This window comes from Apium graveolens, chromosome 2, assembly GCF_009905375.1.
Source record: "Apium graveolens cultivar Ventura chromosome 2, ASM990537v1, whole genome shotgun sequence".
NCBI classification, from domain to species: domain Eukaryota; kingdom Viridiplantae; phylum Streptophyta; class Magnoliopsida; order Apiales; family Apiaceae; genus Apium; species Apium graveolens.
This window is the reverse complement of record NC_133648.1, coordinates 218,189,774-218,261,862: the sequence shown is the minus strand read 5'-3', so window position 1 is coordinate 218,261,862 and position 72,089 is coordinate 218,189,774. Positions and strand designations below refer to the sequence as shown.

Sequence of the window (72,089 nt, the reverse complement as noted above, 5' to 3'; positions counted from 1 at the left end):
ATTGAAAAAGAACAAGTGCTTAGGAGAAGGGTTATCAAACTAGTCAGAGTTTGATGGTAGAACCACAATGTGGGAAAATTGACTTGAGAGTTAGAAAGTGCAATGCTAAGAAAGTATCCCTATTCATTTTTATCTGATTCTGGGACGGAATCCTTTTCAGGAGGGGAGACTGTAATAACCCCAAAAATTTTGGACTTTTTGTAACCCTTATGAATAGTGATTTTGCTGATTATGCTGAATAAGAAAACTTTTCATGCCACACTATGTAGGGGTTCTTTTATTGATATTCTGAGATCTTATTAGTACTCTATATGGTATATAAGTGTATGTAAAGATCGTCAGAATCCAAATTCGAACACTTCGATTTTTCCCGAAAACCCACCAGATACAGAAAGAATTGAGTATAAGGTAACATGATGAAAAGGATTTAAATTCAAGGATTATAAGAGAGGATCATAAAAGGAATGTAAAATATTGAGAAAGGTTTAGGGGAACCCAAGTAATAAGATCCCGGGTATGATCCCTCAAACGATAAACGAGAACGAAAGTTAAGCGAACCGTATAACAGATAAGCGATCATTAGCCAAGTAATTAAGAGTTAATCAAAGAGGTTAGTGGATGATGATGTCATCACACCAACAAGAAGAAGACAAGTGTAAGAAGATGACATGAGAAAGATGACATAAGCATGGTGACTTAAGCATGACAAATGGAGGGATTGGTTGGTTGATTGTGAGCCATTCATTTCTTACCATGGTAAAAAGTTAATTAACAACAAAAGGATATCAACCAAGACAAAACAAATCATAACACAAAAACACAAGTTGACTTTCATTTTGAAGAAAGAAGCTCTCAGCTTCTTCATTTCTTTAAGGAGAAAAAAATCAAAATCCAAGATCCAAGTATTGTTAAATTGTGAGGTAATTATTCAAGGGTCATTATACATAGATATAGCTATCCTATGAATCTAAGCTTCCATTTCCTTCACAATCTCTTCCAATAATTCATGGAAGATGAGGGTGAATAGTGTTTTCAAGATCTTGAAAATTTTGATCTTATATTTTTGTTTAGATATAGCTTTTGTAAGGATTTTCAAGGGTGGTTTTAAGCTCCTTAGTTACTTCTATTCACCAAGGAAGGTATAATCTCATACCCTATCCCTACTTTTGAATATTTAGAGTTTTTATGTTTGGTATGGTTCATGAGAAGCATGATTCTTGTATACTTAGAGTGTGGTTGGATTTGTAATGAGTTTGAAGTTGTAAATCTTGGATTATTGGTTAATGAACTTAAGTACAGCTTTTAGTTCATGTTTGAGGGTAGTATAAATTGGAAATCTTGAGATTTTGGGGCTGTTGTAGTAAAGTATGGATGGATTTTGGTTGTAATGATGATTGTGGGTTGATTTGTGGATTGATTGGAGTAGTTTAAAATTTGGTAATCGCGTAAACATAGCCGTCGTAATACCCGATTTACCTTAGACTATTTTTGTTCTTAACTTCAGGACCCGTGAACTCACTGTTAGATTTTGACCATTGCCATGTTTAGATAGTTCATGTTACGAGCTTCGTTGTGATATGTGGTTCGCTTGATTCCGATGAACGGTTTAGGAGAAACGACCGTTTTAAGTAACGGCGTTTCGCGAACGAACCATTTCCCCTCGCCTTACTTTGAAACCTTGGTTAAGGTCCTTAAATAACTAATTGGAGTATGAAACAATTGTGTAAGGTTAATAAGTCAGTAGGAAGGGTACTCACGAAAGAATCGCCTTAAAATTCTTATTTGTTAATTTATTAAAAATGGTGGAGCCGAGGATACTCGAACGACTTATGTGATTCGTTAAGCGTAGAAGTAACCATAAGCGAACATTAGGGTTCAATTGGTTAAAGTCTAGTTTCTTAAGCGACCGGGGTTTAATTCCAACTTATGTTGTTTTTTATAGGTTATCGGATCCACTCTAAGCTTAAGTCTATCCGGGAACACTCAGGCAAGTTTTCTACCCGTTATACTGTTGTTGTGATGTATATATGTATATGCATTATCTTGTGATAAGTGCATGATTGTTATTAGAAAATCTTGCGATATATTGGAGCATGCTGATATGGTATTTATGCATGTCTGTTTCGTAATCTTGATATCTAATTGTTGATTCAATTGCTTATAAGTTGCATAATACCTATGCTAGAGATAAGCAGTAGTTGCGTATACCCTTAGTATAGGGGACCCTAAGGTGAACATATTGCTAAACCGGGAGTCGATGTTCCCGAGTATAATATATATATAGATATAATTTTCAAAACTATTAATCGAATAAGGTTTATTTGATAACTTTATTTTATTTAATGAATATTATTTTGAATATTCATTCGAGGACTTATGACTCCGTTTATTTTATTTAATGAATATTATTTTGAATATTCATTCGAGGACTTATGACTCCGTTTATTTTATTTAATGAATATTATTTTGAATATTCATTCGAGGACTTATGACTCTGCTTATTTATTAAGTAATATTCTTTATTTTATTAAAAATAATGTTTCGATAATCAAACTTATTTTTGATTATTCAAATAAAGATCGTACTTTCGTATAAGTATATCTTTGGTTATTTATTATTCATTTCAAGTATGAGTTTTAAAACTTCTACTTCAATTATTTTTATAGAGATTATCCCTTATGGGAATATTATTTAAATTAATAATATTCAGATATTTTCTAATATATCGGGACTGATTTATTTTATTAAATCATCATTACTCTAAACATTCTTGAAAATGTTTTTGAGTCTTCAAAATGATATTAAAATTTAGAGCGGATCCCAAAACTCGTTTTAAAATTTAAGATCTTCCTTTCCAAGGGGATTTAAATACTCGCTTCAAAATCTGAGGGATCTGGCTCTGTGGTGTATTTTATATTCATAACGAGGTTGCGGTTTTGATATAAGAATTTGATTACTTGCCCAACGTTCGGGAAGTAAGTCCATCTAATCGAGTCGACATAAGCGACAGGCCGGGGTACGGTCTATTAAAGTGTAAGTGGCTGGGTGGCAGTCCATCAACGCGTAAGAGGCCGGGTGGCGGTCCAGCACAAGGTCCTAATGCGGCCAGGGTGATGACCAGTGGGGGATTCATCCATCTACTAGTAGAAAAGGTTACTTAATGGGTATCTTTGCCTGATCAGCAAGATATCGGGTTTATGCAAAAATTCTTTTCTTTCCAAATTCATTGGATATTATAACTCTGTTCATACTTTACATGACAGAGGTTTTCAGGAAATGTATGAGAGATATATATGGATATATATATCGGGACTTAATGAAGTATCTCGTAACTTCATTTCTTTCAAATGATATTTCAAAGATTGGATCTATTCAAGTCTTATCTTGTAGTCTCATCTATGTGATGAACTTTTGAAACTAATTATAACTTGAATGGTGGTAGTTCAAGTAGTATTCGGAAAAGATATAAGTATATTGGAGTATCTTGTAACTTCATCTTTTCAACTTATATCTAGTAAATTATTATTCTATGCATGACAAAGATTTTCAGAAAAACGTTGAGACAAGGTTAGATATATGAGATCACCTAGCAATGATATTTTATACAGTTATAAACTGGAACTCTGTGTATATTATATATGTCAGAGGATTTCAAAGATTTGAGAAGTATATATGTATATATATACTGAATATTTTGCGACTTCGTCGCATTAAGATATCAAACTTGGTTCATTTCTTCTTGACCAAGACTTTCATGAGTACTATGAGAATGCCCATATATTGTTAATTATTATAAATATTATTTCGGTGGGCTTGTTGCTCACCCTTGCTTTCTTCTTTCATCACACAACAACAGATAGACAAGATGAACATGATCAAGCTCCCGATTCGTGAGCGGTTAGGAAATGTTCCGCAGTTTCCTGTAGGCGTTGATGCCATTGTAGCTGAGGTAGGAACTACCAATAGGCTAGGCTTTCAACTTTTGTTGTGCCAGACTTATGTATATTTATGAATTGTAATAATGGCAAGGAATATGTAAATTTATTCAGAAACCTTTTGAGGTGTAATGGCTTATAATTGTGGAATAAAATGACTTGTGTTATTTTTCGATATTCATCTCTGAGACTATAACTTGTGGTGTGTGTGTATTGTGGGGTCACAGTACGCATTAGTTGGTTGATTATTAAGATTAAGTATTATTAAGGGAAATGGAACTCGTGACAACCCGGATCCTCGACCCCGGATTTGGGGGTGTTACAGAAATGGTATCAGAGCTAAGCGTTATAAACCTCAGAGATGATGTGACGTTAAGATAATAAGTTCACTAAGATAATAAGAACTCTTGCCAAGTTCATAGTCGGACTACCTAACGTAGTACTAACAGTTAAAACCCTTATGGGAACCCTTATAAATATCGTGATAGAAGCGTAGTTCGTTATCGTATATGGTAGTGGGACTCCGAACCCTAAGGTTGAGGATCAATAGCGCGATGATGTTTTATTACTTATTGGAGACCAGATTGTGTATCCGATAGAGCGTTCTAATGAGGGACCAGATGATATTCATATTAAGGATGTAGCGGTTAAGGATGTTATCCAAGAAGGGATTGTTGTTGAAGAAGATCCCGTGGGAGATCCTGACAAGAATGAAGAAAGGACCGATGAGGAATTGATGACCGTAATCAAGGTGACTGCTAAAGGTAGGATTGGCCGGTTACTACCGGAGGTTCGTTCAAGTTTGCAAAGATCGCATCCCGTGTAATGCGGCTTACTCGTAAGCCTGAGAAGTTTGAATGGACGGAGAAATGCGAGAACAGCTTCCAAGAACTGAAGCAAAGATTGGTGACGACCCCTATGTTGGCGTTGTCAGATGGAAAAAGGAGATTTTGTGATTTGAAGTGACGCGTCGCACAAAGGATTATGGTGCTTCTTATACAACACAACAAGGTAATCGCGTACGCGTTAAGATAATTAAGGGGATATGAAAATCCGATATCCTACCCATGAGCTTGGGCTCGTGGCAATAGTTTTGCCTTAAAGATTGGAGGCACTACTTGTATGGAGAGAAGTGCGAGATTTGCACAAGCCATAAGTGCTCTAGTACATTTTAACGCAGAAATAGCTCAACATGCGCCAGAGGAGGTGGTTAGAGCTAATCAAGGATTACGATTATGAGATTCTTTATCATCCAGGGAAAGCCAAAATGGTGGTTAATGCCCTTAGTAGAAAGGAGAGACTCAAGATGATAATGTCCTCGGAAGAGTAGATAAAAGATTTCGAGAAAATGGATATAGAAGTGAAGGTAACCGGAGCCGGTACCGAAAAGCTGTTTGAGATTGTAATACAGCCCGAATTATTGAAAAGATCATATTGTGCCAAGAAAAATTGATGAATGAAGGCAGAGAGACAATGACTGGAGAAGAGATTAACACCAAGAAAGATGATAAGGGAATAATGAGGTGTTCCTACAGAATTTGGGTTCCAAATGTTCAAGAGCTTAAAGATGAGATCTAAGATGAAAGCTAGTTTGAGGAATAAGATTTAGAGCAAACCCTGAACGTGATAGTCAGGGAGGTCGCCATCAAGATAGAAGGAACCCATTACATAATGAAGTGGAAAATGAGGATTTAAAACATGTAGGATGACCCCGATTATGGGGAGGAGGAGGGAACGTTCAGACTAAGGAAACAGAAGTCGAGTAAGGAAAGGAGACCCGAGACAATACTCCTATACGATCATTCATGGACCTTTCTAGGTAGAACTTAGACTATTATCCCCAACCACCACCTTGAGGAAACAATGCGGTGAGAAATTCTTTCAGGATCTTTAAGTCGCTAAGCTCTCAGAGTTCCAAGGAACAAGCTGACCCAGTCGAGGAAAGAGCCTGACTAAAGGAAATATAGGAACCATTTGAGATTCTAAATGATTGACGAAGCGCAAAAGACTGTTTTTGTCACTTACCCTCCTAAGAGAGAGGCCACCCGCTGGTGAAAGGCCAAGAAAGGCACGGAGCCAGAGGTTATAATAAACTGATTAAAGTTCAGTCAATTGTTTTCGGGAAAGTACTTCCCAAGGTTATGGAGGTAGTGTAAAAGCTTTAGAGCCAGAACAAAGGCGGACGAGTATGATGAATTATGAATCTAAGTTGTAAAAGTTGTCAAGATTCGTTTTGAGGACACGAATCCAGAATGATGGGATGTTTGAAATCAATGTTTATGTCGTGTTGGTTCATGTAATGATGGTAATAGAAACGAAAATAAAAGATTGAAAGGAGAAGGAGTATAAAGGGATATAAAGGAAATAGAGTTGAGAAGTGATAAGGGAGTTAAGTATGGGAAATCCTAAGAAACCCTATCAATAAAGATAAGAGAAGTGGGTAATCATCAGGGTGTTGGTGATTGACCATGAGGTAATGTCAAAGTTTGAAGGCATAAGTGATACATATATGTTATCCCCTTTAAGTTGGGAGGATTCCAGGAAACCTTGAGATAGTTCGAAGGATAAATAATAAGACGCGGATAGACTAAGGAGACAAAAAAAGGGTAAGAAATTATGAAATTGGATGAAGGAAGTGACCTTCAAGAATGTAAAGTGTATGTAACACCTATGAAACACCAGGTATAAGAGATATCCCAATATTGAGAAAACTGTTGAGTTAAATAATAGTTTTGAATGAGGATTTATTAATAAAAAGTTCATGTTGAACACGCCCAATATCTTCCAGAACATCCCTGTTATCATTACTAAATCAGGAAAGAAAAGCGGATAACCGTTGTTATCTTTTGGAGGCCTTATGGACTGACCTCAGTTTGAATAAGAATGTTATTGTGAAATTAGGTATAGTCTATCGAGGTGGGGATGATTGAATAAGATATCCTTATCAGGGATATATGACTTGATTTATCCATAGAAGGATGCAAGTACCTTTTTAAAGGTGGAATTAATGATAGAACCTCGATAACTTGAGATGAACATTGGGGGGAATGCAAAAAGGTTGGCATTTCACCCTTAATGGGGACATTATGAGTTTGGGTGGTACGGAATGAAGGACTAAGGCAACAACAATCTTTGAAGATCAGTGGAGAAAGTTTTCAGAACTATATAGACAATGGTTCTAGTATTAGTAAATGGTACCTTGATATGCCATGTACCTAGGGAATACAGGATGAAGGATTTAAGGATAACCTTAGAGGTTTTACAAGGAGAAAGGTAATATTCAAAGTTCTCAAGAATAGAAATTTTGATCAAGCAAATATGACGTAATAATAATAATGCCAAGTGGGGCACATGTTAAACCATGAGAAAGTATAGATTGAACCAATGAAGGTCAAGATTGGTAAAAACAAGAAGGACCTAAGATAAAAGATGTCCTAAGTATGACCGAGAGTCAGTCGTGACATTGTTAACCTCTAAAGACCGAGGCAATAACTTTTGGAAAAAAAATGGTGATATTTTTTTTTCTTTCTCACAAAAGCGTCAGGAAGAGCGTTTTCGCACAAGCAGTGATTGGAAATGAGGTAGAAAATTTAGTTGGGGATCGTTCAAAAGACATTGATTATAAGGAACTATTACTATCAGGAAAGGCCAAGGAGGTGGCCGACACTCTAGGTGTAAGAGAGCAATTATAGGCGCTCGTGTCAGAGGAATACAGTGATGATGGTTAAAGCCGTGAAGGTTGTATTATGGTGTGAAAGATTGATATTCCTTCTGATGATTGTGCGATACTCAACCGTAATAGTAGTTTGGTAAAGATTTAATTCATGTAGCGTTGTGAGCGGGCTTCCTATCTTAGAAGGTCCTATCTTGAGATAAGCTAGGACCATGTTACGAAAGGACTAAATGAACCTTTGAGCTTCATGTCTCCTAATAAAGACATATGGTTAATAATGGTATTAGCCTGCTATCGTTGCTTTCATTGAAACTCTTCTGTAATTTTATCTGCTTCATGTCATGTATGTACGTTAGGATCAAGAGTGTTCTTCATGAATCATGAATGGTGATTATGTTACCTCCTTAGAAGAATTTGATACGACAGGTATGAACTCTGTATGGTTAGCAATTAAGATGTTGAGGAAAACAAATGACTACAGTAGGTCAGCAGTGGACCATAGTAATGCAATAATGATTCTGCGAGTAATGAGCCGATTACAAGCGTGAGAGTTGTATTGGAATGGATGTTGAGATTGAGTACCGCTAATCGGGTTGTGGTGATATTGTAACACCCCCAGATCCGGGGTTAGGGATCCGGGTCGTCACGGTCTTTCTTTCCACAATATCACTTCACTTAATTAATAATAAATAACCTTATGCTGTGACCCCACACTAACACACACCACAACCCGTTATAGTCTCAGAGATGAAATTTAAATAAGTACAAGTCTTTGAATCCACAATTTAAAAGTTATTACAACCCAAAATGATTACTTGATAAATTTACAGTTAATTGCCATTATCTGCCACAAGTTATAATTATACATAATTGATTCTCAAAAGTAGATGGTCTGATCTACAATAGATCTACCTCTGCAGCTATAGCAGCTACAACATCAACGGGAAGATGCGGGACGCTTCCCACGCGCTTGCGCTGGGTCTGCTGGAGTCTGGCCATCTTTCCTAACTGTTGTTGTGTGATGAAGAAATAAAGCAAGGGTGAGCAGCAAGCCCACCAAAATAATATGTATAATGATTTACAATATATGAGCCTACTCATAATACTCATGAAAGTCTTGGTCAAAAGAAATGAACCAAGTTTGATATCTTAATGCGATGATGTCGCAAAATATTCAGTATATATACATATATACTTTTCAAAATATTGGAAGTCCTCTTCCATGCATAATATACACAAAGTCCCAGTGTATAACTGTATAAAAAAATATCGTTGCAAGGTGATCTCATATATCTAACCTTGTCTCAACGTTTTTCTGAAAATCTTTGTCATTCATAAGACAATTATTAATTAGATATAAGTTTAAAAGATGAGGTTACCAAATACCCCAATATACTTATATCTTTCCCAATACTACTTGAACTACCACCGTTCAAGTTATAATCAGTTTCAAAAGTTCATCACATAGATGAGACTACAAGACAAGATTTGAATAGATTCAATCTTTGAAATATTATTGAATGAAATAAAGTTACGAGATACTTTATTTAGTTCCGATATATATATATCCACATATATATATCTCTTAAACATTTCCTGGAACCTCTGTTATGTAAAGTATGAACAGAGTTTGAAACATCCAATGAATTTTGGAAAGGAAAAGAATTTTGGCATAAACCAGATATCTTGCTGATCAGGCAAAGATACCAATAAGTAACCTTTTCTACTAGTAGATGGATGAATCCCCCACCGGTCATCACCCTGGCCACATAAGGACCTTGTGCTGGACCGCCACCCGGCCTCTTACGCGTTGTTGGACTGCCACCCAGCCACTTACACTTTGATAGACCGTACCCCGGCCTGTCGCTTATGCCGACTCAATTAGATGGGCTTACTTCCCGAACATTGGGCAAGTAATCAATTCATTTATCAAAACAGCAACCTTGTTGCGAATATAAAATACACCATAGAGCCGGATCCCTCAGGTTTTGAGCGAGTATTTAAATCCCCTTAAAAGGAAGATCTTAAATATAAAAATGAGTTATGGATCCGCTCTAACTTTTAAAAATCATTTTGAAGACTCGAAAACACTTTAAAGAGTGTTTGGAGTAAAGCTGATTTAATGAAGTAAATCAGTCCCCATATATTAGAAAATATCTGAATATTATTATTTAAATAATATTCCCATAAAGAATAATCTTTATAAAAATAATTGAAGTAGAAGTATTAAAACTTATACTTGAAATAAACATTAAATAACCAAAGATATACTTATATGAAAGTATTATCTTTATTTGAATAATCGAAAATAAGTTTGATTATTAACACTTTATTCTCTAATGAAATAAAGAATATATTTCAGTAATAAGCGGAGTCATAATACCTCGAATGAATATTATAAATAATATTCATTAAATAAAATAAAGGAGTCATACATCCTCAAATGAATATTCAAATAATATTCAATTAATAAAATAAAAGGAGTCATAAGCCCTCGAATGAATATTCAAGATAATATTCATTAATAAATAAAGTTATCGAATAAACCTTATTCGATTAATAGTTTGGAAAACTATAACCATATATATATAAAAATATATATATTATACTCGGGAACATCGACTCCCGGTTTAGAAATATGTTCACCTTTGGGTCCCCTATACTAAGGGTATACGCAACTACTGCTTATCTCTAGCATAGGTATTATGCAACTATAAGCATCGAAATCAACAGATAGATAACCAGATTACGAAACAGACATGCATATATACCATATCAGCATGCTCCAATATATCGCAAAATTTGCTAATAACAATCATGCACTTATCACAAGATAATGCATATACATATATTTACATCACAACAACAGTATAACGGGTAGAAAACTTGCCTGAGCGACTTGGGGTGATAAAAGGCTCGGGACGAGTCTGGTAACCTATAAACAACAAGTAAGTTGGAATTAAACCAAAATCACTTGTAAATCTATACTTTAACTAACTTAGACTCTAACGCTTGTTTTGCGCTCACTGATTCGCTTAAGTCACTCGGGTACCCTCGGCTCCACCATTTTTAATAATTTAACCTTTACGAGTTTTAAAGCGATTCCTTCGCGAGTGTCTTACCAACTGCCTAACACACTTACCATAAATGTTTCATACATTAATTAACCCATTTTGGTCTTTAACCTATGTTTCAAAGTAAGGCGAGGGGAAAAGTTTCGTTCGCGAAACGCCGTTACTTGAAACGGTCGTTTCTCCTAAACCGTGCATCGGAATCGAACGAACTACATATCAAAACGAAGCTCGTAACATGAGCTATCTAAACATGGCAGTGGTCATAATCTAGCAGGGGGTTCTCGGGTCCTAATGCTATGCACAAAAACAGTCCAAAGAAAATCGGACGTTACGACGGCTATGTTTACGCGATTTCCAATATTTTAAACCATTCAAACCCATTCCAAATCAACCTCAAATCCAACATACAACCAACATCCATCCTCATCACATCATAACAACCCCAACCAATTCAATTTAATCATTCATACTTATGCCTAAGCTTAACTTTAATCATACTTAAGTTCTTTTAATCAAAACCACAACATTTACCATTCCATTTCACTACCATTTCAAATCCCAAACTCTAATCACAACAACAAGCTACAATATCATCCTACTAATCAAAATCATCTTATAATATATAGGAATCTAGGGTTTGGAGATGGTATACCTTCCTTGAAGTGGTGGGAGGAGCTAGGAAGCCTTAAGAAGCTTTGAGAAGTCTTAAGAATGCTTGGATCTTCAAGAAAACAAGAAAAACTTCAAGTTAAAAACTTGAAAACACTATTCATAGTCTTCTTCTTTGATTAAATGAAGAAGATTGAGAAGGAATTAATGGCTTAAACTCATGATATAGCCCTAACTAAGCATGAAGATGATTAGGGAATTAACTCACCAATTTAGGAGGCTTGGATCTTGAGTTTTTGAATTCTTGCCCATTTGCAATAGTAAAAAGCCGAGAGCATGATGAACCATGCCTTGGTTTCTTTTTGATTTTGATGAAAATGATTTTGCTTGGCTTGGTTGGCTTGTTTTTGTGTTTAATTTAGTTAATTACCTTGTTGCCCTTGAATTTGTGTGGTTAAAAAGCCACCACACCTCCTTCCTTCCCATGTCATGCTTGTGTCACCTTGCACATGTCATAATGCTCCCACTTGTCCACACCTTGTGGTTTGATGATGTCACAATCCCTGGCTTCTTGTACAAGCTTGTCTCTTGGTCACTTATTTGTTTTACGGTTCGCTTATCTTTCGTTCTCGTTTATCGTTTGAGGGATCATACCCGGGATCTTATTACATAGGTTCCCTTAACCTTTCTCAATATATTGTATTCCTTCTATGATCCTCTCTTATAATCCTTTAATTTAAATCCTTTTTATCCTGTTACCTTATACTCAATTCTCTCCGTATCTTGTGGATTTCCGGGAAAAATCAAAGTGTTCGGAATTGGATTCTGACGATCTTTACATACACTTATATACCACATAGAGTACTAATAATATCCCATAAGATCAATAACAGAACCCCTACATAGCGTGGCATGAAAAGTTTTCTCGTTCAGCAAAAACACTATTCATAAGGGTTTCAAAATTTCTCCAAAATTGGGGTTATTACAGTCTCCCTTCCTTAAAAGGATTCCGTCCCGGAATCAGATAGAAAACAAATGGGGATACTTGCTTAGCATTACACTTTCTAACTCTCGAGTCAATTTTCCCACATTGTGGTTCTACCACCAAACTCTGCCTAGTTTGATAATCCTTCTCCTAAGCACTTGTTCCTTTTCACTCTATAACCCTTCCTGGTTGCTCCATATAGGTTACGTCGGGTTGCATATCTATGCGCTCATATGCCTCTATTTATCTGGCATCTGAATTACACTTCCTTAACATTGATACGTGAAACACGTTACGACCTGCTACATGTTCGGGGTTAGGGCTAGCTCATATGCTAACTTCCCAAACGTCTTAATATATCCAAGGGTCCAACAAATTGTAGACTTAGCTTTCCTTTCTTTCCGAACCTCATCAATCCTTTCCAAGGGATACCTATATCATTACTAGGTCCCCTATTTCATACTCTTTATCCTTTCGTGTCAAATCAACATACTTATCATGTCCATCTTGGGCTACTACCAGCCGTCCTCTGATTAGATCTATCATATCCTTGGTCCTTTGGACTACTGCGGGTCCGAGCATCTTGCGCTCTACAACTTCATCCTAACATAAGGGAGATCGACATTGTCTTCCCTCAAGGATCTCATAAGGCGACATCTCGATAATGACATATGATCTATTGTCGTAAGATAACTCAATCCGAATTAAGTGATCATTCCAAATTCTTTCAAGTCTATTGCACAGACTCTCATTATTGCTTTTAGCATTAGAGCTTCTGCTTCTCAATACCCATTCTTTTCCGGTTCGTAATCGCTACTACCTTCTGTTCCTAATATTATACTGGTTATACTTTTGCTCGTTAGCGTTCTATAACCTTTTAATAACCACGTCAACCTTAGTATCACGAATGTGTTCCCATTCCGCATACTACCACCACTTTATTACTCCTTTTTCAGTTGTTTCTATTTTCCAAAATTTGATCAATCAAATAGAAGTAAAGGAATTTGTTGAGAGATCACTATGATCATGAACACTTGTTATATCGCATAGTTAGTACAGAAGGTGGCCAGCCTTTAGTACTTGACAAGCAATTAAACAATAGCTGGTATCCGACTCGGCTTCTATCACACAGATAGATATTCATTCGGCAATACCTCCCCTTTTGGAAGGGTTGTTCTTCTCAGCTTACATGAAATGAAAAGAAGAGAAAAGAACGAACTGAAGAGAATTGTATATATGAAAAAAATATACTGCCACAAAATATCTGGCTTGGAACCTACCTCTGAACTATAGAGGTTTGTCATAGGAGAACAAAACATATACGTATTTATATCAGCATCAAGCATTATAGCCTCGTATTTCCCATGCCTAAATATTTTCGCTATCCCGTCCATCATTCTATGGACCCACACTCTTCCTCGAGCTTATACATAATCACCTTTGAAACTCCCTCGACATCGAAAATCGAATCTGGGATCTCATTCTATACATCATCGTTACTAGAATTCTATGCTTGCACCGCAACCTTCCTCATATAATAATACGACTCTCTATTGATAAGAAAGAATAATTATTCACTAGGTAGATACTCTACTTAATTAGTCTATCAATGATAACTTATACACTACCACGACCCGATTAGTGGTACTCAATCTCAACACCCATTCCAATACAACTCTCACGGTTGTAATCAGCTCAATACTCGCAGAATCATTGCTGCCTTACTATGGTCCACCACTGACCTACTGTCGTCATTCATTTTTCCATAAAATCTTAATATCTAACCATACGGAGTCTATACATGTCGTATCAAATTCTCCTAAGGAGTTAACATAACCACCAATCATAATTCATGAAGAACACTCCAAACTATGACGTACTTTCATGACATGAAGCAGATAAAATTGCAGAAGAGTTTCAATCAAAGCAACGATAGCAGGTTAATACCATTTTTAATCATATGCCTTAAATAGAAAACTTAACTCAAAGGTTCGTCTAGTCCTTTTGGAAACATGGTCCTGGCTTATCCCAAGATAGGACCTCCTAAGATAGATAGCCCGTTCATGGCGATTACACGAATTAAACTTTTACCAACTACTATTACGGTTGGATATTGCACAGTCATCAGAAGGAATGTCAATCTTCCAAACCATAATTCAACCTTCAAATTTTTAACCATCATCACTGTATTCTTTTGGCACACGCGCCTATAATTATCCTCTTACCTTTAAAGTGTCGGCCACCTCTTTGGCCTTTCCTGATAGTAAAATTTCCTTACAGTCAATGTCATTTTAACCACCTCCAAATAAATTTTCTACCTTATTTCCGATCACTGCTTGAGTGAAGATGTTTTCCTTAAAATCAGATGGGAAAAAGAAAAAAAAATATCACCATTTTTCCATAAGTTATTGCCTCAGTCTTTAGAGGCTAATCACTGTCAAGACTGACTCTCAATCATACTTAGAACATTTTTTTTTTAAGTCCTAATTGCCCTGAACAATTTCGACCATTACTGGTTTGATCCATACTTTCTCGTGGTTTAACACGTGCCCCACTTGGCATCATTATAATTACGTCATATTTCCTTAATCCACATTTCTATTCTTGAGAATTTTAAATATTACCTTTTTCCTTATAAAACCTCTAAGGTTATCCTTCAATCGTTCCTCCTGTATTCCCTAGATACAGGGCATATCACAATACCATTTACTAATAGTAGAACCATTGTCTATATACTTCTGCAAAATTTCTCCACTGATTCTTAAAGGTTGTTGTTACCTTAACCCTTTCCCAATCATACTGTCAAAACTCATACTGTCCCTATTAAGGGTGACATGCCAACCTTTATGCAGTCCCCTAGGATTCATTTTAAGTTACCAATGTTCCATCCTTAATTCCACCTTTAAAAGGTACCTGCATCCTTCCACGAATAAATCAAGTCATATTTCCTTGATAGATTATCATATTCATCATTCCCACCTCGATAGTCTATACCTAACTTCATAATAGCATCCTTATTCAAATTGAGGTCAATTCATATGGCCTCCAAAAGATAACAACGGTTATCCGCTTGTCTTGCCTAATTTGGTAACGATAACAAGGATGTTCTGGAAGATATTGGTCGTGTTCAACGTGAACTTCTTCTTAATAATTCCTTATTTACTTTTGTTGTTTATCTCAACAGTCACCTCAATGTTGGGATATCTTTCATACCTGGCGTCTCCCTTTCTGGGTATCAAGCCACCGGTCTTACATTTCCCATTCTTGAAGGTCACTTCCTTCATCCAATTTTCTTAATTTCTTACTTTCTTGTCTCCTCAGTCTATCTGCGTCTCATTATTTATCCTTCGAATTACCTCAAGGTTTCCTCGAATCCTCCCAACTTAAAGGGGATAAAATATACATAACTCTTATGCCTTCAACCATCAATGTTAACTCATGGTGAATCACCCTCATCCTGACGATTACATACTCTTCTATTTCTATTTCTACGAGTCTTTAGGGTTTCCTCATACCCAACTCCCTTATCATTCCTCAAACTCTCTTGCCTTTATATTCCTTTCTCTTATCGTTATTTCATGAACCAACACAACATAAGCATTGATTTCAAACATCCCGTCATTCTGGATTCGTGTCTTCAGAACGAATCTTGATAACTTTTATAACTTAGATTCATAATTCATCATACTCGTCTGCCTTTGTTCTGGCTCTAAAGCTTTTACACTATTCCATAACCTTGGGAATTACTTTCCCGAAAACAATTGGCTGAACTTTAATCAGTTTATTATAATCTCTTGCTCCGTGCCTTCCTTGGCCTTTCACCAGCGGGTGGTCTCTCTCTTGGGAGGGTAAGTGATAAAAATAGTCCTTTTGAGATTCGTCAATCATTTAGAATCTCAAATGATTCCTATATTTCCTTTAGCCAGGCTCTTGCCTCGGCTGGGCCAGCTTGTTCCATGGAACTCTGAGAGCTTAGCGACTTAAAGGTCCTGAAAGAATTTCTCACCGCACTGTCTCCTCAGGGTGGTGGTTGGGGATAATAGTCTAAGTTCTTTTTAGACAGGTCCATGAATTGCCGTATAGGAGTACCGTCTCGGGTCTCCTTTCCTTACTCGACTTTCTGTTTCCTTAGTATGAAATGTTTCATCCTACTCCCCATAATTGGGGTCATCTTTTAATTTAAAATCCTCATTTTCCACTCCATTATGTCATGGGTTCCTTCTATCTTGATGGCGACCTCCCTGACTATCACGTTCAGGGTTTGCTCTAAATCTTATTCCTCAAACTATGGCTCTCATCTAAGTTCTCATCTTTACGCTCTTGAACTTTCGGAACCCAAATTCTATAGGAATACCTCATTATTCCCTTATCATCTCTCTCGGTATTAATCTCATATCTATTTGTTGGCTCTCTGCCTTCATTCATCACTTTTTCTGGCACAATATGTTCCTTTCCAATAATTCGGGCTGTATTGCAATCTCAAACAACTTTTCGGTACCGGCTCCAGTTACCTTCATATCTATTTCCATTTTTTTTTTCAAAATCTCTTATCAACCCTCCCAAAGTCATTATCATCTTGAGTCTCTCCTTTTTACTAAGGGCATCAGCCACCACATTGGCTTTCCCCGAATGATAAAGAATCTCCCAATCATAATTCTTGATTAGCTCTAACCGCCTCCTCTGGCGTATGTTGAGCTCTTTCTACGTAAAAAGGTACTAGAGCTCCTATGGTTTGTGTAAATCTTGCACTTCTCTCCATACAAGTAGTGCCTCCAATCTTTAGGGTAAAACTATTGCCACGAGCCTAAGCTCATGGGCGGGGATATCGAATTTCATATTACCTTAATTGTCTTGACATGTACGCGACTACCTTACCGTGCTGCATAAGCACGCACCCTAAGCCCTTGTGCGAAGCGTCACTACACTTCACAAAATCTCCTTTTCCATCCGGCAATGCCAGCATAAGGACCATCACCTACCTCTGCTTCAGTTCTTGAAAGCTGTTCTCGCATTTCTCTGTCCATTCGAACTTCTCAGTCTTACGAGTAAGCCGCGTTAAAGGGGCTACTATCTTTACAACTTGAACGAACCTCCGGTAGTGACCGGCCAATCCTACCTCTGGTAGTCGACCAAACCATGGTCATCAATTCATCAGTGGTCCTTTATCCAATCCTGTCAGGATCCTCCATGGGATCCTCCTCAACAACTATCCCTTCTAGGACAACATCCTCAACCGCTAAATCCTCAATATCAACATCATCCGGTCCTGTATTAGGACACTCTATCGGATCCACAATCCGATCTCCAATTAGTAATAAAATATCATCGCGATGTTGCTCCTCAACCTCAGGGTTCGGAGTCCCGCTACCATATACGATAACGAACTACGCTCCTATCACGATATTTATAAGGGTTCCCATAAGGGTTTTAACTGTCAGTGCTACGTTAGGTAGCCCGACTATGAACTTGGCAAGAGTTCTTATTATCTTAGTTAACTTATTATCTTAACGTCCCATCATCTCTGAGGTTTATAACGCTTAGCTCTGATACCATTTCTGTAACACCCCCAGATCCGGGGTCGGGGATCCGGGTCGTCACGGTCTTTCTTTCCATAATATCACTTCACTTAATTAATAATAAATAACCTTATATTGTGACCCCACACTAACACACACCACAACCCGTTATAGTCTCAGAGATGAAATTTAAATAAGTACAAGTCTTTGAATCCACAATTTAAAAGTTATTACAACCCAAAATGATTACTTGATAAATTTACAGTTAATTGCCATTATCTGCCACAAGTTATAATTATACATAATTGATTCTCAAAAGTAGATGGTCTGATCTACAATAGATCTACCTCTGCAGCTATAGCAGCTACAACATCAACGGGAAGACGCGGGACGCTTCCCACGCGCTTGCGCTGGGTCTGCTGGAGTCTGGCCATCTTTCCTAACTGTTGTTGTGTGATGAAGAAATAAAGCAAGGGTGAGCAGCAAGCCCACCAAAATAATATGTATAATGATTTACAATATATGAGCCTACTCATAATACTCATGAAAGTCTTGGTCAAAAGAAATGAACCAAGTTTAATATCTTAATGCGATGAAGTCGCAAAATATTCAGTATATATACATATATACTTTTCAAAATATTGGAAGTCCTCTTCCATGCATAATATACACAAAGTCCCAGTGTATAACTGTATAAAAAAATATCGTTGCAAGGTGATCTCATATATCTAACCTTGTCTCAACGTTTTTCTGAAAATCTTTGTCATTCATAAGACAATTATTAATTAGATATAAGTTTAAAAGATGAGGTTACCAAATACCCCAATATACTTATATCTTTCCCAATACTACTTGAACTACCACCGTTCAAGTTATAATCAGTTTCAAAAGTTCATCACATAGATGAGACTACAAGACAAGATTTGAATAGATTCAATCTTTGAAATATTATTGAATGAAATAAAGTTACGAGATACTTTATTTAGTCCCGATATATATATATATATCCACATATATATATCTCTTAAACATTTCCTGGAACCTCTGTTATGTAAAGTATGAACAGAGTTTGAAACATCCAATGAATTTTGGAAAGGAAAAGAATTTTGGCATAAACCAGATATCTTGCTGATCAGGCAAAGATACCAATAAGTAACCTTTTCTACTAGTAGATGGATGAATCCCCCACCGGTCATCACCCTGGCCACATAAGGACCTTGTGCTGGACTGCCACCCGGCCTCTTACGCGTTGATGGACTGCCACCCAGCCACTTACACTTTGATAGACCGTACCCCGGCCTGTCGCTTATGCCGACTCAATTAGATGGGCTTACTTCCCGAACATTGGGCAAGTAATCAATTCATTTATCAAAACAGCAACCTTGTTGCGAATATAAAATACACCATAGAGCCGGATCCCTCAGGTTTTGAGCGAGTATTTAAATCCCCTTAAAAGGAAGATCTTAAATATAAAAATGAGTTTTGGGATCCGCTGTAACTTTTAAAAATCATTTTGAAGACTCGAAAACACTTTAAAGAGTGTTTGGAGTAAAGCTGATTTAATGAAGTAAATCAGTCCCCATATATTAGAAAATATCTGAATATTATTATTTAAATAATATTCCCATAAAGAATAATCTTTATAAAAATAATTGAAGTAGAAGTATTAAAACTTATACTTGAAATAAACATTAAATAACCAAAGATATACTTATATGAAAGTATTATCTTTATTTGAATAATCGAAAATAAGTTTGATTATTAACACTTTATTCTCTAATGAAATAAAGAATATATTTCAGTAATAAGCGGAGTCATAATACCTCGAATGAATATTATAAATAATATTCATTAAATAAAATAAAGGAGTCATACATCCTCAAATGAATATTCAAATAATATTCAATTAATAAAATAAAAGTAGTCATAAGCCCTCGAATGAATATTCAAGATAATATTCATTAATAAATAAAGTTATCGAATAAACCTTATTCGATTAATAGTTTGGAAAACTATAACCATATATATATAAAAATATATATATTATACTCGGGAACATCGACTCCCGGTTTAGAAATATGTTCACCTTTGGGTCCCCTATACTAAGGGTATACGCAACTACTGCTTATCTCTAGCATAGGTATTATGCAACTATAAGCATCGAAATCAACAGATAGATAACCAGATTACGAAACAGACATGCATATATACCATATCAGCATGCTCCAATATATCGCAAAATTTGCTAATAACAATCATGCACTTATCACAAGATAATGCATATACATATATTTACATCACAACAACAGTATAACGGGTAGAAAACTTGCCTGAGCGACTTGGGGTGATAAAAGGCTCGGGACGAGTCTGGTAACCTATAAACAACAAGTAAGTTGAAATTAAACCAAAATCACTTGTAAATCTATACTTTAACTAACTTAGACTCTAACGCTTGTTTTGCGCTCACTGATTCGCTTAAGTCACTCGGGTACCCTCGGCTCCACCATTTTTAATAATTTAACCTTTACGAGTTTTAAAGCGATTCCTTCGCGAGTGTCTTACCAACTGCCTAACACACTTACCATAAATGTTTCATACATTAATTAACCCTTATTGGTCTTTAACCTATGTTTCAAAGTAAGGCGAGGGGAAAAGTTTCGTTCGCGAAACGCCGTTACTTGAAACGGTCGTTTCTCCTAAACCGTGCATCGGAATCGAACGAACTACATATCAAAACGAAGCTCGTAACATGAGCTATCTAAACATGGCAGTGGTCATAATCTAGCAGGGGGTTCTCGGGTCCTAATGCTATGCACAAAAACAGTCCAAAGAAAATCGGATGTTACGACGGCTATGTTTACGCGATTTCCAATATTTTAAACCATTCAAACCCATTCCAAATCAACCTCAAATCCAACATACAACCAACATCCATCCTCATCACATCATAACAACCCCAACCAATTCAATTTAATCATTCATACTTATGCCTAAGCTTAACTTTAATCATACTTAAGTTCTTTTAATCAAAACCACAACATTTACCATTCCATTTCACTACCATTTCAAATCCCAAACTCTAATCACAACAACAAGCTACAATATCATCCTACTAATCAAAATCATCTTATAATATATAGGAATCTAGGGTTTGGAGATGGTATACCTTCCTTGAAGTGGTGGGAGGAGCTAGGAAGCCTTAAGAAGCTTTGAGAAGTCTTAAGAATGCTTGGATCTTCAAGAAAACAAGAAAAACTTCAAGTTAAAAACTTGAAAACACTATTCATAGTCTTCTTCTTTGATTAAATGAAGAAGATTGAGAAGGAATTAATGGCTTAAACTCATGATATAGCCCTAACTAAGCATGAAGATGATTAGGGAATTAACTCACCAATTTAGGAGGCTTGGATCTTGAGTTTTTGAATTCTTGCCCATTTGCAATAGTAAAAAGCCGAGAGCATGATGAACCATGCCTTGGTTTCTTTTTGATTTTGATGAAAATGATTTTGCTTGGCTTGGTTGGCTTGTTTTTGTGTTTGATTTAGTTAATTACCTTGTTGCCCTTGAATTTGTGTGGTTAAAAAGCCACCACACCTCCTTCCTTCCCATGTCATGCTTGTGTCACCTTGCACATGTCATAATGCTCCCACTTGTCCACACCTTGTCCCTGGCTTCTTGTACAAGCTTGTCTCTTGGTCACTTATTTGTTTTACGGTTCGCTTATCTTTCGTTCTCGTTTATCGTTTGAGGGATCATACCCGGGATCTTATTACTTAGGTTCCCTTAACCTTTCTCAATATATTGTATTCCTTCTATGATCCTCTCTTATAATCCTTTAATTTAAATCCTTTTTATCCTGTTACCTTATACTCAATTCTCTCCGTATCTTGTGGATTTCCGGGAAAAATCAAAGTGTTCGGAATTGGATTCTGACGATCTTTACATACACTTATATACCACATAGAGTACTAATAATATCCCATAAGATCAATAACAGAACCCCTACATAGCGTGGCATGAAAAGTTTTCTCGTTCAGCAAAAACACTATTCATAAGGGTTTCAAAATTTCTCCAAAATTGGGGTTATTACAGATATATAAGTCATCATTGATAGACTAATTAAGTCGATTGTCTACCTATTAAATATTTATTCCTTCTTATCAATAGAGAGTCGTATTACTATACGAGGAAGGTTGCGGTGCAAGCATAGAATTCTAGTAACGATGATGTCTAGAATGAAATCCCAGATTCGATTTTCGATGTCAAGGGAGTTTCAAAGGTGATTGTTTATGAGCTCAAGCAAGAGCATGGGTCCGTAGATTGATGGACGGAATAGCAAAAAATTTAGGCATGCAAAATACGATGCTATAATACTTGATGTTGATATATATACACATATGTTTTGTTCTCCTATGACAAACTTCTATAGTTCAGAGGTAGATTCCAAGCCAGATATTTGTGGCAGTACTTTTTCATATATAATTCTCTTCAATTCGTTCTTTTCTCTCCTTTTCATTTTGTATAAGCTAAGAAGAACAACCCTTCCAGAAGGGGAGGTATTGTCGAATGACTATCTATCTGTGTGATAGAAGCCTAGTAGGATACCATCTATTGTTTAATTGCTTGTCAAGTACTAAAGGTTGGCCACCTTCTGTACTAACTATGCAATGTAACAAGTGTTCATGATCATAGTGATCTCTCAATAAAATCTTTTACTTCTATACGATGGGTCAAGCTTTCGAATATAGAAGTAGTTAGAAAAGGAGTAGTATGAGTATGGTGGTATTCGGAATGGAAACACATTCGTGATACTAAGGTTGACACGTTTATTAAAAGGTTATAGAATGCTAACGAGCAAAAGTATAACCAGTATAAATATTAGGAACGGAAGATAGTAGCGATTACGAACTGGAAAAGAGTGGGTATTGAGAAGCAAAAGCTATAATGCTAGAAGCTATGATGAGAGTCTGTGCAATAGACTTGAAAGAATTTGGAATGATCACTTAACGCGAATTGAGTTTTCTTACGATAATAGATCGTATGTCAGTATCGAGATATCGCCTTATGAGATCCTTGAGGGAACGCAATGTCGATCTCCCTTATGTTAGGATGATGTTGCAAAGCGCAAGATGCTCGGACCAGCAGTGGTCCAAAGGATCAAGAATATAATAGATCTAATCAGAGGACGGCTGGTAGTAGCCCAAGATGGACATAAGAAGTATGTTGATTTGACACGAAAGGATAAAGAATGGGAAGTAGGGGACCTAGTGCTGTTATAGGTATTCCCTTGGAAAGGATGGATGAGGTTCAGAAAGAAAGGAAAGCTAAGCCCACGAATTGTTGGACCCTTGGAGATATTAAGACGTATTGGGAAGTTAGCATATGAGCTAGCCCTACCCCCGAACCTGTAGCAAGTTCATAACGTGTTCCACGTATCAATGTTAAGGAAGTGTAATCCGGATGCCAGATAAATAGGGGAATATAAGCGCATAGACATGCAACCAGACGTAACCTATATGGAGCAACCGGGAAAGGTTATAGATTGAAATGGAACAAGTGCTTAAGAGAAGGGTTATCAAACTAGTCAGAGTTTGATGGTAGAACCACAATGTGGGAAAATTGACTTGAGAGTTAGAAAGTGCAATGCTAAGAAAGTATCCCTATTCATTTTTATCTGATTCCGGGACGGAATCCTTTTAAGGAGGGGAGACTGTAATAACCCCAAAAATTTTGGACTTTTTGTAACCCTTATGAATAGTGATTTTGCTGATTATGCTGAATAAGAAAACTTTTCATGCCACAATATGTAGGGGTGCTTTTATTGATATTCTGAGATCTTATTAGTACTCTATATGGTATATAAGTGTATGTAAAGATCGTCAGAATCCAAATTCGAACACTTCGATTTTTCCTTAAAACCCACCAGATACAGAAAGAATTGAGTATAAGGTAACATGATGAAAAGGATTTAAATTCAAGGATTATAAGAGAGGATCATAAAAGGAATATAAAATATTAAGAAAGATTTAGGAGAACCCAAGTAATAAGATCCCGGGTATGATCCCTCAAACGATAAACGAGAACGAAAGTGAAGCGAACCGTATAACAGATAAGCGATCATTAGCCAAGTAATTAGGAGTTAATCAAAGAGGTTAGTGGATGATGATGTCATCAGACCAACAAGAAGAAGACAAGTGTAATAAGATGACATGAGAAAGATGACATAAGCATGGTGACTTAAGCATGACAAATGGAGGGATTGGTTGGTTGATTGTGAGCCATTCATTTCTTACCATGGTAAAAAGTTAATTAACAACAAAAGGATATCAACCAAGCCAAAACAAATCATAACACAAAAACACAAGTTGACTTTTATTTTGAAGAAAGAAGCTTTCGGCTTCTTCATTTCTTCAAGGAGAAGAAAATCAAAATCCAAGATCCAAGTATTGTTAAATTGTGAGGTAATTATCCAAGGTTCATTATACATAGATATAGCTATCCTATGAATCTAAGCTTCCATTTCCTTCACAATCTCTTCCAATAATTCATGGAAGAAGAGGGTGAATAGTGTTTTCAAGATCTTGAAAATTTTGATCTTATGTTTTTGTTTAGATATAGCTTTTGTAAGGATTTTCAAGGGTGGTTTCAAGCTCCTTAGTGAAAGAGATATGTCCTAAGTCCAATCACGTATGAGGATTTAGGAATAACTTTTATGTAATCTGTTTTGATTTCATTGATATTAATAAAAGACTTGTTTTGTTTTTATTACGGGCTCTATCTATTTAAGTGTTTAAATAAGATATACCATAGTTTAGAGTAAAGCTTTTTATGGATTATGATGAGATCATAATAGTGAGACCTAAAAGATGATAACTCAAAACTAAATAGTTCCTGGTCATAGGATTACTAACTGGTAATTAATAATCCGCAAAGATTGGTACATACTATGCTTGCTCCCTTCAGGAGGATGTCTGTTCTCATAGGCATTTGTGTGGTGACACTATAGCTAGTATGTAGGTGCTTATTAGGGAATAAGTTCACTGAACATGACTCGATAAGTTGAACAACTAATGGAGATTACTCATGTGTCAATAGTTATTCACTGATTGATAGTTGTACAAGTGTCCTTAGACTTGAGATCGTTAAAGTATCTTATATATAATGAACTGTGCTTTGGTTTAGTCCTTAGTCTCAAGGACATCCATTAGGTCTATTCTGGGCATAGGGATTTGTGTATAGAGATAGTTAACGTCAATAGAGGATATACCCCTTCCAGTATAGGAAGAGAATATCCTATGTTATTCTTAGTATGCGAGTTCTGTAATCTCTGGCCAGAGTGTATGAAATTAGAAAGGAGTTTCGAATTTGCATTAATATGAACTTTGCATTATGAATAAGAAATCATATGATTAAATTTGATAGGCTTGACACGAGATCCATGCCTTGTATTTATTCGGGATATTATAAGGGTAGAAGGAATTCATTGTACGGTAACTAGTCACTGACAGGTTCTTGATATTCTAAGCAGTGAATTCATATTATCCGGATAGTCGCGATATGTTGAGAAGCATCACTCACAATGTAGAATAAATATAATTAATCAGTTAATTATATTTAGTGAATTTTAGTATTCATGTAAATAATTAATAAAAGTTTATTATTATTTATTTCTACTACCGGCATAATATTGAACCTACAGGGTCACACCATAAAAGAATATTTTCTTTGATGAAATAATGAGAGAGAGAATTATTTTCTAAATAGTTAAGAAAAAAATAATGATTAAAATAGTTTTAATTATTATTAAAGCATTTTATGAAGATAAAATGTGGGGGTTAATATATATAAAGATATATTATAAAACCCTAGGAGAGCCCTATAAATAGAATGAGATGGATGGCTCATTTTCATTAACACACAATTTTGGTTTTGTGAAAACCCTAGCCTCCTTCTTCTTCCTCTCTCTCTCTCTCAAAACTCCATTTTATAAAAGCTCGGTTTTATAAAAGGTTCATCGAAGAGGATCGTTCTTGGTGGATACCGGTAGAGTGCTTCACACACTGAGGAGCAACTGCTAGCACTCCAATTTTATAAAACTTCGATTCACGAGGTATGATTTCGAGTCCTCAGTTTTTCCTTTTTATACGTTTTTCCATATGTGCGGTATATGGTTTTTACGGAATAAATGTTATTTCACGCTTCCGCTCATCCGTAAATTCCTTCATTGGCATCAGAGCTAGGTTCTGCATATAGAGATTCATATAAAAAATTTCAAATTTTTTTATGCATGTATGGATTTATTATGATTTTTGCAAGTTTATTTGGATTTAATTATGAATTAATTCAAAATAATTTTTGCATGAGATTTTGACTACTGATCTGGGTTCTACAAGTGTTGTAGATCATCTAGGTATTTTTTCATAATTTTGTGATGTGTAGATTATTTGTTATGAATTTTTTAAAATTGTTTTAATTAAAATTCATGGAATAATTATGCATGTGAATAATTATGATTAAAATTTGTACAAGGACCCATGGCTGATCTGGTAATTTTCTGCTACTGCCTGATTTAAGAAATCATATTATTTTGATTTTTATTAATTTATTAATTAAATGTTAATTAATTTATTAATAATAAAATTAAAATAATAATAATATCAATAAAGAGTTATTAATAAGGGAGTAAAGGGAAAGGGGGTCACATCTCCTTTTTGTAACAGTAGTTAGTAAATGGAAGGGGGCAACGGCAGGAAGAAGGAACAACACAAAAAAAAACCTGTTGCTGCTGCAACGGTCAGGTGCGGGCGCGTGAGGCGCACGCGCGGGGGGTGTTGCGCATTCCCGGTTGCGCATTTTCGGGATGCGTTACACCCTTTAATGGTTTAAAAGGGCTGTAACGCATTACCAGAATGCGTTACAGGGATTGTAACGCAATCCTGTAATGCGTTACAGCCCATCTGTCTTTTCAAAATTTGATTTTTGGGAATTTCGTAACTCTGTTTTGGGCGTGCAATATATCGTTGGATTCGTTTTTCCGAGACGGATCTAATGGAGTGGTCAAATATTTTTTATTTAAAATTTTTGAACTGTTTATATTCCCGAAAGTGTTTTAAAGCATGTTTTAATTTTTTTAATTGCTTTTAAATGCTATAATAAATCCATACATCATTATATCAATGTGTGACATGATATTACTTGCATGCTTACTTGTTTATTTATTTTATATATGAGATATATGCCTGTGTTTATCATGCGATGATAGATTTAGGTGAACTTAAATCAATATAAGGCGTGCTCTAGAAAATCTAGAATAGGAATCGTTTCTTGCCTTGACAATAATATTATGAATACAATCATGAGATTCTTGTGTTTATGAAACACGTAATTAAATATGAATTTTCAATTTTGAGAGAAAGGATGATTCTGTCAACAACATATTTCTATCTGTAAGAAAGGGTTATTAAGTGACGCCTCTTGACAATGCTCCACCCGATCTGGGAATCATCTGATTATCGATTATTGATTTGAAATATTTAATTTAAAAGGAAGAATCTCTTTATAATATGATTATGACTGTAACGTAATATAATCCCTCTAAAATTAAATAATATCAAGTAGTAATTGGCCAATGACACAACGGGCTTGTGTCGGTCATAGCCTTCCAACATGATAGAAAGTGGTTCTTATTTTTAAATCATTGTCGTTTCGTGCTACAGCCGAGGGCTTTGATTTCGAAATAAGAAATACTTGTCTATTACATAGAGATGTGTACATTGAATTAGAATCTAAAGGTCGTTACGTGCTACAGCCGTGGGCCGTTGGAGACTGATTCAATTGTATGAAATGTTGGGTTAGACTTGACTTAGAATATTGAGTTTGTCGTGCTACAGCCGTGACTCAATTATTCAAGAGGCTAAAATTATATTAGGGAATAACATAAGATGTAATTGACAAGAGTTGTCTGCCTATTGAACATCATATGACGTTTCGTGCTACAGCCGAGGTTGTGTAATGGAATGTAGGATCCCTATTCCCACTAGCATTATGAATGCCTAATTTTCACTTAGGGGGTGTATAAATTAGATAAACTAGTGGGAGCCACTTATTAATAAAAACCCAATTCATATAGTGTTTTGAAATAAAATTGAATATTTGCTAAGTGTTGTTATGTGTTTATCATTTACAGATTTACTATATTCATTATGTCTTCTGCACTATCACTCTGGAGTATACTAGATGCTCACAAGTTGGCTGGTCCTAATTTTGCTGACTGGCTTCGAAACTTGAGAATTGTTCTCAGGGTGGAGAAGCTGGAATATGTGCTTGACTCACCTAAGCCTACTGAACCTGCTAACGATGCACATAATGATGAATATATTGTGTATCGTAAGTCGATAGATGATGCAAATGTTGCTCAATGCATCATGCTAGCTTCCATGAACATTGAGCTACAGAAGCAACATGAGCATATGGATGCTCAGACTATCCTAATGCATCTACAAGAGTTGTATGATGTGGCAGGGAGGACAGCTCGATATGAGATATCGAAGGAGCTGTTCGGTTGTAGGATGTCTGAGGGATCATCCGTGAATGACCATGTACTTAAGATGATCAATTTGATTGAACATCTTGGACAACTTGGTTTTGCCATGGATGGGGAGCTGAGCTAAGACTTGGTCTTGCAATCACTTTCGGGTTCGTTTTCGCAGTTTGTTGTGAACTTTCACATGAATAAGCTGGATGTCAGCCTGGCTGAACTCCACAACATGTTGAAGACTGCGGAATCGAATTTTCCCCCTAAGAAGAGCTCTGTTCTTCTAATTGGTGAAGGTTCCAATCCTAAGAAAAGGAAGAGGAACCCTTCCAAGAAGAAGAAAGTAGGTGAAGAAAAGCCGGTTCCACCAAAAGCTGAAAACCCCAAGAGCAAAGTTGTTTGCTTTCACTGTAACAAGGTGGGGCACTGGAAGAGGAACTGCAAGGTTTACCTTGCAGAGTTGAAGAAGAAGAAGGGGAGTGAGACTACCGCTTCTGATTCAGGTATGTTCATGATAGAAATGAATATGTCATTAAGTCAAATTTCTACTTGGGTATTAGATACCGCCTGTGGTTCTTACATCTGCAATTCGTCACAGGGACTAAGGAGAAGTAGGACTCTTGAGGAAGAGGAGGTGATTCTACTGATGGGAAATGGAGCAAGAGTTGCTGCTGAAGATGTAGGATCATTTCATTTACATATGCCTACGGGCAAGACTATTGTTTAAAATAATTGTTATTTTGTTTCTTCGATTGTAAGGAATATTGTTTCTATTCCTATGTTGGATTTGGATGGTTTTTCATTTTATTATTAAGAATAATTAATGTTCTATCCTTAGAGATAATATTCTTTATTGACGTGGTATTTTAAATAATGGTCTGTATATATATGACATAATTTACTTCAGATTGAACAAACTAATAAAAGAAAAGGGATGATGAAAATCTCACTTTCTTTTGGCACTGCAGACTTGGTCATATTAGTGAAAATAGACTGCGGACATTGCATAAGGAAGGGTTACTTGACCCATTTTGATTTTGAATCATATCCTACATGCGAGTCTTGTCTATTGGGTAAAATGACCAAATCTCCATTTAGTGGACATGGAGAGAGGGCTGCAGATTTGCTAGGATTGGTACACACAGATGTATGAGGACCAATGTTTACGCAAGCCATGGGTGGATTTTCATACTTCATTACTTTCATAGATGATAGATCTAGATTCGGATATGTGTTTGATGAAACACAAGTCTGATGCCTTTGAAAAGTTCAAAGAGTATAAGTATGAAGTGGAGAAACAAACCAAAATGGTATTATAACTCTTCGATCAGATTGAGGTGGTGAATACTTGAATGGAGAGTTTCTGGATTATCTCAAAGAAAAGGGTATAGTCTCCCAGTGGACTCCTCCAGATTGGTATCTGAAAGGAGAAATCGAACTTTGTTAGACATGGTTCGGTCCATGATGAGCTATGCGAATCTTCCAGTATTCTTATGGGGTTATGCATTGGAAACCTCAGCATATTTACTGAATAAGGTGCCTTCCAAATCTGTCCCTAAAACTCCATATGAGATATGGAAAGAAAGGAAACCGAGTCTTAAACACGTTAAGATTTGGGGATGTCCAGCTTATGTCAAGAAAGTTGACCCAGATAAGCTGGAATCTCGATCCGTAAAATGTAGTTTTGTGGGATATCCTAAAGAGACTTTAGGGTATTACTTTTACACCGATCATAGGGTGTTTGTCTCCAGACATGCTACTTTCTTGGAAAAGCAGTTTATCCTTGAAGGAAACAGTGGGAGCAAAATTGAACTTGATGAAGTTCAAGAAGCACAAACTACTACGAATCAAGTGGAAACACCTGTTCAGACTGAACAACCTTCTGTGGAACAGCCCATTCGTAGGTCAGGGAGAGTGTCTCGCCAACCTGAGAGGTATTATGGCCTTGTCATTGAGAATGACAATGAGTTATCAATCATTGATGATGACGACCCTATGACCTATAATGAGGCTATGAGTAGTGTTGACTCAGAGAAATGGCAAAGTGCCATGAAATCTGAAATGGAATCTATGTATACGGTATACAAAAGAAAGATTAGAGCAGATGGCCAGGTGGAGACCTTTAAAGCCAGGCTTGTGGCAAAAGGATTCAAACAAAGGCAATGGATTGACTTTGATGAAACCTTTTACCTGTAGCCCTGTTAAAATCGGTTCGGATTTTGCTTGCGATTGCTGCTTACTACGACTATGAGATCTGGCAAATGGCCAGATGGTTTTCTTTCCAAGGGAAATGAAAACCTAGTGTGTAAGCTGATGTGAACCATATGTGGTTTAAAGCAAGCTTCTCGTAGATGGAACATCCGTTTTGATGAGACAATCAAAGAGTTTGGTTTTATCAAAAACGTAGATGAACCATGTGTCTACAAAAGGGTTAGTGGGAGCGCGGTAACATTTCTTGTATTGTATTGAAAGAGAGTTGGAACACATAACAACATAGTAGACCCACTCACAAAGCCACTTTCTGAAAGTCACTTTGATCGTCATAAAGACAAGATGGGTATTAAATACCAGAGTGATTGGCTTTAGTACAAGTGGGAGATTGAAAGAGATATGTCCTAAGTCCAATCACGTATGAGGATTTAGGAATAACTTTTATGTAATCTGTTTTGATTTAATTGATATTAATAAAAGAATTGTTTTGTTTTTATTACGGGCTCTATCTATTTAAGTGTTTAAATAAGATATACCATAGTTTAGAGTAAAGCTTTTTATGGATTATGATGAGATCATAATAGTGAGACCTAAAAGATGATAACTCTAAACTTAAATAGTTCCTGGTCATAGGATTAATAACTGGTAATTAATAATCCGCAAAGATTGGTACATACTATGCTTGCTCCCTTCAGGAGGATGTCTGTTCTCATAGGCATTTGTGTGGTGACACTATAGCTAGTATGTAGGTGCTTATTAGGGAATAAGTTCACTGAACATGACTCGATAAGTTGAACAACTAATGGAGATTACTCACGTGTCAATAGTTATTCACTGAGTGATAGTTGTACAAGTGTCCTTAGACTTGAGATCATTAAATGTGTCTTATATATAATGAACTGTGCTTTGGTTTAGTCCTAAGTCTCAAGGACATCCATTAGGTCTATTCTGGGCATAGGGATTTGTGTATAGAGATAGTTAACGTCAATAGAGGATCTACCCCTTTCAGTATAGGAAGAGAATATCCTATGTTATTCTTAGTATGCGAGTTCTGGAATCTCTGGCCAGAGTGTATGAAATTAGAAAGGAGTTTCTAATTTGCATTAATATGAACTTTGCATTATGAATAAGAAATCATATGATTAAATTTGATAGGCTTGACACGAGATCCATGCCTTGTATTTATTCGGGATATTATAAGGGTAGAAGGAATTCATTGTACTGTAACTAGTCACTGACAGGTTCTTGATATTCTAAGCAGTGAATTCATATTATCCGGATAGTCGCGATATGTTGAGAAGCATCACTCACGATGTAGAATAAATATAATTAATCAGTTAATTATATATAGTGAATTTTAGTATTCATGTAAATAATTAATAAAAGTTTATTGTTATTTATTTCTACTACCGGCATAATATTGAACCTACAGGGTCACACCATAAAAGAATATTTTCTTTGATAAAATAATGAGAGAGAGAATTATTTTCTAAATAGTTAAGAAAAAGAAATAATGATTAAAATAGTTTTAATTATTATTAAAGCATTTTATGAAGATAAAATGTGGGGGTTAATATATATAAAGATATATTATAAAACCCTAGGAGAGCCCTATAAATAGAATGAGATGGATGGCTCATTTTCATTAACACACAATTTTGGTTTTGTGAAAACCCTAGCCTCCATCTTCTTCCTCTCTCTCTCTCTCTCAAAACTCCATTTTATAAAAGCTCGGTTTTATAAAAGGTTCATCGAAGAGGATCGTTCTTGGTGGATCCCGGTAGAGTGCTTCACACACTGAGGAGCAACTGCTAGCACTCCAATTTTATAAAGCTTCGATTCACGAGGTATGATTTCGATTTCTCAGTTTTTCCCTTTTATACGTTTTTCTATATGTGTGGTATATGGTTTTTACGAAATAAATGTTATTTCACGCTTCCGCTTATCCGTAAATTCCTTCACTTAGTTACTTCTATTCACCAAGGAAGGTATAATCTCATATCCAAGTATTTAGAGTTTTTATGTTTGGTATGGTTCATGAGAAGCATGATTGTATACTTAGAGTGTGGTTGGATTTGTAATGAGTTTGAAGTTGTAAATCTTGGATTATTGGTTAATGAACTTAAGTATAGCTTTTAGTTCATGTTTGAGGGTAGTATAAATTGGAAATATTGAGATATTGGGGCTGTTGTAGTAAAGTATGGATGGAGTTTGGTTGTAATGATGATTGTGGGTTGATTTGTGGATTGATTGGAGTAGTTTAAAATTTGGTAATCGCGTAAACATAGCCGTCGTAATACCCGATTTACCTTAGACTGTTTTTGTTCTTAACTTCAGGACCCGTGAACTCACTGTTAGATTTTGACCATTGCCATGTTTAGATAGTTAATGTTACGAGCTTCGTTGTGATATGTGGTTCGCTTGATTCCGATGAACGGTTTATTAAAGAATATTGTTTCGATAATCAAACTTATTTTCGATTATTTAAATAAAGATCGTACTTTCGTATAAGTATATCTTTGGTTATTTATTATTCATTTCAAGTATGAGTTTTAAAACTTCTACTTCAATTATTTTTATAGAGATTATCCCTTATGGGAATATTATTTAAATTAATAATATTCAGATATTTCTAATATATCGGGACTGATTTATTTTATTAAATCATCATTACTCTAAACATTCTTTAAAATGTTTTTGAGTCTTCAAAATGATATTAAAAGTTAGAGCGGATCCCAAAACTCGTTTTAAAATTTAAGATCTTCCTTTCGAAGGGGGTTTAAATACTCGTTTAAAAATCTGAGGGATCCGGCTCTGTGATGTATTTTATATTCACAACGAGGTTGCGGTTTTGATATAAGAATTTGATTACTTGCCCAACGTTCGGGAAGTAAGTCCATCTAATTGAGTCGGCATAAGCGACAGGCTGGGGTACGGTCTATCAAAGTGTAAGTGGCTGGGTGGCAGTCCATCAACGCGTAAGAGGCCGGGTGGCGGTCCAGCACAAGGTCCTAATGCGGCCAAGGTGATGACCGGTGGGGGATTCATCCATCTACTAGTAGAAAATGTTACTTAATGGGTATCTTTGCCTGATCAGCAAGATATCGGGTTTATGCCAAAATTCTTTTCTTTTCAAATTTATTGGATATTATAACTCTGTTCATACTTTACATGACAGAGGTTTTCAGGAAATGTATGAGAGATATATATGGATTTATATATGAGGACTTAATGAAGTATCTCGTAACTTCATTTCTTTCAAATGATATTTCAAAGATTGGATCTATTCAAGTCTTATCTTGTAGTCTCATCTATGTGATGAACTTTTGAAACTAATTATAACTTGAACGGTGGTAGTTCAAGTAGTATTTGGAAAAAATATAAGTATATTGGAGTATCTTGTAACTTCATCTTTTCAACTTATATCTAGTAAATTATTATCTTATGCATGACAAAGATTTTCAGAAAAACGTTGAGACAAGGTTAGATATATGAGATCACCTTGTAATGATATTTTATACAGTTATAAACTGGAACTCTGTGTATATTATACATGTCAGAGGATTTCAAAGATTTGAGAAGTATATATGTATATATATATATACTGAATATTTTGCGACTTCATCGCATTAAGATATCAAACTTGGTTCATTTCTTCTTGACCAAGACTTTCATGAGTACTATGAGAATGCTCATATATTGTTAATTATTATACATATTATTTCGGTGGGCTTGTTGCTCACCCTTGCTTTCTTCTTTCATCACACAACAACAGATAGACAAATGAACAGGATCAAGCTCCCAATTCGTGAGCGGTTAGGAAACATTCCGCAGTTTCCTATAGGCGTTGATGTCATTGTAGCTGAGGTAGGAACTACCAATAGGCTAGGCTTTCAACTTTTGTTGTGCCAGACTTATGTATATTTATGAATTGTAATAATGGCAAGGAATATATAAATTTATTCAGAAACCCTTTTGAGGTGTAATGGCTTATAATTGTGGAATAAAATGACTTGTGTTATTTTTGGATATTCATCTCTGAGACTATAACTTGTGGTGTGTGTGTATTGTGGGGTCACAGTACGCAGTAGTTGGTTGATTATTAAGATTAAGTATTATTAAGAGAAATGGAACTCGTGACAACCCGGATCCCCGACCCCGGATTTGGGGGTGTTACAAATATTATCTCGAACGAGTTTGCATTTACGCAAAAATAATTTTTTAATACGATAAATGATCATTTTAACTTTTCACAGGATTGTATTACTTTTTTTTCATACATACGATTAAAACGGTATTAGATAACTTTATTGGTAAAAAATTATTTTTTATCGTACAATTCGATTTTAACTTACCATGATAATTTTGAGATTAGATATTTATTGAAAGCTATGTGATTTTAATTAATAAAAAAATCAAAAAAATATCATCGTAACAAAAATATTTGAAATTATTCGTAGGGATGTGCATCGGGTCACTTCGGGGTTGGGGATTACTATCCCCGTTATTGATCCCCGAACACACCTAGAATCTGAAACGGGGATTCTTTTTATTACTGGTCTCCGCCAGAACGGGGATTCTAATTGGGATGTGGGAATAATTAAAAATATAGATTTTATATTTTTACTATATTTTTTAATTAAAAAATAATCTACTAATTCATAATACACAAAAACATTGATAATATCTTATATTTTTAATATCAAATCATATTAAAACTGATTTATTATGTAAATGAATGACAAATTAAAAATATATATTACATATAATGTAAAAAATAGATCAATAAAATTATAGGATTATTTTAAAATTATTATATTTTTTAAATAATGTTTTTTATAAAACTTTATTTAATAAAATATATGTAAAAAATATAAAAAATATACATGATCCATGGAAAATACTAAATTTTCCATGCATAACATAGTGTGGGCTAAAAAGTTTTTCCCGGTCGTCAGGGTTAATATTTATCGAATGTTTTACCAAATCCCAAAAATTTGGGTTATTACAGTTTTCCCATCTTTAAAGGATTCCGTCCCAAAATCAAATAGAAAACATGTGGGGATATCTTTCCTTCATCACATCCTCTAGTTCCCAAGTTGACTCTTCGATATTCTGGTTTCTGCACAAGATTCTGATTAGCTTGACAGTCTTGTTCCTCAGGACTTGTTCCTTCTGGTCCATCACTCTCACCAGTTGCTCAATGTAGGTCAAGTCCGGCTGCAAGTCTACATGTTCATCTTCTATCACGTGTCGCGCATCGGCATGGTATTTCCTTAGCATTGACACATGGAACACATTGTGCACTTGTTGCAAGTTAGGAGACAAGGCGAGCTCGTAAGCTAGAGTTCATATCCTCCTCAGAATCTCAAAGGGTCCAATGAATCTGGGACTTAGTTTCCTTTTTTCCGAATCTCATCACTCCTTCCACGGAGATACTTTCAAAAGTACTGAATCTCCCACTTCATACTCTCTTTTTTTCTTGGTCTGGTCGGTGTACTTCTTATGTTTGTCTTGAGCCCTACCAGCCTCTTTCTGATGAATACCATCGTTTCTCGGATCTGCTGGACCAACTCGGACCCTAAAATCTTATGTTCTCCAACTTCATCCCAACATAAGGGGGAGCGGCATCTTCTTCTGTAAAGTGTTTCATACTGGGGTTGATTAAGAAAATTTATAAATGCGAAATGAGTGAAATAAATTAAAAATTAATATGAGGTGAGTTAAACAAATATGAGGTGGTGTCATTTTTAAAATTTTATAATAAAACTACAAAAACTAAATAAAAAGGAGGCACGTAAATAATATAAACCAACATTTTATTTACTCAAAAATTAAAGTAATAAAAACGAATTTGATAAAAATAGAGGATGTAGCTTATCTAATAAAAAAAGAGTTAATTGTAGTTTGCAATCCCTATCTTTCATCTAGATTCAAAACAATATACCTACTTTGTAAAATACAATTTACAACCCCTAACTTTCAAAATCAAATACAACATGCATCCCCTTCACAATTTTAAGTAATAAATTGGAATTGAGCTGTTTAATATTAATAATTAAAATTTCAAATCAATAAAAATATTTATTTCAATGCATTTTTTACATGAAAAAAAATATAGTTAGTTTCTATTAGTAATACTCTAAATTAATCATAATGCTAAAACACTTAAAATATATCTATCAAGCAAAATATATGTTTATAGATATAAACATAAAATTTTAAATATATCTATATTTTAACTATTTAAAAATTATATTGATTAAAATATAAAATAATTGACATTAATATTATATTAAGTAAAATATAAAATAAATGACATTAATATTATAATGTTTTAAATTATAAAAATAATATTAAACACCTCAATTCCAGTTTTATAAATGAAAATTATGAAGGGGATGCATGTTGTATTTGATTTTGAAAGTTAGGGGTTGTAAACTGTGTTTTACAAAGTATGTATACTGTTTTGAATTTAAATGAAAGATAAGGGTTGCAAAATACAATTAACTTTAAAAAAATTCAAGAAGTGATGTACCACGATGGTAGTGATGTTTGAGTAGGAGGTTAGTGTTCAAAGGAGATAATTGATTTGAATGATTAATCATATTTGAAAAATGAAATCAATAAAATATTAGATAAAAATTAATTGAAATGTATTAAAAATCTGTATAATCACAGCCATATAGCGGCCCAAAGACTGGGAACTTGGAATGAATAAAGAAATAGCCCAAATATCCAAGAAAACAAACAATTATAAAACCCAAACAAACAGTGAATGTAGGAAGGAAGGAAGAAGATAATGCAGCAGCATCAAGGACTTCTCTCATGGAATCTATTACCTCCGCCACCACCACCCCCACTCTCACAATTCCCAAGAAAATCATCCCATCTCTTTTCAGTATCAGCAACCACTGTTTCAGAAACTATACTTACTGGTAGAGAGAGAAGACAGATGAGAAATGAGAGGAGAGAGAGTAAACTCACAGGTACTGGCTGGAGAGAACAAGTTGAAGATAAGCTTTTAATTAAGCCCAAAAAAAGATACAAGTCTTGGACTGAAGAGCTTAATCTTGATACTTTGGCTACTTTGGGTCCTCAGTGGTGGATTATTAGAGTTTCTAGAATTTCCGGTCAGGAGACTGCTCAAAGGGTCGCCCGGGCCCTTATTAGGAACTTTCCCGATATCGAATTCAAGGTTTCATTTTGGTACATTTTGCTAAATGCTTTATTTTTATCCAATTTCGGAAATATTTGTATGGATTATTACTATTAGTACTAATGAAACTGTTCTCTTGGTGAATTGTAATCCAACTATGTCTATATATAACATTTCTTTACTAGTTTGTTGAAATTCCGATACTTCATATGAGATTCTTCATTTAGTGTTTGAATGAGTTTGTACACTTTGGTGAAATTTTGGTGGATGTTTTTATTGTGTAGTAGATTGTACTCAAATTATAAACTAGGGAAACCCCTTTATGCGGGATAGAATTCCATCTTGATGGTTTAGTATTAACAGGCTAATGTCGGATTTTCTGGTGGAAGAGCTAACCTTCCATACAGAAATCCATTTTCTAGAATGTGGAGTATGTTAGTAGAGTTTTTTGAGTTTGTAATTTTTTAAATTAATTTACACACACAGACAGACAGACATATATTAATGAATGTATAATTTGATACATTATTGGTACATAAGGTGTTAAAAAATTCCGACCCCTCGGTTTACCTCATGGATCCTTTCCTGAGATCAGCCACATAAAGTAGACTGTGTTTAAACATCCCTAGCCCCAAGTTCCAAGATGCCGAATTCAAGGTTGAACTATTTCAGAAATATAGCATTTTTTATTTGTTTTATTCACATTTGCACGTTAGTTTCTTGAAGATTATTTACTATATGTAAGCTTATTTGTTTTATGTTTAAATTAATTGCTACTTATAGAAGTGTGCTGTTGGGGAATTCCGGTAGTGGTAGGTCTTTATTCGATTGATCAGCAGTGTAAAATAGGCCGGATGAAATTGGGCTCATATTACCTATGTGGTTGCTAAATAGTAGTTAATATAGAAAGTTGTTTAATTCGTAAGGTTAGCTCAGTCCAGGATAGGTTAGTACTGATACCAAGCCATTTTAATCAATGATTTTCTTCATTTTTGTACTCAGGTATATGCTCCCGCTGTCCACATCAGAAGGAAGCTGAAAAATGGAACAATATCTGTTAAACCAAAACCAATTTTTCCTGGGTGTGTTTTCTTAAATTGTGTATTGAACAAGGAAGTACACGACTTTATAAGAGAATGTGATGGAGTTGGAGGATTTATTGGCTCAAAGGTCGGAAATATGTAAGAGTTTTGACTTCAAGTGTTTATGTATTGTTGATTTGTTGTTATATTAAAGTAGTACAGAGCTAGAATTTGGAAATTGTTGGATTTAAAAAATGTAAACTATATATATCCCTCAAGCGAATCAAAAGAGATACATAGAGCATGTTACTTTAGTTTCTAGCATTATGATCCCCATCAATTGTTTATGCATAGATTTAAAATATGATCATTGTGTTTGTTCAATAGCTTTGTGTGTTAGTAAGACAGTACATTCTATGACTTTGTATGGTGAAGTGATGCAAATTCAAGGAGGTTTGGGCAATGTATTCAAGAAGGCAGAAGAATGTTCCAGAAAATAATTAATTAAGTTCATTGTAGGGAGTCCCAAAGTCTTAAATTTAGTCAAATAAGTCTAGAAATCTCCTAGGAGTTTGAAAGTCCCCTGAATTAAATATCTTGAATGTTATCTAACTAGAATGTTCCAAAGAGACCTATAAATAATTGTATGCAGATTTGATTGAGGCAGAGTTGAATGAATTAAGTTTTCTATTTCTTGGGTGTGAGACCTAAGCATTCTAGGTGTGAGGCCTAGCTTATTCTCCCTTTTCACTCATACTTCAGTCATCTTTTCTCATTATTTCAATCTATTTAGTCTCTGAATTGTTCAGTATCAATCATAAGCGCTGAGATATAAAGATCCTGCATCATAAAGGATTGCACTATTGTCAGCACAATACTCTGGAAGGCATTTCTTAACTTATTTTTATCTATGGGAACATACCTATAGCAGGGTAGTGTTTTTCATAACCTGGTTAACCTGCATATGGGGCAGAGCATGCAAATGTGGGACATAGATCTATACAGTATACAGTTCTGAAGTGAAGTTGAATTCCACAATGCTAAATGCCTTAAGCTTCTGCACTTGATAAATTTTAATGCAAGACAAGTTGCAATATTATGATCTTCCGGGAATGTGAAAAATGATGATTTGCTCCAAAACGTAATTTGCTCTATAACATCTTCATTATGTTTAGAATTTCCCCATTTTTTGTGGTAAGTCTGCATGGAGACTCCATCATTTACTGCATAATATGCATATTACCATCATTTAAACATATGTTTTCATTTCAGCAAAAAACAAATCAATAAACCAAGACCAGTATCATCTGACGATTTAGAAGCAATATTCCGGCAAGCAAAGGAAGAGCAGGAAAAGACTGACAGAGCTTGGGAGGAAGAGCAGGAACGAGAAAGAATTCTTAATGCAGAGCAACTCAATAAGAGCTCCGATGTAAATTCCAAGGAGGTCAAAGTTGCTCCCAAGTCGAAAAAAAGATCCAAAAAAGCTTCAGAGGCATTTGCTAGTGATCTTGTGACAGAAAAGGAAGATAAGCTCCTAGTTCCAGGTGCAATTGTTCGGGTTTTATCTGGCTCATTTGCAGAGTTCAAAGGCACAGTTAAGAAGCTAGACCGTAAAACGGGGACGGTAAGATTGGTTGCCTGAAATTATGCATTTGCCTCTTTGTTTTTGTTTTTTCTTGTTATCCTTTTAAAGAATTGACTTTTTACGCAATTTCAAGTTGGGTTGGATGAATAAATGGATATAGATAGAGCCCTAATGGCTTCAATTTAATGATTATAGGGAAAAGGCTACAAGCTTCTGTTCTTAGTTTGAACAATTTTACCCAATCTAATCAGACGTTAAAAATGTATTAGTGCCTGATACGGGAAGGGATTATGTGTTATTCATTATTTATATGGCTATATGAAAAGGGTCTAAATTTTATGTAATAATTAATATTCATCAATTATATAGTTGTATATTAGAAGTCTAAATAATTTAAGTATATTATGTTGTCTTCATACAAAATGCCTTTATAGTCACTAAATTGTTTGTAGTGGACTACTAAAATATTCTGAAAAATCTTGCTTGCAGGTTACTGTAGGGTTTACATTGTTTGGCAAGGAGACCTTAGCGGACCTTAATGTTGGTGAAGTTGTAGCGGAGACAGAGTGATGTACACGGATATTCTGATATGTATATTTTGTGGTAAGCTACCACCTATATCACATTATCTAGTCTTTGAAAGCTGTAGATGAACAATTCACGTAGATACATATATTCATAGTTCATTTGCAAAATCCTATTGGAATTAGCTTTATATCTAATTACATGTTAGCGGTGTTCAAATTCAGTATTAAAAGTTACTATAGAATCCTATGAATTGCGAACTTTGGTGTTCTGAAATTAGCAATGTGCATATGTTTCAAGTTTATTGCTTTTTACAATTATAAAAATTAAGTGACAGCTCTTTTCATGTAATGGAGGGAGTCGTCACTTAACTTATTGGAAACTAGTTTAGTACTGTTTCCGATGCTCTGATGAGAAAGTTGCACTTTTCTGGACATGCTTGCTTTGGATTCTAAGATGGTCTTCAACATTGCTGGGGATATTGTGTTCTATATATATAATCACCAATTTTAAAAGATTGATGTCAATTCTGCTCATTTCCAAACTCAAAGTTGATGTGATGCATTTGAAAATTCAGAATATATTTATTGCAAGTAGTAGTGCTTGATAGTACATGGTGTACAATATTCAACTATTTTTAAAATTTTAAATCGCTCCAGTAAATATTATAACAGTGATAATTTGACCTTATAAGTAATAAAAGATCTACATTAAGGCAGGAGTACTTGGGGAAACTAAATTAGAGCATAAATGTATTTGCTATGAACACCACCAAAAATGAAACATGTGCAGGATTGAGGAAGTTTGAACCAGTGGGTGAGGCATGATATAATCCCACAAAATTAATTTATCATTGAGAGTGGAATTTGTGCCCATGCCTTAACTCAGATGATAACCTTAACCTGGCGCCATCAACCAATTTGAATATAGAGCACTATTATGTCTTGTTCTGAAAGGAGAGATAAAGATTCATTACGGACATAAACTGTTTGAGTGATCTATTACGAGATTGGGTAGAGTTGCTGGTATTTCATTAGTGTGTGTGGGGGGGGGGCAATGGGTTCAAATTATTATTAGATCAATTTAATGCAGCAGTACAGAGCTAAATTAAAGATAACCATGAAACTAGAACAGTTTGAAACTCTAAACACAAGAAACAGGTAAGAGAAGATATAGAGTGAGAGGAGATTGAATAAGTTTCAGTTTGACATCCAAAACTCCATGTATAATTTCTCCCATAGGGAATCATAAAGCTACCAATAAAATGATTTGAGGAAATAAGCAATGTACATGAGCCTCATAAAATAATGATAGATATGATGTTTTCTAATGTACTTGTCAGAATATGGCCATCTCTCACATGTATGTTGACAAACTGCAGGACTTGTACACATTTCCTTTAATTTTTGGTAGGAGCATGTATGTATTCCACTTGACCATTGCGCCTAACAAGACCTTCAGAATTCTTTATTTATGTGTACTGTATTTCAAAGTAGATCACTGATATGGCAGCAGTAAACACTTGGCTTGAAATTCCCCCCTTATCTTTTGAGCACTTGATGAGAAGGGGTTGGAACTCTGGAGGGCATATTGTCCTCTAAAGGAAGTTAGTTGATCCATCCTTTTCCAATAGTACTATCTTGTTTGTGTTTATAAAGCATCCATGTAATAAATGTTGGGCACTCCTGAGGTTGTTCATATGGCTTTCTGGGTTCCACCGGTTACTAGTAAATGCCAGAATGGAAGATGAATATAATATAAATGTGTGGGCATATGAATGAGCTTGGAAGCATGAGTTAATCAGAAGTTGATAAAAAGCTCCATTACTACTGGTGATGCCCCCAGTACAACTTTAAAATGCATTATCGGTGATTCCTCATTACTCTTTTTTTCTTTTTTATTGGAGTTTTGTGTTTGGAATCATTCATACTCTTAGTACCACCACACCTGCCCTTTTTTTATCAAAGAATACTCCATCATTTAGTAGTGAGTCTCCATATGATTTGTTGAAATTAGAAGAATTAGGATGCACTTTAGTTTCATAAAAGTCTTTGTTGGAGGGCTATACTTGAAGTTTGAATATTTTGGAACGCTAAATTATTTAAAACTGAAAGATGAAAACAACAAATCATACAAAAGGACTGTGGTGTTGGCCTAAAACCGAAAGAAGAAGGGGTTGGTTAAAGATGAACAGTGAATGGTCCAAATCATCCCCCATCCAATGCTTCCCCTGTCTCCACTCTCTTGTCCAAACCAAACCTCTCCATTTTTCCCTGTTTTCTCTCTACGCGTTTTTTTTGTGTCAACTTCTTTTAGTGTCTACATAATCCTTGTTTTTTTTTTGCATTATATTTGCCTATATTGTAATCATTTGTTGTTAGTTTAGTAACGGGTTTTATATCAAAATGTCCACCAGTCTCGTTAAAAAATATCAAGTGCCTACTCAATTTCCACGACGAGTCATTTAAAACACTATAATAACAATATATATCATTCTGTTAACTTATTTTTGAAATCTTAACGGAACCGTTAACTCACGTTTTTTTCTGCTGACTTGATAGACATGTGGATATGACATAGACAAATAAAAAGAAAAACAAAATCATTAATTTAACACGTCAAAAAGATATGAGAAAAAATATCAAAAAGAAATTTTTAAAAGGGAAAAGCCAATATACATGCAATACATATAGACACCTGAACCGATCAAATCCCTTTGTTCTCAATTGGGGTAAAACCAATTATGGTTTAAGGTAGTCTAAGTATGAGATTAAAGCTCTATCACTAATCTTTCTTTGGTCCATTACGTCGATTAAGTAAGGTATGTATTGTGGTTTATTGGGTTCATTCGTTTATGCATTTTAATATGTTATCGAGAGCTTCGTTTGTTTTGTATTTTCATGGATTGTATGTATTTTTTTTGTATTAAGTTGTTTTGTTGCTATATTATCCGACTGAACGAAGTCCTGTTTGCTAGTTCATTTTAATTGATTAGGATTTTAACTTTTTGATGGAACAGTATGTCAAGTATGGTGAATTTAGAGGTTAATCATCATGGTGAATTTGCTCCCCAACCTGAATGTTATTATATCGATGGAAAGTGTGACATAGTTGAAAATGTGGATACTGATTTGTTATCGTTCTGGGATTTAGAAGATTGGGCTGCTATGTTTAATTATAGTCCCAACTGTTTACTATATTTTAAGAATAATGGCCATGATTTTACAAATGGGGTTAGGATTTTATATGACGATAAGTCTATAAATGATATGGTGGATTTATGTAAGCCATATGGTAAAATTGAAGTATTTGTTGATAGCTCACTAACTGATGAAGTAATTGAGACTTATTTGAATGGAGATAGTAACCTGGGGGTGTGGATGGTGGGAATGATGGACATCACGGGGATGATGAGCTGGGGTTTAATTTTGAAAGAAGTGATGATAGTGATACCGAGGACCCTGCATACCAGTGTGAGCATGACACTGATGAAACTGAGGAATTAGACAGTGGACCTTCAAATGTTGATGATGCAAGTGACGGAGAGTTTGTTCAAAACAAGAAGAATTATAAGGCTGTTAAGGAGGACATGAAAGGCTATGATGAATCAGACTTTGACTCTGATAAATTAAGGTCAATTGGGTCTTCAAGTGAAGATGAAAACAACAAGACAGGGTATGTCGGGCCTCCTGTTATAAACCAAAAAAGGAGAAGACATGTCATTGGACTATCTAACCACAAAAAAAGGGAAAGATAAAGTGGGAGGCAGGAATGACATTTACAAATATGGATGAGTTCAGGTCAATGGTGAGGGAGTATGGCATTAAAGAAAGAAGATCAGTAAAATTTGGTGCTAATGATCCAAAAAGATGTCAAGTTAAATGTGAAGATGGGTGCCCTTTCTACATTTGGGTGAGAAAAAAGATGGATAGTGAAGTAGTGGAGATAAGAACCTTACTCAATGACCATCTCTGTACTAAGCCATATAAGAACAAATTGGCATCTGTTAAATATCTTGCTGAGCAGTATGGTGACAGAATTAGAAAGAACCCCACCTGGAAAGTTAAGGAAATGATTGAGACAATAAGAAAAGAAATGGAAATTGAGATTCCTTGGATCAAAGCAATGAGAATAAGAAAAACAACACTGGAAGGAGTGCATGATTCATTGAAGCAGCATTACTCAAGAGTGTGGGACTTTGGACATGAGCTGTTGAAGATAAATTCAAACAATACTATGAAGATTTGTGGCACCAGATTGAATGAGAACGATGTGAATAGGTTCAAAAGAATGTACATATGTTACTCTGCATTAAAGAAGGGTTGGAAAGCAGGTTACAGACCGGTTATCGGGTTAGATGGATGCTTTTTAAAGACAGTGTGTGGAGGCCAACTATTAAGTGCAGTAGGCAGAGATGGTAACAACCAGATGTACCCAATATGTCATGCAGTTGTGGAAGTTGAAAGCACTGACTCTTGGAGGTGGTTCACTGATTTGATGAGAGAGGACTTGGACCTTGGAAATGGCAATGGAATCACTATTATAAGTGATCAGCAGAAAGTAAGTCTCATTTGTACCTTTAAGTGTTATATCCCCAGCAATATGGTGCTCTGTCCTAGAATAAAAAAGTTGCTAGATGTGGCTGTAAAAAATTCAAGGGAGTGGAGAGTATCTTGGGATGGGGATAACAAATATTTGGTTAAAAGTGGCACAAAAGCTGTAACAGTTGATCTGTCTAGAAGAAGCTGTGATTGTAGAGTGTTTGACATAAAAGGTATTCCTTGTCCTCATGCCGTGGCCGCTATTCATGATAGTAGGCAACAACCTACAGATTTTGTATCAAATTACTATAAAAGAGATAAGTATCTAGCATCGTATAATTTTAGTATTGAGGCAGTTAAGGGAGAGGAATATTGGAATTACTATTCAGAAGAACCTTTACTACCACCAGAGCTTCCTAAAAAACTTAGGGGTAGACCTAAAAGGTTAAGAAGAAGAGAGGAGTGGGAGAGTGGTAGTGCTAGGGTAAAAAATAAAAATATTATAAGTGATGTTCCTCAGGTGCAGAGATATAGTAGTGGTAGGATTCAACACGGTAGCATTTGTAGACAGAGGGGTCATAGGAAAAACAAATGTCCAACTATTAGTGCAGGTGCAAATGCTGAAATTGGAGGTGAAAATACTCATGGTCAGAATCATGCAACTCAAGGTCAGATGGATGAAAATGTAAAAGGTCAAGTTGTTGGAAATTCAAAAGTTGGGATTAGAAGGCCTAAGTTGGCTGTTAGGAGGTCAAAAACAAAAGGGTTGCCTATTGACGAAGGGCCAGTCATCACAACGCAAGTATCTCAGACAAACTCAAGCCTAAATGAAGATATGATGGTCAAGAACAATGAAACACCAGCTTCAAGCAAAAGCAATCATTTCATGTATAAGGTTCTGGGAAAAGTGGGGTACGAAGCACTTTACAAGCCAATGTAGAAAATCATGTCAACGTAGAAGACTAAATTAAGTTCAGTTCCATTTGGTTATTTTTGTTAAACTTATTTTTTTTGTGGTCAGTAGCAGACTTAATATTTGCTGAAACCTATATCTTGGTAAAACTTATATTTTGGTGAACCTTATGTCAGGATTCTTAATTTGAGCTCAGTTATACTCAAAATTTTGGTAGCATTCCTTTTGCTCTCTGTCTGTAATAGAGTAGCTCTACAAAGTTTGCTACAAATGAGAAAATAAGAAAAGATTAGTAGTATGAAACCTCTCATTAATTTAGATAATACGAGGGACATGAGCGATAAATTGTAATAGCAACTGGTGTAAAGAAACTCCAGAAGTGGAAATTTTTCAAATGTTCATCGTCTCCAGTCCAGCCATCTAACCAATAATTTCAATGTTATTAAGTATTTTTAGCAAGTCCAACTCACAGCAGGAATGTTGCATCAGTACAAAGACAGTCACACATTCAATCATCTTGATATAGGAAATTCTATACCTGATGGTGCACGATTCTAGCAGAACATATGGCAAAATCAGGTTTACAGGTAATGAGGCAGTTATGGATCACAATTATAATTACATGATAATGATACATGCACTTGTTTTTCTTTTTATTTGTTCATGTCATATCCACATGTCTGTCAAGTCAGCAGAAAGAAACGTGAGTTAACGGTTCTGTTAAGATTTCAAAAACAAGTTAACAGAATGATATATATTGTTATTATAGTATTTTAAATGAGTCGTCGTGGAGATTGAGTAGGCACTTGATATTTTTGGCACTTTGATATAAAACATGTTTAATAACTTAGTTGCATGCGCACACGTTAGTTTAGTATATTACTCAAAAGATGGTGCTAAATTCGGACACGGTCTACTAAATCAATTACAAGGTCGACTTGTTTTCACATTCCTCGTCCCCCCGTTTTAAGTTTGAACCCTACCTGACATTCCTTTTCCTTTCTGACTACCCTCCCCTTACCCCATTATTTGAAATTTTTAGTCAAAAGTGTATTCCGGCAAACTCTATCCGATCCATTTTAATATAAAAATTTACAGTAACATGATTTGAGTTAATTACGACGCTTATCCGCACATCATCTCGTCCCACCGCCTACTTAAATCTGTGTATCGTGAAATTGGAATCGAATCTCAAATATCGGGGTGGTAAGGCCTTAAATACTCGATCGTTGAGCTACCGGGGGTATATCAAGGTATTAAGGTATAAATGGGCAGCACAGTGGAATCTATGATTAAATAAAAAAAAAGGGGTGAATAAGATGATAGTAGTAATAAAGAGTTCTGAAAAGGATAATGTATTCCCAGAGTCAGACAGACTCAGCAACCACTCACACAAAGTGGAGTAAAACAAGTGTTGGGAGTAAAAACCCATTTAAATTTTCACTACCTCCAAAACTAGCCCACCACTTCACCCCAAAGTGTTGTAGTAATAGTAATTTTAATAGCATTCCTCTCTTTAACTCCTCTCCCACCACCAAAATACCCTTTTTTCTACTCTGCACTCTAACCCTATTTTGTTTTCCCATATTTAAAATTCATGGGCTTTTCACACAAATCTTAGTTGTTGTTGTTGTTCTTGTTGAGCTCTACCCCAGATTTGTAATGGCTTCAACTTCCCCTTTCAGGTACTTGATTCTTCTCTCTCTCTTGTTGCTTTACTTTAGATCTTTAGCTGTTGCATCCCAATCTTCATTTTACTTCAACAACTTCAATAAAGATTCAAACTTTATGTCCCAACTTGCTCTTCATGGGGATTCTAAGGTTGTTGATAATGGGTTGTCTTTAGAATTTACTGGTTCATCTGGGAAGATCATTTACAAGAACCCCATTAAGCTTCTTGAGGTGAAAACTAAAAGTTTGGTTTCCCTTTCGACAAACTTTTCGTTTTCATTGGCACAGGTTTATGGGAATGGTTTGACATTGTTTATGGTTCCTGTTCGTTCAGTTGGGCTGTTAGATGAGAGAAAAGTAAGGTTGTTTAGTGTTCAATTTGATTTATCTATAGATGCCAAGCATAGTGATGCAAATGGTAATGATGTTGCTTGTTTTGTATCTGTGAAAGTGAGTAATGTTTCTTCTGTTAAGTTGGTGTTGGATAGAGGTGACAAACTGCAAGCATGGATTGACTATGAAGTGAGTTCAAAGCGATTAGAGGTCAGATTGATTAAATTAGGTCATATTAAGCCTGTTGATCCGGTTCTTTCATACTCGATTGATTTGGCACTTATGTGGAAGGAGAATGAGGTGCTTGTGGGATTAGGCTCAATACCTGGAAATTCTTCACAGTTGTGCAATGTATACTCATGGGGATTTAGATTAAGGCAAGTTCCACATTTAATGCATTCACAACCTTTAGATCCTGAGGTTCACGTGGAAGAGAAGAAAGCTTCGATTGTTCAGAAAAGAAGTGATTGTTTGACCAAAATTCTTGCTGCACTAATCTTTGGCACTGGATGTGGCGCACTTGGAGCAATCTTTGCATTGTTTGTTTGGACAATCTTTGGGGAAAATGGGCGTGCTATATTGCCGGAAGATTATGCTGTGCAGCCTGTGAAAATTGAGTACAAAAAGTTTGAAGTTGCCATAGATAAGCAAAAGGAAGGTGACAAACAATAGGTGTGTGTGACTAAGAATTAGTTAGATATTTTTTGAGGTTGTACATCATATAGCTTTTGCGGTTGCAAGTTCCATTCTTTTGGTTGTTGTAATTTGGTGATCAGTTGACTAAATTTACTCGTGATCATTAAACTACAGCTTCACATTCAGGTGGAACAGCAGCATCTAGTTTTAAGGGAAGATGTAATTTTATCTTTGATATTGATTGTTGCAGTCTTGGATGAGCAGGACTAATTGTTTAATATACTAGTCCTCTTATTGTTATCGTCTTTATACCCCTTCGATTTTGTAGTTAGTACTATATATTGCAGGAACATTTAGACGATAGGCATCTAAAGTAGGAGTATTATTTATCTGAATTTCAAAATATTTCCAAAAAAATGCCCTTCTCTCAGGAATTCTAGTTCTCTGGTTACTCAGGTAAGAGCACCTCGTGTCTTTTTAATTCTTACTTTAAAGACTCTTGGGTTGTGTTAGAGTAATCTTTTCTTCATCCTCTTTTTTGAATATCTAAGATGCTTTCCCAGTTTTAAAGGCTCGAAACCTAAAGCTGGCAGCATCAATGTATTGGATTCCCTAGTTCAGCAGTTGATAGATAGAACTCCGCTCCCAATTCAAAGTTTAGAAGAAAGCATGTGTTGCCCACTTCCAGCAAAAAAGGGGATAGCATCTCATACAGTGTTGTATATTGGCTTGCATTTCATTTTCTTATTCGAATCAGCATGCTTATCAGAAAATCTGCCTTGCTGTTTATAAATCCATGCACTTTTATAGAACAAATCACCAAAATCAAGCCGAGCAGCCAACCTTTTTAATAAATTTGAATTTGATTATCTTGGGTATTAAAAATTGGACGATCCTGGAGGTGTTGACGAGTCTTTTTGCAAGAATCATGGCCAGTAGAGATTGTGGTATTAGGTTGTCCTCTTTGGGGATAATCTTTTATAGAATGTATCTAAACGATACATACACTTCTTGTTCAGAAAAGAGGTGAGGCTTTGGTTTCTTTTTCGGATGATGTGTCAGTACATCTGCATTCTTCTACTAATCTACTAGTAATTTTATACACTTAAAAGTTACAGCATACACATTTCTCTTCCCTCTTCAACCTTACTATGTAGAACATATTTGGATTGATCTGATATAAATTAGTCATTTTACAAAAGCTAAAATCAAGTGGAGGCGTTATCATCTGCCTCTCTCCTCATGGCCTACAGCCTACAGACCTCTGTACAAGGGTCTCCAAAGCAAGATGTCGCAAATTTAGTGAATTGTAAATTGACAAATAGAGGCTTGTTGATGAACAGAGGCCTAATCATATAATCGGTTTTAAAAAACCATCAAATTCTTTTATCCAGGAGCATGCTAGAATAAAAAAAAAAACAAATGGATTCAAGCACAGTTTTCTGGAACATAGGCTAAAATCCATCTCTTCATAAACTCAACTTATGAGCTCCAACTCAAGCAAAAGAGAAGTTATAGATGGCTTCATCAGGCTAAGTGCGACTAGTGTTATCAGCATTTTTTACTAGGTCTTTGGCTAAGTCTAATACTCTGCCTGTTTATTGACCTCCAGATTAGACTAGCCACATTGACTAGTCTTCAATGGCATCTAATTATGCTACTTCAAGAACAACGAAATCAGGACAATCCCTAATTCAATTCAAAAGGCATGAATGAGCTTGACCTTAGCAGCCCGAACATTTCAAAAGGCTCCCCCCCCCCCCACTTAACACTGGCCAACAATCAAAACAAGTCGAACAGTATAAAATCAAAGCTTTTCCACCAAACCAATCTTATCAGTAAAATTAATGAATAAAGGATAAGAAACATTCATCAGTTAAACTGAATAAAGGAAACATAAATCCATCACAGGGTCCGCAGCTAATTGTATATAGGAAATTAAACTACGCCACAATAACCTACTAATAACATACTGTACTATTATTGAAGAAAGTTCACAAGAGGCAACTGAAAGTTGCAAGCATGCAATTCTAGTACTCAACCGTCCAAGACCATCATACCACTTTGACTTGCCAATATCAATTACATGCCTTGTGCCTCTTCCTCCTCTTCATCTTCATAATATTCCTCCTCATCAGCTGTTGCATCTTGGTACTGTTGGTACTCTGAAACAAGATCGTTCATGTTGCTTTCAGCTTCAGTGAATTCCATCTCATCCATACCTTCGCCGGTATACCAATGCAAGAAAGCTTTCCTCCTGAACATAGCTGTAAACTGTTCACTCACACGCCTAAACATTTCCTGGATAGAAGTTGAATTCCCAATGAAAGTAGATGCCATCTTCAAGCCAGTGGGTGGAATGTCACAAACAGTTGACTTAACATTGTTTGGAATCCACTCAACAAAGTAAGAGGAATTTTTGTTCTGGACATTGATCATCTGCTCGTCAACCTCTTTTGTACTCATCTTTCCCCTAAACATAGCAGAGGCTGTCAAGTAACGACCATGGCGAGGATCAGCAGCACACATCATGTTCTTCGAGTCCCACATCTGCTGGGTTAGCTCAGGCACACTCAACGAGCGATACTGCTGTGAACCACGAGAGGTTAGTGGTGCAAATCCTACCATAAAAAAATGCAGCCTAGGAAAGGGGATAAGATTCACAGCCAGCTTCCGAAGATCAGAGTTCAGTTGACCAGGGAACCTTAAACAGCACGTCACACCAGACATTGTGGCCGAAATCAAATGGTTAAGATCACCAACTGTTCCAAGGATCACAAAATTATATTAAGTACATTAGCTACACCTACACATATAAAGCTCTACACATATAAAACTCATAAGCAAAACTTGAGTAACTTAAAACTAAGATCTTACAGCTAGGTGTTGTGAGCTTAAGTGTGCGGAAGCAAATGTCATAAAGAGCTTCATTATCAAGAACCATGCACTCATCAGCATTTTCAACCAACTGATGAACAGACAGAGTTGCATTATAGGGCTCCACAACAGTATCGGAGACCTTGGGCGAAGGGAACACAGAGAATGTAAGCATCATCCTGTCAGGGTATTCCTCCCTGATCTTTGAAATGAGTAGAGTCCCCATCCCAGATCCCGTTCCTCCTCCAAGAGAATGACAGACCTGAAACCCTGTATTGTCATACACAACATGTGTCTCATTATCAACACCAAAACAATCAAATGCACAACATCCCCATTTCATCATTGTATATCTCATTATCAAAATTACTTCAGAAACTAAGTTAAGATTTACTTCAGCAAAACAGTCAAAAACCTTATAAAACAAATCACCACAAACACCCGAACAAGCAAAAACAATTAAATTCTTACTACATGAAAGACCTAAAACCCAACTTCATTACACAGGCTAAAATTTAAGCATCAGATTCAAATAAATATTACAATTGCATTTAATCTGTTTGATTGAAGCTCTAATTAAAAAACTCACATCTTAACAATCTATAGTTAGGCTGACAAAAGCATTCATACTCAACGCATATCCGTTGTCCCTCATAAAAGAGTAGATAAAAAAAAAACTAAAATAAAATTACATCAGCAAACAGAAAATCCAGATAAAAGAAATAAAACAAGGCAAAACAACCGAATCTGTAGTACATCACCGTAATCATACAAGTGATAAAACTACATAGATATACAACAAATACATCAAAGTGAAAATAACTATATGTCCAGCAATTAAAAAGAACACATAAACATATACTAAAAACATTAAAACAAAAGAGAAACACGTATGAGACGTAAAGGAAGAGAGATAGATCTGAAGTTGACCTTGAAGACAATCACAATTCTCAGCTTCTTTGCGAACAACATCGAGAACAGAGTCAATAAGTTCAGCGCCTTCAGTATAATGACCTTTAGCCCAATTATTACCAGCACCAGACTGACCAAACACAAAGTTATCAGGCCTGAAGATCTGCCCATACGGCCCAGATCGGAGACTATCCATAGTCCCAGGCTCCAGATCCATCAACACAGCCCTGGGTACATAACGTTGAGAACTGGCTTCGTTGTAATAAACATTGATGCGTTCGAGTTGTAAATCGGAGTCGCCTTGGTAACGTCCGGTGGAGTCAATGCCGTGTTCGGCGCAGATGACTTCCCAGAACTTGGCTCCGATTTGGTTGCCGCATTGGCCGCCTTGGATGTGAAGGATCTCTCTCATCTTCTTTCTTTGGATCTGGAGAAACTCTCTTTGTGTGTGTGTTTTTTGTTTGAGAGAGAGGAGAAATGAGAGAAAGGGGTGAAGTGGGGGGGCTTTAGTGGTGGGGTGGGGGGTATTTTAAGATGAGATGTAGTTGGGGGTTTGTATTTTGAATTTTGGAGAAGCGGGATTATTTGTGTTCCTCTTTTTTTGAATTAACCCTCGATTTTTGGATGTTTGTTTTGTCAATATGACTCTGACTTCTCTTTAACAAGCGCAAATTCTTAGCTCCTCCTCTTTCTAATTTATTACTGCTTCATAATCCGTGCTTCGGAGATTAAAAATATTTAATTAGCATTTGAATAGAATTGAATTTCATTATTACAAGAAACATATACATCCAAATTAAGATATTAATGTCAAATATTGAATTTATCGTGTTAGTGATAACTCTTGGTGGCGGGGCTGCTCCTTCGACGTCGTGCCTGAATCTTTCGCCGCTGTGAAGGTATAGCTGTGGTGGGGTGCCTACAAAATAACACCGGAAGGGGGGTTAGGGTCCCGCGACGCCTCCGGTGTGAGAGTAAGAACTCGCTTTTGGGGAAGATGAAGATAGATATGAATGAAAGGTGGTTGTGTGTGTATATGAGTGTGAGAGAGTGATTAACCCCAAAACCTTACCTTCTTGGGCTATTTATAGGCCAAGGATAGGGTTTTGGGGTTGGTACCTTTGAATCGTAGCCATTGGTTCTAGAAGCGGAGGACACATGGCTGGGGTAAATGCTTTACACGTGTCAGCGCGGGACTGACTGAAGAATGTTCTGAGGATCCTCTGACATGTGCTCTGATTATTTTCATGATTGATGGGTGACAGTTGTCCCTATAATGTGTTTAGGCAAGTGCCTCACGTGCTGGGTTCTCTCAAGATTGGGTTTGCGGGACTGGGCCAGTCAGGACTAGTAGTGTGCGGGACTGGACTGAGTTAGGAGTCCGGGCCTAGACCTTGCAGGAGCTACATGTACTATCATGTGCCCTCCACTCCCTTATACAGATTTTCTGGATGGAGGAGTAAGGTTGGCTTTGCTTGAAGAACATGAGCTTTTGATTGCAGGATTTCAGTCGATCAGGACTAAGTTTGGTTGACTTTAGAAAAATTTGAGCTTTTCTTGCCCCGAAGTCCGGATTGAGTTGATTCCAGCCAATCAAGACTAATGTTGGTTCTCTTTTGCGGATTTTGAGCTTTTCTTGCCCCCGGTCCGGATTGCGTTGATTTAAGTCAATGGGGACTAAGGTTGTTTGTCTTTAGAAGAATTTGAGTTTTTCTTGCCCCTAGTCCGGATTGCGGGGAGTTTAGCCAATCAGGACTGAGGTTGGTTATCTTTAGCAGAATTTGAGCTTTTGTTGCCCCCCAGTCCGGATTGCGTTGAGTTCAGTCAATCATGATTAACGGTGGTTGTATTTTAGGAGAATTTTAGTTTTTCTTGCCCCCAGTCCGGATTGCGTTGAGTTCAGCCAATCGGGACTAACAATGGTTGTCTTTTAGGAGAATTTCAGCTTTTCTTGCCCCCAGTCCGGATTGTGTTGAGTTCAGTCAATCAGGACTAACGGTGGTTGTCTTTTAGGAGAATTTTAGCTTTTTTTGTCCCCCAGTCCGGATTGCGTTGAGTTCAGCCAATCAGGACTAACTGTGAAGGCCTCAACCCCGGGGTCAGGAGTTGACGTTATCAACAACAATAATAACAATCATTTTTTTATCTAAATCATTAATAATACATAACTACGATCACTTTACCAAGACCTTTTCCAGGTTTAAGTATGATTTAGGTTACAACTAACACGAACCGACTTACGACAATCGCCCTGACGCAGCTAACTTAACACAACAACTCAACAGACCACCCTTGGTCCAACACAACCAGCTCAGAGGAGTCTGACATGAAGGGAACTGGAACCCTGCCCTGACTACCACGCGAGAATCTCCTAGGCATCTGCAATACATATCCAATATTCTACAAGGGTGAGCAATTGCTTGCTCAGCAGCACCACTATATGAATAACAAATAAAACGGTTTAAAGTAAAACAATTATAGGAACAGAATTCATACTTGCCAGAAACATGTGAAACAAATATAAACTGGATATCAAAACTAGCATGCTCTGTAAAACAAGATTAACAGTCGTGTGCTGTGCATAAACAAAACCATAGTTCAATTTTTAGCATGCTATTTCCATTTTCAAACCTTCCGTTCCATTACAGGAACCATAAAGCATCTGTCCCGTTACGGGGACCCAAAATCATTTGTTCCGTTTCGGGAACCATTAAACCTTTATCAGATATATAAAAGAGGATGAATTCTAGGGACAGCTGATCAGTCTATCCCACCACAAGTTTCGTTCCGGAACTCAGAGACTAGCTAGGTCTTTGTCATGCTGGACTAAGTGGCCTACCAGTGCGCGCATCCGACTTAGCCTCTTATGCAACCATGTTGGGCCGTTACCTAATAACGGACCTCTTACGCCAACTAACCATCCAATATCTGATTTATTTTTATCCAGTTTCCAAAACCATTTACAACTATCTCCTTTTTAAACATTTACATCACACATTCTAAAAATCCTTTTTTAATTTTTAATCACAACCTAGTTATAGGCATTTTCAGAAGTTACTTTTTTCCCAAAACCTCGTTCAGTAAAACATATTTAAATACGGGGAATACGTAACTTAAAACGTTCTGTTCCAGTATGTAATTTAAATCAACAACTATTCATATATACTGAACTGTAAAAGATTAGTTCAGGGGTACTTGCCTTGCAGAGCGATACAACTATCTCTGATTGACCTTGAACCGATTCGGGACACTCAGCTTTATCGCTTTACTATTTGACTATCCTGGATCTGACTTCAACGCCCAGGTCCTTCGCTTAGGAACCTCGCTGCGCTTGTCGACTGATCACTAGGTCAACTTAGTTCGATACCAATTTCCTGAGTCCTTCGACTAGAACCTACAAAGCTGAAATACCCTACGTTAGACGTCTAGGTATGCTTGACATATCCTCGATACCAATCCTACCCAACGATACTCGAACCCGACTCGTAATTATACATATTATAATAACACACAAAACCATTAGGGTTCACGTTCTCAGAATTCGGCTCGGTGTTTGTTTTCAGAAAATACGTATACTCGTCATTTTACGAAATTAGGGTTACTGGATTTTGACAGAACATTCACCAGAACATACAATCAGGTTCCGCACAAAATATACATATATACTTATTTATACTCACTCGACGTTCCGATAATTACAGGGTATGTCCCGAATTTCTGAATTTAATTTCCAAAAATTCGGGCAGCACCTCCTCTGTTTATCGGCCTACCCGTCGAACGACTCGACGTCAAATCACAAACACAACCAAATCACGCAATCCACATTTCACAATTTCCCAACCACCGATTTGAATCAACTAATTATTATTATTTACATTTTACATTTTTATTCGTATTCTTATATATTTATTTATTATAGGACTCAGAACAACATCATCACATTCCACCGTCGGCTCGCCGAGACTCATCGCCGACTATTTCACGAAATAGAGGTACCCGGATCGGGTTTCCAATCACGAATTTCACCGATTATTTTTAATAATTTCCCGCACAAAATTATTATTTATTTCACGAAATCAATCATTAAAAATTCCTGCAGAAAACAGAATTAAAAATTAACAAAATAATAACCCAACCATATCACAGGCTGCGCACAATATACACACGCACGCGTGTAAGTCACGCGCCATCAGGAAACTGGGCGACCGGAAAAATAAGGCGGCTACACTGAATCAAGCGGCACACAACCACACACATATACAGATATATGCACAACTTAAAGAAACCATTTACGAACTAACAGCAGGATACCGAGAATCCAAACCGCGGAAACCAACAGGGACGATCAACGGCGGTTCGCCGAAAAATAGGAGGGCAGCTAACCGGAAAAAGGAAGGGGCAGGGCGGCGAATAGATATTTAAGAGAGAAGGAAAAGAAGTATGGAATGATCGAGAAAGAGACTACGGGGAAGAGGGAAAATCAGAGAAGCTGGGTGAGGGAGGGATGAACATATCTGTGTTCATCTTTTCTCTCATAAAATTAATTACTCTTTTAGCCAATCCGAAGTAGACACGCACATATTGAATTGTTAATATCTAGACACGTGTCCTCCTCTTATTTAGGCGGCCTATTTTGTCCCGCTTCTGGAATTTAACGAATAATCGCGTAACCAAAAGTAATCCGAAAAATTACCAAACATATCTTAAAATATTGAAAATATCCCGAATTTTATAAAAACTTAAATTTCCTAATTTTAAAATTATTTCTGAAATGCAATTTATACCCGCGTTTCTCAATTAAACGAATCGACGCACGGGTGAAACTAACTCCGAAAATTCCCAAAATAATTTTAAAATTCTCAGAATAATACGATCTTAATAAAATATAAGTTTCATAATTTTTGAAGATTTCCATAATTAAATATGGATTTTACTATTAAACACACTCAGAAAATCATTTAAAAATAAATAATTAGTGAAATATTGATTTCTAAATTTTATAAAGTCCCAAAAATAATTATTGTAATTATAAAATTATAAAACCAATTTTAGAGATCATCCAAATATTTATGGAAATAAATCTGCAATTAAATCCACTTTTTAAAGTGGAACAGAACAATACCACTCACTATTTATTACACAAATAATCCCCATACAACCACAGTCACACATAAAAAATATAGTAACACACAATACACTGCTGACACTACCAATACATATTTTTATTTATTTATTTATTAATTATTTAACAATTACACATTTAAATAATAAATATACGAGTCGTTATATTCTTCCCCCCCTTAAAAGATTATTTCCTCAGAATCTGACTTAACTAAATAGGTGATGATATTTATCAAGCATATCTGACTCTAACTTCCAGGTAGACTCTTCTACTCAGGGATTTATTCATCGCATACTTACTATAGACATAAATTCATTACTAAGGACTCGCTCTTAACGATCTAGGATTTGGATCAATTATTTCACGCAGAACAAATTTGGATGAGAGCCCGTTGACTCCTAATTAATTGCTTGTTTCAAATTAGAAGCATATCGCTTTAACATTGACACTTATATCAGATTATATATATATACTCTCAACATATTCTATATGGTCTAAATCGCCTTTTCGCTTTGGCCCTTCGTTTACGGATGAAAGATGGTACTCTCTTTTAACTCAATTTCCAAACATTTGAACACTTTTTACTTATTTCCATCAATTAAGGCTGGAAGGTAATTTCATATCTTCACTTCTTCTTAACTTCAGGTATTCGAACTTCACCTCCCACTATTTCCAGTTCTTCTTTTAATTCCTCTGGAATCTTAACCATATTCATTTCTTCTCTCCTATTCAAGACATCGGTCCCTAAGTGGACCTTGCTTGGTTGGTAGTTATTCAAACAGCCGGCTCCTGACCAGAACTTCATACTCTTAAGATTTGATATACCATTGCTACTGTTCAATCCTCCGCGGCATTTCCTTAGGTTTTTAACTTAGCATTGCTTAGCTCTTGGATGGGCGAGGATGTTATAAATTAATACGATTATAACATGCAAGTACTCCTGAAACACCATATTCCTTAATTCCTTATAGACAACTGATACACTCGTTACTCCGCCCATTATCACCAAAATTTACAGCGCTCATAACCCATTCTAATCACAATCTTTGGTATGTCCTCAGGTTTACCTTTAGCTGACAGTAGTCTGATCTTAGGTCTTCCTCCAAAAAACCAACACATTCCTTTCATGAATAATCAATTATTGCCCTGGTTATTTATCAGAGTCTTGAGCAGCTGAACTTTTAATCACATTACAAGTCTTAACCTTGGTTGTACTGGACGTCAAACCTTTTCATGCACTACCTCCCATGATATCTCGGGAAGTACTTCTACAATTCTTGGCAACATGCCCTACCTTGCCACAGTTATAACAGACGACTCCTGGATTTTCCACCTTACATTCAGACGCATAATGTCCCTTCTGACTACACTTAAAACATTCAGTATTTACTTTACACCTTCCACCATGTTTCTTACCGCATTGATTACACTCCGATATAGGCGATTTAACCGAATTGGAATGATTAGAGCTGGCTGAGGTGCTACTAATTCTATTTAAAGAAATACTTTTCTCTCTAAATTCTTTATTCTTACTTGTAATAACCCCAAAATTTTGAACTTTTTTGTAACCCTTATGAATAGTGTTTTTGCTGATATTGCTGAATAAGAAAACTTTTCATGCCACACTATGTAGGGATTCTTTTATTGTTATTCTGAGACCGTATTAGTACTCTATATGATAAATAAGTGTATGTAAAGATTGTCAGAATCCAAATTCGAACACTTTGATTTTTCCCGAAAATCCACCAGATGCCGAAAGAATTGAGTATAAGATAACAGGATAAAAAGGATTTAAATTCAAGGATTATAAGAGAGGAACATAAAAGGAATATAATGTATTGAGAAAGGTTAAGAAAACCCAAGTAATAAGATCCCGGGTATGATCCCTCAAACGATAAACGAAAACAAAAGTTAAGCGAACTGTATAACAGATCAGCGGTCATTAGCCAAGTAATTAGAAGCTAATCAAAGAGGTTAGTGATGATGATGTCATCAAACCAATAAGAAGAGGACAAGTGTGGGAGGATGACATAACAAGGTGACATAAGCATGATAAAAAGGAAGGGTGTTGTTGGTTGATTCTTGGCCATGCAAAAGTTACCATGGTTAAAAGTAATAAATCAAAACAAAACAACATCAACCAAGCCAAAACAATTCATTTCACCAAAACACAAAGTTGACTTCTCTTTTCTTCAAAGAAAGCTCTCGGCCTCTTTTCCATTTCAAGAAGAAAAAAACCAAAATCTAAGATCCAAGCCTTGTTAATTAATGAGGTAATTATCTAATACTCCTTATGCATAGATATAGCTATCCTATAAGTTTGAGCATCTAATTCATTCACAATCTCTTCCTAAAAATCATGGAAGAAGAGGGTGAATAGTGTTTTTCAAGAACTTAAATTTTTGTTCTTGAGTTTTTGTTTAGATTAAGCTTGGATAAGGACTTTTAAGGGTGATTCCAAGCTAATTACTTGATTCTCCACTCTCCAAGGAAGGTATAACCCCTCAAAACCCTAACTTTACTTTGAGTATTAGGTTTAGTTTTGTTATTATGGTTCATGAGAAGCATGATTCTTGTAGACTTAGAGTGTGGTTGGTTTTGTAATGAGTTGGAGTTGTAATTCTTGATTTATTGATTAATGAACTTAAGTATAATTTTAATTCATGTTTGAGAATAATATAAATTGGAGAACTTGAGGTGTTGGGGCTGTTGTAGTATGGTATGGATCGATTTTGGTTGTATGAATGAATTGTGGTTGATTGGTGGTTGGTTTGGAGTAGAATAAAAATTGGTAATCGCGTAAACATAGCCGTCGTAATGTCCGATTTACTTTAGACTGTTTTTGCTCTTAGCATTAGGACCCGAGAACTCCCTGTTAGATTTTGACCATTGCCATAATTAGATAGCTCATGTTACGAGCTTCGTTTTGATATGTGGTTCGTTTGAATCCGATGTACGGTTTAGGAGAAACGACCGTTTTAAGTAACGGCGTTTCGCGAACGAACCATTACCCCTCGCCTTACTTTGAAATATAGGTTAAAGACCTTAAAGGACTAATTGGAGTATGAATCATTTATGTAAAGTGTATTAGGCAGTTGGTAAGGCACTCGCGAAAGAATCGCCTTAAAACCCTTAATGGTTAATTTATTAAAAATGGTGGAGCCGAGGGTACTCGAGCGATTTAAGGGAATCGTTGAGCGCAAAGCGAGTGTTAGAGTCTAATTGGTTAAAGTATAGATTCATAAGCGACTTTGGTTTAATTCCAACTTATATGTTGTTTATAGGTTACCAGACTCGTCCCACCCCCAGTAGCTCAGGCAAGTTTTCTACCCGTTATACTGTTGTTGTGATGTATACATATGTATATGCATTATCTTGTGATAGATGCATGGTGGTTAATTAGCAAATCTTGCGATATATTGGAGCATGTGATATGGTATATATGCATGTTTGTTTCGTAATCTTGATATATATTGTTGATTCAATTATTTATAAGTTGCATAATACCTATGCTAGAGATAAGCAGTAGTTGCGTATACCCTTAGTATAGGGGACCCAAAGGTGAACATTTTCTAAAACCGGGAGTCGATGTTCCCGAGTATATTATATATATACTTATATATATATTGATACAGTTTTCAAAACTATTAATCGAATAAGTTTTATTTGATAACTTTATTTTAATTAATGAATATTAGTTGAATATTCATTCGAGGACTTATGACTCCGTTTATTTTAATTAATGAATATTAGTTGAATATTCATTCGAGGACTTATGACTCCGTTTATTTACTAATTAATATTCTTTATTTTATTAAAGAATAATATTTTGATAATCAAACTTATTTTCGATTATTCAAATAAAGATCGTACTTTCGTATAAGTATATCTTTGGTTATTTATTATTCATTTCAAGTATAAGTTTTAAAACTTCTACTTCAATTATTTTTATAAGGATTATCCTTATGGGAATATTATTTAAATAATAATATTCAGATATTCTCCAACATATCGGGACTGATTTATTTCATTAAATCAGCTTTACTCCAAACATTCTTAAAAATATTTTCGAGTCTTCAAAATGATTTTAAAAGTTAGAGCGGATCCCAAAACTCGTTTTCAGATTTAAGATCTTCCTTTCGAAGGAGACTTGAATATTCGCTCAAAAATCTTGGGGATCCGGCTCTGTGGTGTATTTTATATTTACAACAAGGTTGCTGTTTTGAGAAAATAATTTGATTACTTGCCCAACGTTCGGGAAGTAAGTCCATCTAATTGAGTCGGCATAAGCGACAGGCTGGGGTACGGTCTATGAAGGTGTAAGAGGCTGGGTGACAGTCCATCCACGCGTGAGTGGCCGGGTAACGGTCTAGCGCAAGGTCCTAATGCGGCCAGGGTGATGACCGACGAGGAATTCATCCATCTACAGTAGAAAAGGTTACTTATTGGTATCTTTGCCTGATCAGCAAGATATCGGGTTTATGCCAAAATTCTTTTCTTTCCAAATTTATTGGATATTGCAACTCTGTTCATACTTAACATGACCGAGGTTTTCAGGAATGTATGGGAGATATATATGAATATATATATATCGGGACTTAATGAAGTATCTCATAACTTCATTTCATTCAATAATATTTCAAAGATTTAATCTATTCAAATCTTATCTTGTAGTCTCATCTATGTGATGAACTGTCGAAAACTCATTATACTCTGAACAGTGGTAGTTCAAGTAGTTTTATAAATGATATAAGTATAGTGAAGTATTTGGTAACTTCATCCCTTATTTTTGCTTATATCCAGTAAGTAATTATCTTACACTTGATAAAGGATTTTAGTAAGTTATCCATTTAGATACTTGCATTATTGTTTACACTATATATTATCTTGCGAGCTGTAATGCTCACTCTTGCTTTATTTCTTCATCACACAACAACAGTTAGGAAAGATGGCTAGACTCAAGCAGACCCAGCGCAAGAGCGTGGGAAGCGCCCCGCGCCTTCCCGGTGAGATCATAGCTGCTATAGCTGCAGAGGTAGATCTATCTGTAGATCAGACCTTCTACTTTTGGGAATCAATTATGTATAATTATAACTTCTGGCATATAATGGCAATTAATTGTAAACTTATCAAGTAATCATTTTGGGTTGTAATAACTTTTAAATTATGGATTCAAGGACTTGTACTTATTTCAATTTCATCTCTGAGACTATAACGGGTTATGGTGTGTGTTAGTGTGGGGTCACAGCATGAGATTATTTATTATTAATTAAGTTAAGTGATATTGTGGAAAGAAAGACCGTGACGACCCAGATCCCCGACCCCAGATCTGGGGGTGTTACAGAAATGGTATCAGAGCTAAGCGTTATAAACCTCAGAGATGATGCGATGATATAATAATAAACTCACAAAGATAATAAGAACTCTTGCCAAGTTCATGGTCAGACTACTTAAAGTAGCGCTGACAGTTAAAACCCTTACGGGAACCCTTATAAGTATCATGATAGTAACTTAGCTCGTTTAATGTGTAGGCACATGAGATAGAGGACCCTGAGATGTTCGAGTGTGAGCATGATGAGGCACTGTTAGATGCCGAGGATCAGGAGGAGCCTGAGATGGAGGAGGATGAGGAGGACCCCTCAGAGGAGTCAGAGACATAGGTTATTGCTATTTCAGATGAGGAGGACCCGGATGAGGTCCCAGTAGCTGAGGAGCATGTCGGAGCTATAGTGGAGTACACTGGTACCCCTTTACCCACACTCCCGGTGGTCAGAACTCCTACCCCTCCACCACTATCTTGGAGCCCCTATGATGACAGCTCAGAGACCCATACTCCCGAGCCTAGGCAGACCGAGGAGGCACCCCCAGCGGCTCCGGATTCACCACCTCTCGACCCTGCCCATAGGCAGTCTTTGTTAGACCACGGCTATGTTCAGGATGTACTGAGGACCCGAGTGGCTGTTGCTGAGGCCCGGCTGGATGAGGTCAGGAGGGAGTTAGATGCGGAGAGGGCGGGTAGGCGTGCCCGAGCTTATGAGACTAGGGCTACTATACCCCGATCCTTGAGGAGGGAGCTGACGGGGATAGAGCTCACGTCCCGAGCGAGACTCCGATCGCTCCAGGGGGACAGGCATGGTAGGATCTCCAAGCGGCAGGCCGACTATATCTTCCGTCGTGCGATGGAAAGGGTATGGGAGCTGACCCGCTCCGGTGTGTGATCAGGACCGACGATGGGATAGTCTAGTTGTCTAGTTAGTCGAGGCCTTAGTAAGAGCCAATTTTCCGGGATAGTTGACTTGTATATAGCATCCCTTTTTCTGACTAGACAGATAGACTCTTGTGTATCACTTTTGGGCAGATGGCTGTAGCACTGTTGTACTTTTGACCAGATCAAACTATGTATTTCTCGCATTATGTATATATTTGTTTCCTTTCAGTTCAGTTCCTTAGTGACGAGATCACTGTTTTTATCATTATTATTACTGCACTTCTTTTAGAACTGTCATAATATAATAGAATTGCGAGATACATTCTCCCCATTATAGAACTGTGCAAGGCACAATGTTGTGTATGATTGTGACCTAACGTTGAATTTCCCAAAAAAAAATTTTTTTATCAGTATCATGCCGCCAAGAAAGATTGGAACTGGGGCGAACCCTGGATCTGAGGACCAGGGAAGCCATAACCAGGACGATAGGAACCAAGAACACAGTGAAGGGGAAGATGAGGATTATGTTGAACAGGATGACTCCCTGTATGAAGAGGAGGAGGAAACATATGATGTTGAGGGATTTGAGATAGAGGCTGAAGAAGGAGAAACTGAGGTTGAGCAACCAGTACCAAACCCAGGCATGGATCCCATGGGCCAGTTCATGCAACTACTAAGGCAGAACTTGGAACGTCAACCCAACCCACCCCCTCAAGGAAATAACAATGCTGTGGCAAACTCTTTCAGGGCTTTCAAGTCCCTTAAGCCCCCTGGGTTCCACGGATCAGCCGACCCAGTTGAGGCAAGGGCATGGCTAAAGGAAATGGAGAAATCCTTTGAGATTCTGAGTACCGATGAGGCACAGAAGACTGTATTTGCTACCTACCTTCTGAAAGGAGAGGCCAACTACTGGTGGAAGGCCAAGAAAAACATGGAGACATATGCTATCATAACCTGGGAGAGGTTCAGTCAGTTGTTTTTGGGAAAGTATTTCCCGAGGTTTATGGAGAACCAGATGGAGCTCAAGTTCTTGGAGCTAAAGCAGAATAACTTATCCGTAGCAGAGTACGAAGCAAAATTTACTGAGTTATCAAGGTTTGTGCCGGAGTTTGTGAGCACCGAGGAAAAGAAAGCTAGGAGGTTTCAGCAGGGACTAAAACCGTGGATTCAAAATAGGGTGGCAATCCTTGAGCTTATTGATTATGCCACTCTGGTGCAAAAGGCAACCATTGTGGAAGCCGGAAGTGAACAGATGCGGAAGGAAAGAGAGAAGAAGGGAATAAAGAGGAAAAGTATGAGCATGGGTTGAGGTTCCGCAGGTGGGAGCTTCCCAACTAGATTTAATCGAGGAGCAGTGTCCCTACCGGGAAAGAGTACTGGGTTTAAGCGGCCAATGGGTGTGAATGTGAGCCAGAGCGGCCAGAAGTCAGGAAGGTCCTATTCCAACCAGTCTCGACCTCCATTACCAGCCTGTAACACTTGTGGTAGGATGCATTCTGGGGAGTGTAAGGGGAAGCTAGTAACCTGCTTTAAGTGTGGTCGAGAGGGTCACTATTCTAACAAGTGTACTTCACAACCCCCTAGTGTCAGCCCGACCACCATCTGTTATCAGTGTGGAAGACCAGGCCACATGAGGAGGGAATGCCCAGGGAATAAACCAGCAGCTTCAGGAGCAAGCAGGGCTGCTTCTAATAAGCCACCTACTGCGAGGACTTTCAACATGACAGTCCAGGATGCTATGAAAGACTCAGATGTCATAGCAGGTACCCTTTCTCTAAATTCAGCTAGTGCAAATGTTTTATTTGATTCGGGAGCAACTAAATCTTTTATATCAAGAGACTTTGCGCGTAAATTAAGACTTAAGGCTGAACCCTTGATAGAACCCTTACAAGTAGAAATAGGCAATCATGAAGTTATTCCTGTTAACAAGATTCACCCCGCCTGTGAGTTAGGCATAGGGGAACAATCTTTTAGTGTTGATCTGATTCCTTTTAAATTAGGGGAGTTTGATGTAATTTTGGGAATGGACTGGCTATCTAGCAATGATGCTCAGATAGACTGTAAGGGGAAGAAAGTTAAGTTAAATATCCTAGGAAAGAAAGAAGTCATATTTAGAGGAAAGAGGCAGACGCAGAAATTTTTGACTATGGCCCAGGCCAAAAGGATGCTACAAAAAGGAAATGAGGCTTACCTAGCCTATGTGGTGGACACGCAGAAGGAGGTGCCCAACTTGCAAGATATTCCGGTAGTCAACGAATTTGAAGATGTTTTCCCACAAGACCTTCCAGGATTACCACCCGATAGAGTGATTGAATTTGCTATTGAGTTGGCTCCAGGGACGGCGCCAGTTTCAAAGGCACCTTACCGGTTAGCCCCATTAGAAATGAAGGAATTAGCTACTCAATTGCAGGAACTCTTGGATAAGGGTATGATAAGACCCAGTGTGTCTCCGTGGGGAGCACCAGTGTAATTTGTTAAGAAGGAGGATGGGAGCATGAGGATGTGCATCAACTATCGAGAGTTGAACAAGCTAACCATAAAGAACAGGTACCCGGTACCTAGAATAGATGATCTGTTCGACCAGCTAAAGGATGCTGTTTATTTTTCCAAGATTGACCTGAGAACTGGATATCACCAACTAAAGATTAAACCCGAAGATATTTCCAAGACCGCGTTCCGTACCAGGTATGGGCACTATGAGTTCTTGGTAATGTCCTTTGGATTAACCAACGCCCCAACGGCTTTCATGGATTTAATGAACAGAGTATTTAAGAAGTACTTGGACAAGTGTGTGATAGTTTTTATCGATGATATTTTAATCTACTCACGGACTGAGGCAGAACATGCAGAGCATTTGAGGATAGCTCTAGGAATACTCAGAGAGGAACAATTATTTGCCAAATTCTCGAAGTGTGAATTCTGGCGGAATGAAGTACAGTTTTTAGGTCATGTGATCAATAAAGAAGGAGTAATGGTCGACCCCTCCAAGATAGAGGCGGTCTCAAATTGGGAAAGGCCAACCACACCCACAGAGGTAAGGAGTTTCATAGGATTGGCCGGCTACTATCGTAGATTTGTACAGGACTTTGCGAAGATCGCAGCCCCTTTGACACGACTTACTCGTAAGACAGAGAAGTTTGAATGGACGGAAAAATGCGAGAACAGTTTTCAGGAATTAAAGAAAAGGTTGGTAACAACCCCGGTGTTGGCATTGCCAGACGGAAAAGGTGATTTTGTAATATATAGTGACGCGTCGCACAAAGGATTAGGGTGTGTGCTTATGCAGCATGGTAAGGTGATTGCGTATCCGTCGAGACAACTGAAGGAATACGAGATTAGATATCCTACTCATGACCTTGAGCTCGCAGCAATAGTTTTTGCCTTAAAGATTTGGAGGCACTACTTGTATGGCGAGAAGTGCGAGATTTTCACAGACCATAAGAGCCTCAAGTACATATTTACGCAGAAAGAGCTCAACATGCGCCATAGGAGATGGTTAGAGCTAATCAAGGACTATGATTGTGAGATTCTCTATCATCCGGGGAAAGCCAATGTGGTGGCTGATGCCCTTAGTAGAAAGGAAAGACTCATAATGATAATGACTTCGGAAGAATTGATAAAGGATTTTGAGAGAATGGAAATAGAAGTAAAGGTAACCGGAACCGGAACTGAAAAGCTGTTTGAGATCTCGATGCAGCCAGAGTTATTGGAAAATATTAGATTGTGCCAAGAGAAAGTAATGAATGAAGGCAGAGAGTCAATGACTGGAGAAGAGATCCATACTGAGAAAGATGATAAAGGGATAATGAGGTACTCCTACCGGATTTGGGTTCCAAACGTTCAAGAGCTTAAAGACGAGATTTTGGATGAAAGCCATAGTTCAAGGTATTCCATTCACCCGGGAAGCACCAAGATGTATAGGGATTTGAAGGAGTATTACTGGTGGCCCAACATGAAGAGGGACGTAGCAGAATGGGTAAGAAAATGTTTGACTTGCCAAAGAGTAAAGGCAGAGCACCAGAAACCTAGTGGACTTTTACGACCCCTGGAGATTCCCGAATGGAAATAGGAACAGATAGCCATGGATTTTGTTGTCGGTTTACCAAGGACGAAAGCCAACCATGATGCCATATGGGTGATTATAGACTGACTGACAAAGTCAGCTTATTTCATTCCTATCAATGAGAGATACACAGTCGATAGAATGGTGGACATCTACCTTAAGGAAATAGTGACGCGACATGGAATCCCAGCGTCCATTGTCTCAGACCGAGACCCCATGTTCAACTCCAGATTTTGGAGGAGCTTTCAAGAATGTGCGGGGACCAAGTTAAATATGAGTACCACTTACCATCCCCAGACGGATGGGCAGAGTGAAAGGACCATCCAGACACTAGAGGATATGTTGAGAGTCTGTGCAATAGACTTTAAAGGAAGTTGGGATGATCACTTGCCGTTGATCGAGTTTTCTTATAACAATAGCTTTCATGCTAGCATCGGAATGCCGCCTTATGAGGCCCTGTACGGAAGAAGGTGTCGATCTCCCTTATACTGGGATGAAGTGGGAGAGCGGAAGATGCTCGGACCCGAAGTGGTCCAAAGGACCAAAGACCTAGTGGATCTCATCAGAGGACGGATGGTAGCAGCCCAAGACAGACAGAAGAAATATGCAGACCTAGCCCGAAAGGACAAGGAGTATGAAGTAGGGGACTTGGTACTACTAAAAGTATCCCCTTGGAAGGGGTTAATGAGGTTCGGAAAGAAAGGAAAACTAAGCCCAAGATACATTGGACCTTTTGAGATACTGAGACGGATTGGGAAGTTGGCTTACTAGCTAGCCTTACCCCCGAACCTACAACTAGTTCATAATGTGTTCCATGTGTCAATGCTAAGGAAGTATCATCGGGATGCCAGACACATAGTGGAGTACGAGCATGTGGATATGCAACCAGATCTGACTTACGTGGAGAAACCAGTAAAGATTATGAATAAGAAGGAGCAGGTGCTTCGGAACAAAGTGATCAAGCTAGTCAGAGTGCTATGGCAGAATCATAATGTGGAAGAATCAACTTGGGAACTAGAGAGCGCAATGCTAGAAAAGTACCTCCACTTGTTTTCTATTTGATTCCGGGACAAAATCCTCATAAGGAGGAGAGATTGTAATAACCCCAAAATTTTGAACTTTTTTGTAACCCTTATGAATAGTGTTTTTGTTGATATTGCTGAATAAGAAAACTTTTCATGCCACACTATGTAGAGGTTCTTTTATTGTTATTCTGAGATCGTATTAGTACTCTATATGATAAATAAGTGTATGTAAAGATCGTCAGAATCCAAATTCGAACACTTTGATTTTTCCCGAAAATCCACCAGATACCGAAAGAATTGAGTAAAGAATTGAGTATAAGATAACAGGATAAAAAGGATTTAAATTCAAGGATTATAAGAGAGGATCATAAAAGGAATATACTGTATTGAGAAAGGTTAAGGAAACCCAAGTAATAAGATCCCGGGAATGATCCCTCAAACGATAAATGAAAACGAAAGTTAAGCGAACCGTATAACAGATCAGCGGTCATTAGCCAAGTAATTAGAATCTAATCAAAGAGGTTAGTGAGGATGATGTCATCAAACCAATAAGAAGAGGACAAGTTTGGGAGGATGACATAACAAGGTGACATTAGCATGACAAAAAGGAAGGGTGTTGTTGGTTGATTCTTGGCCATGCAAAAGTTACCATGGTTAAAAGTAATAAATCAAAACAAAACAACATCAACCAAGCCAAAACAATTCATTTCACCAAAACACAAAGTTGACTTCTCTTTTCTTCAAAGAAAGCTCTCGGCCTCTTTTCCATTTCAAGAAGAAAAAAACCAAAATCTAAGATCCAAGCCTTGTTAATTAGTGAGGTAATTATCTAATACTCCTTATGCATAGATATAACTATCCTATAAGTTTGAGCTTCTAATTCATTCACACTCTCTTCCTAAAAATCATAGAAGAAGAGGGTGAATAGTGTTTTTCAAGAACTTAAATTTTTGTTCTTGAGTTTTTGTTTAGATTAAGCTTGGATAAGGACTTTTAAGGGTGATTCCAAGCTAATTACTTGATTCTCCACTCTCCAAGGAAGGTATAACCCCTCCAAACCCTAACTTTACTTTGAGTATTAGGTTTAGTTTTTTTATTATGGTTCATGAGAAGCATGATTCTTGTAGAGTTAAAGTGTGGTTGGTTTTGTAATGAGTTAGAGTTGTAATTCTTGATTTATTGATTAATGAACTTAAGTATAGTTTTAATTCATGTTTGAGAATAATATAAATTGGAGAACTTGAGGTGTTGGGGCTGTTGTAGTATGGTATGGATGGATTTTTGTTGTATGAATGAATTGTGGTTTATTGGTGGTTGGTTTGGAGTAGAATAAAAATTGGTAATCGCGTAAACATAGCCGTCGTAATGTCCGATTTACTTTAGACTGTTTTTGCTCTTAACATTAGGACCCGAGAACTCCCTGTTAGATTTTGACCATTGCCATGATTAGATAGTTCATGTTACGAGCTTCATTTTGATATGTGGTTTGTTTGAATCCGATGTACGGTTTAGGAGAAACGACCGTTTTAAGTAACGGTGTTTCGCGAATGAACCATTACCCCTCGCCTTACTTTGAAACATAGGTTAAAGACCTTAAAAGACTAATTGGAGTATGAATCATTTATGTAAAGTGTATTAGGCAGTTGGTAAGGCACTCGCGAAAGAATCGCCTTAAAACCCTTAATGGTTAATTTATTAAAAATGGTGGAGCCGAGGGTACTCGAGCGATTTAAGGAAATCGTTGAGCGCAAAACGAGTGTTAGAGTCTAATTGGTTAAAGTATAGATTCATAAGCGACTTTGGTTTAATTCCAACTTATATGTTGTTTATAGGTTACCAGACTCGTCCCACCCCCAGTAGCTCAGGCAAGTTTTCTACCCGTTATACTGTTGTTGTGATGTATACATATGTATATGCATTATCTTGTGATAGATGCATGGTGGTTAATTAGCAAATCTTGCGATATATTGGAGCATGTGATATAGTATATATGCATGTCTGTTTCGTAATCTTGATATATATTGTTGATTTAATTGCTTATAAGTTGCATAATACCTATGCTAGAGATAAGCAGTAGTTGCGTATACCCTTAGTATTGGGGACCCAAAGGTGAACATTTTCTAAAACCAGGAGTCTATGTTCCCGAGTATATTATATATATATACTTATATATATAGATACAGTTTTCAAAACTATTAATCGAATAAGTTTTATTCGATAACTTTATTATAATTAATGAATATTAGTTGAATATTCATTCGAGGACTTATGACTCTGTTTATTTACTAATTAATATTCTTTATTTTATTAAAGAATAATGTTTCGATAATCAAACTTATTTTCGATTATTCAAATAAAGATTGTACTTTCGTATAAGTATATCTTTGGTTATTTATTATTCATTTCAAGTATAAGTTTTAAAACTTCTACTTCAATTATTTTTATAAGGATTATCCTTATGGGAATATTATTTAAATAATAATATTCAGATATTCTCCATCATATCGGGACTGATTTATTTCATTAAATCAGCTTTACTCCAAACATTCTTAAAAATATTTTCGAGTCTTCAAAATGATTTTAAAAGTTAGAGCGGATCCCAAAACTCGTTTTCAGATTTAAGATCTTCCTTTCGAAGGAGACTTGAATATTCGCTTAAAAATCTTGGGGATCCGGCTATGTGGTGTATTTTATATTCGCAACGAGGTTGCTGTTTTGAGAAAATAATTTGATTACTTGCCCAACGTTCGGGAAGTATGTCCATCTAATTGAGTCGGCATAAGCGACAGGCCGGGGTACGGTCTATGAAGGTGTAAGAGGCTGGGTGACAGTCCATCCACGCGTGAGTGGCCGGGTAACGGTCTAGCGCGAGGTCCTAATGCGGCCAGGGTGATGACCGGCGAGGAATTCATCCATCTACAGTAGAAAAGGTTACTTATTGGTATCTTTGCCTGATC

At 36.6% G+C, this 72,089-nt stretch overlaps 4 protein-coding genes across 4 annotated transcripts; 3 read left to right on the top strand and 1 right to left on the bottom strand.

Annotated features, from left to right (window-relative positions):
- Window positions 1-37,264: 37,264 nt before the first annotated feature.
- LOC141708114 (uncharacterized) lies at window positions 37,265-41,135 on the top strand. The gene is made up of 4 exons (XM_074511599.1): window positions 37,265-37,735; window positions 38,699-38,877; window positions 39,991-40,345; window positions 40,796-41,135. Exons 1-4 carry the CDS (start codon window positions 37,340-37,342, stop codon window positions 40,874-40,876), a joined length of 1,011 nt encoding a protein of 336 aa, XP_074367700.1. The 5' UTR covers window positions 37,265-37,339; the 3' UTR covers window positions 40,877-41,135.
- Window positions 41,136-44,617: 3,482 nt separating this feature from the next.
- Window positions 44,618-46,312, top strand: LOC141696904 (uncharacterized). The gene has a single exon (XM_074501051.1). The coding sequence runs from the start codon at window positions 44,618-44,620 to the stop codon at window positions 46,310-46,312; it is 1,695 nt and encodes a 564-aa protein (XP_074357152.1).
- A 918-nt stretch (window positions 46,313-47,230) lies between these two features.
- LOC141708113 (L-type lectin-domain containing receptor kinase S.4-like) lies at window positions 47,231-49,226 on the top strand. The gene has a single exon (XM_074511598.1). The coding sequence runs from the start codon at window positions 47,639-47,641 to the stop codon at window positions 48,959-48,961; it is 1,323 nt and encodes a 440-aa protein (XP_074367699.1). The 5' UTR covers window positions 47,231-47,638; the 3' UTR covers window positions 48,962-49,226.
- A 1,558-nt stretch (window positions 49,227-50,784) lies between these two features.
- LOC141708112 (tubulin beta-4 chain-like) lies at window positions 50,785-53,228 on the bottom strand. The gene is made up of 3 exons (XM_074511597.1): window positions 52,733-53,228; window positions 51,803-52,072; window positions 50,785-51,687 (listed from the first exon to the last, which is right to left on the bottom strand). The coding sequence occupies exons 1-3, from the start codon at window positions 53,124-53,126 to the stop codon at window positions 51,008-51,010; spliced, it is 1,344 nt and encodes a 447-aa protein (XP_074367698.1). The 5' UTR covers window positions 53,127-53,228; the 3' UTR covers window positions 50,785-51,007.
- Between the last annotated feature and the right edge of the window lie 18,861 nt (window positions 53,229-72,089).

Excerpts from the sequence above, each read along its gene's own strand:
- LOC141708112 (XM_074511597.1), bottom strand. The coding sequence starts at position 53,126 with ATGAGAGAGATCCTTCACATCCAAGGCGGCCAATGCGGCAACCAAATC. Across the intron at positions 52,073-52,732 it reads GAATTGTGATTGTCTTCAAG|GGTTTCAGGTCTGTCATTCT; the intron begins GTCAACTTCAGA and ends ATGACAATACAG. Across the intron at positions 51,688-51,802 it reads TAAGCTCACAACACCTAGCT|TTGGTGATCTTAACCATTTG; the intron begins GTAAGATCTTAG and ends TCCTTGGAACAG.
- LOC141708114 (XM_074511599.1), top strand. The coding sequence starts at position 37,340 with ATGCAGCAGCATCAAGGACTTCTCTCATGGAATCTATTACCTCCGCCA. Across the intron at positions 38,878-39,990 it reads GGCTCAAAGGTCGGAAATAT|CAAAAAACAAATCAATAAAC; the intron begins GTAAGAGTTTTG and ends TTTTCATTTCAG. Across the intron at positions 40,346-40,795 it reads TAGACCGTAAAACGGGGACG|GTTACTGTAGGGTTTACATT; the intron begins GTAAGATTGGTT and ends TCTTGCTTGCAG.
- LOC141696904 (XM_074501051.1), top strand. The coding sequence starts at position 44,618 with ATGGATGAGTTCAGGTCAATGGTGAGGGAGTATGGCATTAAAGAAAGA.
- LOC141708113 (XM_074511598.1), top strand. The coding sequence starts at position 47,639 with ATGTATTCCCAGAGTCAGACAGACTCAGCAACCACTCACACAAAGTGG.